This window comes from Mizuhopecten yessoensis, unplaced genomic scaffold, assembly GCF_002113885.1.
Source record: "Mizuhopecten yessoensis strain PY_sf001 unplaced genomic scaffold, ASM211388v2 scaffold10447, whole genome shotgun sequence".
NCBI lineage: Eukaryota > Metazoa > Mollusca > Bivalvia > Pectinida > Pectinidae > Mizuhopecten > Mizuhopecten yessoensis.
This window is the reverse complement of record NW_018408551.1, coordinates 710,350-782,438: the sequence shown is the minus strand read 5'-3', so window position 1 is coordinate 782,438 and position 72,089 is coordinate 710,350. Positions and strand designations below refer to the sequence as shown.

General features: G+C 34.8%; 3 protein-coding genes across 3 annotated transcripts in view; all 3 read left to right on the top strand.

The window, feature by feature from the left end:
• LOC110460644 (baculoviral IAP repeat-containing protein 3-like) overlaps positions 1-15,603 on the top strand; it is an 18,528-nt gene extending 2,925 nt beyond the window's left edge. Inside the window, exons 2-7 of the mRNA XM_021513675.1 lie at positions 1-569; positions 2,711-2,865; positions 3,090-3,207; positions 3,591-3,773; positions 6,840-7,046; positions 11,907-15,603. The exon at positions 1-569 is cut by the window's left edge and continues 6 nt beyond it. Of these exons, the coding sequence (XP_021369350.1) occupies positions 182-569; positions 2,711-2,865; positions 3,090-3,207; positions 3,591-3,773; positions 6,840-7,033 (1,038 nt within the window). The 5' untranslated portion in view covers positions 1-181 and the 3' untranslated portion in view covers positions 7,034-7,046; positions 11,907-15,603. The remainder of the gene's footprint in view (positions 570-2,710; positions 2,866-3,089; positions 3,208-3,590; positions 3,774-6,839; positions 7,047-11,906) is intronic.
• Positions 15,604-30,513: 14,910 nt separating this feature from the next.
• LOC110460658 lies at positions 30,514-42,353 on the top strand. The gene is made up of 9 exons (XM_021513698.1): positions 30,514-30,865; positions 35,833-35,961; positions 36,187-36,297; positions 36,837-36,965; positions 37,305-37,510; positions 38,264-38,516; positions 39,129-39,233; positions 39,518-39,946; positions 42,058-42,353. The coding sequence occupies exons 1-9, from the start codon at positions 30,514-30,516 to the stop codon at positions 42,351-42,353; spliced, it is 2,010 nt and encodes a 669-aa protein (XP_021369373.1).
• Positions 42,354-54,034: 11,681 nt separating this feature from the next.
• On the top strand, positions 54,035-69,985 carry LOC110460657. Its single transcript, XM_021513697.1, has 12 exons — positions 54,035-54,146; positions 55,296-55,616; positions 56,233-56,361; positions 57,619-57,723; positions 58,197-58,298; positions 58,908-59,113; positions 59,427-59,679; positions 60,533-60,634; positions 60,981-61,136; positions 62,511-62,660; positions 63,501-63,686; positions 69,936-69,985. The coding sequence occupies exons 1-12, from the start codon at positions 54,035-54,037 to the stop codon at positions 69,983-69,985; spliced, it is 1,872 nt and encodes a 623-aa protein (XP_021369372.1).
• The last annotated feature ends 2,104 nt before the right edge of the window (positions 69,986-72,089 follow it).

The window sequence follows — 72,089 nt, the reverse complement described above, 5'->3', positions numbered from 1 at the left end:
TAAACTCAATCATCCTTGTCTGCGTTTAAAACACCTGGATGTCAGATCAAAACGATTCACTTCAGAAACGATATCCTGTGAAATGCTGTAGTGTGATGATCATAGAAAGAATAGGAGTCGTATCACTCCCTAACCTCTCAAAGTATGTGTAGTTGGAGATGTTAGTAAATGCTAGTCCAGTATGGCGGAGCCAGAAGATGACCGAATACATCTTGCCCAGTTAAGAGATGATTCTAAACAGCGGCAATTAACGTTTGAGAACAACTGGCCTTCCGACAAGTCCTTCATCCCTGTGGAGGAGTTGATACGGGAGGGGTTCTACTACATGGGCAGGGGAGACGATAGTGTCCAGTGTACATACTGTAGGGGCATCATCAGGAACTGGGTACAGGGAGATGATGTCTATCTGGAGCATTGTAGACTGTTTCCACATTGTCCATTTGTGAAATCTGTGTTCAAATATCCCCAGTATTGTGATGTTGAGGCTAGGTTGGCATCATTTAAAGATTGGCCCTCTCAGCTGAAACAACAACCTCGGCAGATGTCAAAAGCCGGATTTTATTATATTGGTAAGTGAAAAAAGTTGTTATCAGGAAAAAATTGTTGAGAAAAAAATGGCGATTTAGATTATTATGACCCCACATTAATATTATAGATGTGGGTGGCTTGTAATCACATTTTTTGTCCCCCCTCTGTCAACGCTTTTTTTCAGGAGATTATATTATATCAAAATCCGGAAGTCTATATGTATGTATACCTACTTTGTTTCTGAAATTTCACATTATGTAGTACTTATATATGTTTACTTGCAATAGGGGTTTTACAATTTCCTAACAACACGTTGAAAGTTAACAGTTCTATAAATAGAACGTACAGAGGGGATATAATGTCAAAAATACTTTATACATATATACTAGCGGAAAAAAGTAACTGTGCATGCCTAAAATGTGTTATAAAATAAATGTGTATGACGTAGAACAACAAGGTTTTCAGGGACAATTTATTTGTTATTTATTAACAGTTGCATTCCATATTCCACGTTATGTAATCAATAAGTTCCGCTCAGGAGTGACGTAAACACTGCAGGGGTCAATACTGAGTTCACAAAGTTAATATACCTCGTATGTCCACCGTTTGCCTGAATGCAAGCCTGGCAACGTCGACGCATGTGCGTCGTGTGCAAGAATGCGTGTGGGATGGCATTCCAGATTTGTACCAACGTCACCGGTTGATTAGGTAATGCCCGTAATCTGCGCTTCATTTCATCCCAGACGTGTTCAATGGGCGACAGATCGGGGGATACAGCAGGCCAGGGCAACATGTCAACATTCTGCTGGACCAGAAAGTCCATAGCGACATGAGCTGTGTGTGGCTTGGCGTTGTCCTGCTGTAGCGTAATGGGACGTTGCTGCCCTAGCACGAATGGAACGACGTGCCTCCGCCGAAAGAACGTCATTGTACCACACACGTGTCACGGAAACGTTCTCCAACGTGACGATACACTCTGGAACGGCCGTCACTACTATCCAGGTGGACTCGCGACTCGTCTGTTAACAAAATGCCTGCCCAATCCCATCGAGTAAATTGCAGATGCCTTCTGCACCAGTCCAGACGTGCTACACGATGACGTAGCAGAAGAATTGGGCGGTTTGCAGGACGTCGCGGACGGATAGCTTGTTCACGCAATCGGTTCCGTACAGTTCTCGGGCTTATTGGTAGCAACCCAGGGAATGTCTGTGCAGTCAAACCTGCCGTTTGGAAGCGATTTCTCAAATGGACAAGCTGAATATGGTTGTCCTGCATGTTGACGTGACGTCACACGTGGACATCCCGCACGAGGTCGATCGCCGACGTGGCCAAACTGTTGATGTTGTCTCCACAAATCCCGGATTGTGTTTTGATGGACATGAAAACGTGTAGAGACAACAGCTTGGCACATACCAGCTTGAAGCATACCAATAATCCGGAGGCGGTCATTTTCATTGAGCCTCAACCTAGCATTAATCACAAATTAAAACGTTATAATGCTGTTTTTACTGTTCATTGGTCTCAACAGAGTGACCCAACAGTTGAAAAATAAACTTTCATTGTCGAATTGGATGGCTGGACGAGAAAAACGTGCAAACTGGTCAACGCCTATAGAGAGCAAACTGCACGGGAAAAACTGTCAATGACACACGGATAGTGTGTATGTGTCATACTCGGTCATGTGTGTGAATTTTCATATATAACAATTCTCCTCATGCACCATTTCTTTTTCCGCTAGTATATATATATATTGTCCAATTCTGACACAACAGCTAGTGTTAATTTTGGTAGTAAATGATAAAATTGTATTTGGTGAATAGCCTGCATGATTGACACTATATATATATATAGGGCATGGTCACTGAACATTGTAAAAAATAAAACGAGGTACATACTATACTTCTGTTCTTATATTTGTATGGCTGCTCCCACAAATACAATTAAACCTTGATAAAATATCACTCATTTCATATGCTTCATGTACATGCACCTTTCTGATGCTTAATTACCGCATTACCAATGAACATAATTTAAGGTACATGTACCCCTTTTTCATTTCTTTATATATAGATACATCATGCTCACCAAACTCCTTTATAATGCCAATATTTCTCTGAATAAATTGTGAGAGTATGATGATGTTAAACTGTTTCTAATTTTATATTGTATGGATCATCTCTAGGTGTAGGAGACAAGGTGCAATGCTTTTGGTGTGGGACAGTACTGAAGGACTGGGAGCCCAGTGATGACCCTGTATTGGAGCATGTTCGCTGGTCCTCCAGCTGTAGCTGGATGCTCATCATCAAGGGAGAAAATTTCATACAAGGAGTCCTTACGGTAAATTATCTATATTCTTTCAAGTCTAATTAGTGACAAACCTTAATTCATTTGAATTAATTGCCTTGCTTTTTAATTCAATAACACGGTATAGAGTGATCCCAGTTGCAGTACGTACATTTGAACTTTCAGTAAAAATTCTACTTACTATCAAAGAGTGCCCACCAGTTCATATGTACCTATTTTTTTTTTTTGTATTGATATAAACCTTGATGTAATTACAGTCCCAGTCAGCAGAAACACAGACAGTCATCCGACAACCAGAAGAGGATGACCCGCTGGAGCGTGCTCAACAGATGGGATATTCACCAGAAAAGATACAGAAGGCTGTTGAAAGATTAGGTTTGTTCCATTTTTAGCCATGCAGCACTGCTTCTAAACATCTAATGCTATGAATTGATGTGTATATATATATACAAATGTATTAAGTAGCCTAGTATCGTTACAGAAAATTGTCTCGTTCCTTTCACAAACTTTATTTTCACAACATATTAAGATATTGAACATTTCTCTTATTGGTCTTTAATTTTAATATATGACCAGAATTTAAGTTTATTTAGCATTAACTCAAGAAAATAATGATGTTTCAAATTAAAGGCCATAGTTGGTGCCAGTACGTACTGGTATTTCTGTGCTCTTGTATCATTTGAATTATTAGACTAATTCCAAGGCATATTGTTTAACCAAATGACTTTGCCCGCTTTGAATTAAATGTGGTATTTCAGGATCTGGCTTTGACCTGCAGTCATTGTTGGAAACAATAATGGACCTTGAGAGTGTTCCAGTCATTATTCCACAAGAACCATCTGGACCAGACTTAAGTCCACCGGAACGTGTGGAAATATCTCCCCCTTCGATATCCGGTGCTCAGGCTGTCATCCCCAATCACCCTTCAATGGATGAATTACGTAATATATTTCATATAATCTCATCTTTTATTTTCTGATCTCATATCAAAAGCATTAAGATTTTAATTGGGTTGAATTTAATTTCACTACTTGGTAAATCTAATCCTTTAAACTTGTGTGTTTGTCTGAGATGGATATATATATATATTGAAGCACCAATAGTGTAAACAAAGTTATTTTTCTGGGTGTTTATTTCGAGGTTTCAGTCAAAACACTTTTTTCTTTCGTTTATTTATATTTGATATATGAGACATCAGGCAAATTGGAAGTACTGAAATATCTTCAAGGAAAACTATTCTGGAAATAAACAGTTTGTAATATAATCCCTGCAGACCATTTCCTACATTTACATTATCACACAAAATTACAGGTGTCATCACAAGTACAGAAGCTTACTTAGTCTGTGGGGGTATATGATAAATATATTTTTCATAGTAGGAAAAGATATGATAACTGTTGCTTTAAAGTATACTCTGAACGTTTGGTTGTATCAATTAAGCTATGAAAATACTTCATGTGATATAATAAAAGGCTAAGAAAGTGTGAACGTCGTAGTTGACTCCGTTTCCGAGATATTGTAATTTATCTTAAAAACACACCTTTGGCTCAGCGGCGATCACTTCGATATTGGTAGCCCACATCTGTTCAACGCTGTCACAACAGCTCAATAGGAATATACCCGGAAGCTTTGATTGTTCGTTCGATATGTGAGCTTTTAAGCTACTTATATGATATATTCTGTCGTCACTTACTTGTAGGTAATGTTTAAAGTACATGTACTACATACATATGAATGATTTTATTTCCTACTGAAGAGGCAAACGATGCGCTCTATTCGAGTGTCCGAACACACATGCAGATGCTATCTAAATGAATCTTGTGTTTTTACATAATTCATTAATCTAGTGGTTGTAAATATCATACTTTTTGTTGTTAAATTGATCTCTAAAAAAATTGATGAACACTGCATACAACACAATGCAATTTATTTAAGATTAAGTCAAATTATGCTAGTGCACCCCACCCCTTTCTTTACCATTACGTCTTTGCGTATGGCAGAGTTATCTTCTCTTGTGAGCAGGTATTGATTGGTACGTCATTTGTTTGTGAGAGTAACGTCATCAATTTTTGTGAAATTTTTTCGCACAAACCAATGACGTAACAATCAATACCTGCTCACAAGATAACTCTGCAATACGCAAAGACGGAATATGCAAGTTATACGATTGAAATTGACAAAAAAATGCACCGGTACTATAATGTATACTCGAACGAAATGAGCAGCAACCCGTGTATTTTTACCCCTAGTCATAAAAAACTTACAAGGAATTTAGCACATAATATTAAAATATACACACCAATTTTAAGAATCTTGCAGATGGTCCGTTCAAGTCTCGCAAAGATTAGTATTTATCAATGAAACACCTGATCATATCACATAGTTAATGTGCATAACATGGTCAAGCATTATTTGCCTTGTTCCTGACTTTCATCTGTCAGGTACGTGATTCCGTTGTATTGATTGTGGTTTGCATATAATGTGACTCTTTGACAGTATGTACTTAGGTATTTTATTTATTTATATCTTTCTTGAAATTGATCCTAAAATACCTGCAGAAACGTAATATATATAATATATACGTCTCTGCTTATACGTTTCCCTGTTATCTAGCCTGAGGACATTGTTGTTAAATAGAAAATTGGAAGAGACATATTCATATAATCTACACCAATCTACATGTATATTAACTTGAGGTATTCCCTCGCCCACCTGCTGACATCCCTTTAATGTCATTCCTGGACACAGGTACACAGGTGTCCTGCTGTTAGCAGTGGACACAGGTACAATTTGTATGTTAAGTGTTATTTACCTGTACACAAATTTCACACCTAAGTAGGGTATATATATACAAGGGAGTGAAGGAGATGATTTTCATTATTGAACCAAGATGTTAAATTATAACTTGTATTTGGAGAAAAAAAAAGAAGCTTGAATCTCATAATTTAATCTTATTTTGGAGATGAATATAATCACAGAGTTAGATTATCTAAATCTGTGGTATAATTTAGTATCGCAAACATAAGTACTATATTGTATAAAATTATTTGTGTAACTGTCGGTATTTTGTTGTTTAATTCAAATTATTGACCTAATATAAGGACGACACGACATCGTCAATTTGTCATTAAACGGTAATACCAAAAATATGCCATACATTTTAATTTATTGACATTCAAAAAACAGCAGACCAGACACCAACGTTGAAGTTATTTTGTTAACATTTTTCACTGATACATTTCCGCCTTTTTGGACCGTAGCGGTACCACAGTATATCATGTACAATGTATATAACTTTGTGATATATATAATCCAGCACAGAAACTGGTCACGGAATAGTGCTGTTCAACAACGACATGATAGAATAAGTTCTCGCTGTAGAGCAGATAATATAAAGTATATTCGTCAGCCAGAGACATATAAATTAAGCCACTTATATACGTCGGCATAATCTGATTCTTCAAAACTTAAAAAATATTTATTCACAATCTGACGCTGTATGGCCATTGGCTGCATGTTCTTGATTTCGCCTTTTCCTTCCATGGTGACTGCTACAGGCGTTGAACTTGTGATGCACAGCCGATAGGGTCCCATTCACCGCGAGTAACGATTATGCTAATTAGTAGAAGAACAGGTGAAAATCGTACACTGTACACGTCAATATCTCGGTATTGGGATCACCGATTTTTATGCGGTTTTCGACAATTTTGTTTTTGGATCATATAGAATAATAGTAAATTCATTTCGTTTTTCGTTCCGGGTACACATTAAAACAACCAGAGAGTGAAATCAGCAGTGGTCAAATTGGCTTTTAAAATGCTCAGTTTAGAGGGTATAAAATTTAGAGGAGCAAAGTATCAAAGTTTTACTTTATACTATCTTAGCAGTGTTTTCTAATTGCAGTACAAAAAACTGAAATAAGTGTACCAAACTAGTATAGTATATCATGTGATACCCTGGACCATTACCAATGTTTTTTTAATGTGAAGTGTTTCTTTATATTCCAGAGCTTCATTCCTTGACAAGGGAGAACTTTTCTCTCAAGCTGCGTACCCAGTGTAAGATTTGTATGGAGGAAGATGTGTGTGTCGTGTTCCTGCCCTGTGGCCATTTGGTCTGTTGCTTCTCATGTGCATCCCTCCTGCAGGAATGCCCAATCTGTCGGGGTCGAATTGAAGACAAAGTACGCATATTTTGGTAGATACCAATTCAAGGCAAGTACGGTTGAATCTGCTTTACTCAAGATACAGGATACAAGAAACTTCATTTTTTGTCGTGTATATGTGTAACGTGAAACATTAGCTCTGAAGAGCTATTCTTACTACAAAGTCCACCTCTGTAGAAAAACGATATCAGATTTGTTCATGGTTCATTATATTCATGCATAAGAAATGACAGTCTTCAGAGGATGCATTTTTCATTTGCTTTATTGGATGGTTGATATATGCAGGCTTGACAGTATCATACTAATCAAATGTTAGGTTCATTGTAACATTACATGTCGAAATGTTATAATGACTATAACGGACTGAATTATGGTGAATAATTGTTTTAGATATTTTTTGACTGAAGAAAACTAATGAAAATAATTCACTTTTCTGTACAAGATATCAAAAAGAACTCTAATAGAGTAATAAATTGTCAATAAAAAATGAATTATGACCAGAAAAAATGTAATAAAGAATTGTTACAGACAGACAGACATTCTTTATTTCCTCTTTTACAAGAGATTTAAGTCAATCAATACATACATATATGTTTACATTTCAAATTACATAAAGATAGCGTTAATCAATAGAAAAAGGAAGAGAGTAACAATAATGTGTCAATCTCACTCACCATTCTTTCTAGCTTAATTGACATATTGATCATCATATTTTCCCACTCATAGTCTTCTAGTAGTACGATCTCCTAATAAGAAATTTAAACTGCATTGGTTTTCATCCTCTATATTTGTAAATAAAATATATAGGAGGGAACTTCTAAAGCATTCACCACCATCCATCATTAAGTCACGCGTTTCAAACAATTTTGGACACTCAAGCAGAAAATGAAAAACAATATCAGCAGTAGATTTACCACAAAGTTTACATAATACAATATCGCGTTCAAATATAAATGAATATTTCATTAGCTTTATTAACTGTCACATGCATTTATGCGATTTTTGCTTGGTACTCAGTTCTAATATGGGGTTGATTCCCTGATAACTGTGTATGGCAGAATAACGAAGCTATTCCGCTTTTGTAGATATATATAGTGCATCTCTCCACTGTATATGTTAGAAATCTGTAATAAATCTTTTAATAACAGGTTTCCAGCATAACATTGGAAGTACAAATATGTTGGTTAAAAAGTCAATTAAAAATGATTCTATATATTAAACTTTTTCATGATGCTGAACACATCTGGAATAAATCCTATTTGTACAGCGGACAGTTCGCCAAACATGAACTGACATAATCTAATAATAAACAAGGACTTCCATACAAACTTTACATTTCCTAAAAACAACTTGTTCGAAAATAGCAGTTTTTTAATTTCTACCTCACTCCAGATGTTAAAAACTCCTAAACCTTGTGAAGTTACAACAGTTGATGACATATAGCATACATGGATAAACAACAGATTTAGCGTGAATGCCTATACCAATAAGAGAGTTTAATCTTTTCCTTCCTTTCACACAGGACTCGGTAATACCACTGTCTGATTTTAGGTGACATGTAAAGAATATCCCAGCATAAGTTTTCTGTGTAGTACGAGGAATAGCCACTTCTCCAAGAGAACAAGATATTTTACTCCGTTGCTCTGATTTCGATCGACGTGAGCGATCGAATATCATAAAAGAACTTAATTAAAGGCAATATTCAATCGCAACAAGCTCAGGATAGGTTGGTTTCTTTATTGTATGTCTACCGGTTTCGCCCGAACATGTGGGCTTCTTCATAAAAGAACTTTTAACAGAGTTATACTTAAAGCGCCACATAGAGTAATAACATAGCAGAGTAATAATATACAATGGCCAATGTCAATAAATTTGAAAGATCAGAAATCACAAAGAATTGTAGTATGGAAATCTTTGTGAGGAATTTTTATATAGCTTTAAATTATCTCATAGGACTGTTTAACAATAACATGTGTGATTTGACTGTAAAATGGCTGTAAAATGTCACAAGTAATTGTATTCTGGCTGTTGTTTGTCATTTATTGATCACATTGTTAATTGATTGAATTATGTACTAAATTTTCATATGCTGATGATGAGTGGCAGTGACTCATAGCCCTTACTATATTGTGATTGAAGTATTTTTTGAGAATGATTTAAAATTAAATCATAGTTTACCAGTGAATGTAAAATTTTAAATCTTATAAGGAATTTATCAGCTTTACTCATTTTAAATCAGTAATACAATTTTAAGCATCTATTTGTTGTAGAAACTACGAAGAAAATGTGATAGCTCACATTTGTTTTGTACTGTATTATGGATGTATGTATGTAATGTATTTGTTTGTCTGTGTATTGATATTATACAAAAAGATATTATGTTAATTATTCCACTAGTGTTTGTGTGTTGTACATAAATGGAACCATTTTCCTCCCACATCCATGTATGGAAGAGTTACAAGTGAGACACCTGTGTGAGATAACTCTGTCCCATGTTATCTTGAAAATCTGCTATATTTATTGTTACATTTCTGTTGTAAGTGTGAATCTATATTAAATGTTAGATAGGAAGTGGGAGAAAAAGAGACCGTTGGTATATAGATATGGGGAATACGGAAGTCCTACTCTAGGATGTAGAATTTCCACATTCCATGAGAACTATTGATAAAAAGCTTCCATAGAACATGATCACGATGTAGTTGTGCAATATTTAATGACGTGTTACTTAGCCATAATAAGGTGCATTTATTGTTTGTAGCTAGTCAACCCTGAAGTGATTGATACATATTTCATGTATATCTTCATTATGAGAGCAATTTTTATGAGTTTACTGTATCAAATAAATTCTAGCCTGTATAACTTCCGAGTTTACTGAATCAAGTTACACTAGCCTGTACAACTTCCGAGTTTACTGTATCAAGTTAACGCTAGCCTATACAACTTCCGAGTTTACTGTATCAAGTTAACTCAAGTTAACGCTAGCCTGCATAACTTCTGAGTTTACTGTATCAAGTTAATGCTAGCCTGTACAACTTCCGAGTTTACTGTATCAAGTTAACGCTAGCCTGTACAACTTCTGAGTTTACTGTATCAAGTTATAGCTAGCCTGTACAACTTCCGAGTTTACTGTATCAAGTTAACGCTAGCCTGTACAACTTCCGAGTTTACTGTATCAAGTTTGTACAACAGAAGTATCCTCTGAAATATCTAAATATTAATTTCAGCTTGATAAAATATTCAGCATTATGTTTCTGTCAGTCATCTTATAACAAATTAAAATATTTCTGTTGCTATTACAAATATAACATATTTGTAAACGGAACATGATACATATATATATATTGGCATTTATTGTGCAAAAGACAACTTTTCCATCACAAATAATTATACATGTAATGATAACTTTGAAAGTATGCATGTGATACCATTGCCTTTTCATTACATTTATGATTTATTCCATTAAAATATAATTAATTATAAGAAATCTTAAAATCCAGTTACAATGAAAATATTATGTTTAACTTCATAACAATTGCCTTTTATATGTAACAATTGACAAGCTGTAGTTCTGAAAATCATTGTGCATAAAGACATTACAAGTTTATATGGATATTATGAATTTGTAATAACACTTAGAAGCGTAAATTAAATCATTGCCTTTTTAGGTCACCTGAGCTTTAGCTCAAGTGACCTATTGCTATCTGTTTTCGTCCGTCGTCGTCCGTCGTCCGTCGTCCATCGTCCGTTAACATTTTACATTTCAAACTTAAAGTCAAGTTCTGCTGGGCCGATTGAACTGAAAGTTGGTAGGAATGATCGCCTCATGGTCCTGACAAAGTGTTGTTATTTTTCGGGTCGATCAGAAATCCAATATGGCCGCCACGGCCGCCATTTTGAAAACCTATTTCAAACTTAAAGTCAAGTTCTGCTGGACCGATTGAACTTAAAGTTTGTAGGAATGATAGACTCATGGTCCTGACAAAGTGTTGTTATTTTTCGGGTCGTTCAGAAATCCAATATGGCCGCCACGGCCGCCATTTTGAAAAACTATTTCAAACTTAAAGTCAAGTTCTGCTAGGCCGATTGAACTGAAACTTTGTAGGAATGATCAGCTCATGGTCCTGACAAAGTGTTGTTATTTTTCGGGTCAATCAGAAATACAATTTGGCTGCCATGGCCGCTATTTTGCTACTAAATTCTAATAGGCCGATCTCACTTAAAATTGGTCTAGGAATGATCAGCTCATGGTCCCGACAAAGTTAAGTTAACATTATACTATTTTTTACTCAAATTGGTACATATTTCAACAAAAAAAATAATACTATAGACTCAGGTGACCGTTTAGGCCCATGGGCCTCTTGTTTTTCTTCAAAGCAAATGTGAAATACACATTATATGACATAATTTATATAATTATAATAAAGATATGTAGAATTTTTGATTACACACTTTAAGACCTTGAATAATTCAGACCTATCTTGATTAAACCATTCTCAAGCTTATAACTACACTACTGAAGAAAACAAGTTTGATATTGCGTCAAAATAACTGATGTGAAATGAAAAGGTGTAATAATCCTAATGCCTCCTGCACTAATTTTAGGTGTGAAAAATATGTTAATTTGATTCTGAACGATTGAGAAAGATGTTATGAATAAAAGACAAAAGTATTAAGAAAATGCCCCAAACCAACATGTATGACTTCATTGGTTAGTTTGACAGCTACAGTATTGGTTACAAATCATTTCAAGAAATTGTTAAAAATCTGATTTGTGATGAATTTGAGAAACAAAACTATGTTTCTATTGTTAGCTTTAATGATCCCTATCCCACGGCCAGCGAAACATTAGAGGATTCCACTGTGGTATTTCGTATATACAGTGAGTAACGACCCCTTCGATTCGTTTTAGATACAACTGTACCACAATCGGGGAGAGGTACTTCCATTGGCTAGGCAGCCTATGACCAGTTGGTTAGAGCAGTAGTATACAATATTAGGTCCAGAATTCCAATCCCGATCTACACCCGCTGGTGTTTTACACCAGTACTGTTGTTGATTATATTTTGTTTATTTCATCTGTATGATTTTTTCATAAAAGTACCACAAGGTATATTTTTCCTTTCAAAAATGATTTATAAAAGCTATATTCATGCAATTACAATTTTTGGTAGTAGTTAATGGGGATCCTTAAGTATCGTAAAACACGTGTCTGATATTATTTTGCTGCCATTTCACTACTTGAAGATCCTTACATGGTGATAAATGAATAATTGACAAGACATGTTAAAGTTCCCATTTGAAATTAACATGTAAGTGTGTACTTAGAACATTTGACAAGTGTACATTTGGAGTATCATCCCGCCACCACTAACCTGGTTTTCCTTCTTTCTAGCTTCGTTAATCCAGCGACCAAAAATATGGTTGTCCTTCTATTCAGACTCATAAATCCAGCCACCATTAATTCAATTAGTTCATTAGTCAGGGTATTAGGGACATATCGTCCCATTAACCTGCCTTTGAACACAAATGACTGGATTATTCTACTACATCATGAAAGCATCTGAACTATCTGCTGGGTTTCAACTGTAATGCAGCAAATAAAGCATTTAATTGCAATATAATTGCCTCCGAAGTTTACACCATATTCGCTATATTGTATTTTGTTAACTTGATGCAACACCAATGTATTCTGTCCAACATGATCAAACCATGATGTGCCATACTGTGATAAAATATACAGTTGTGTTAGGGTTTTAGTCGTAGTATTAATGTTTCGGTTTTTAGGGTTGTTCAGTTGAAACTTAAGAGGTATTTAACCGTTATGTTATTTGATACTTACATCTTAGTGGATACGAATGCAGAATCATTGATGTTATATTTTAACATTTTTCACCAGTTTGGGAATGGGGACCATCTTTTTGAGTATTCAGTTGAATTTATATTCTGGTACATTGTATATTGTATAATTTTTTTACCTTAGAAATCTGTGTAGGGCCATGTACATGTTTTTTCTTCTCTGATGAAGCTGTTAAAAAGTCCACATTAGGATTAAATATCTAAGGTTCATTCCTCGTATTTTGGTTTCTCATTTTTGTCACATAAGTTCAAGATTGTGATAGAAATAAACTGATTTTTACAAATCTTAGAGGAAAATTCATTCGCCCAGTCGTCTGTGAAATTCAAATACACAAATAAATCAAACAAGTGGCTTGTGATCTGAAAACAAAGCTTCAACCTGGTTTGATATCCGATCAATAAAACAATTGGCTTTAGCAGTAGACCACTTACCTTTCGGTCAAGTAACAACTTATATATAACTATATTGTAGGAGTCTGGATTGTGAACAGAACAAGTCTTTAACCACTGATGCACGAACATGGTGCATTTTATTTTTGTTAACTGAAATAATAACCGTATACATGTACCTACACAATAACTACTTTATTTGGCTATAACCCAAGGGACCAAACATGAAAAGCTGTAATTTATTACCCCTTAACTTATCTACATGTAATACAACAGATATGATCTATGCAAAATTAGTTAAAAGATGTGCAGCATTTATGTAGTAGTTCTACATTTGTATATGCTTTTTCTCACAGATATTTGTTAGTAAATGTCGATAACTGGAAAATATAGGACATATAGCCCACACCACATGCATGTAATTCAAGCTATTTCCAGAAGTACTAGACATGAAAATTTTGGACATGCCCCTCAGAACCCGCCCCACAGAATCCCGGGCGTCACCACCAGGATTCGAAAATAAATAAAACTTTTCCCAAGGATGCTCCTGACCTTAAGTTACAATAGATCTATAGAAGCTCCATCGCAACATCACATCACCGGGAGATTAGAGTAAAGAATTATAAGAATCAGTTGGTTATTTCTGTTTAAATACAAACGCCACACAAACCAAATGAAGAGTGAAAAACAATAGCTATTTTATAAGCAACTATATTTGATATTATAATTATATGACTTTTTTCCTTTTGGATGTGATTAATGAACTACTTTTTTTTATCTTTGAGATATGTTTTTTTTTGAAAGGACTATAGTTTTATAAAATGTTTTTATCCTAGATATATACGTTTATTGAAAGGGATTTATGGTGTTTTTGCTGTACTAAGTATTTTCATCTTAGAATAAAGTTTACTTGAAGGGACTCAAAATATAGAAGTATGCTATTATCTTTGATATGTTTATGTATGTGTTCTCTCTCCTTGCATTTCAACATTTCTGTTGTGATGTCGGTCACTTAAATGCTATATATACATATAATGTTCAGGTTGATATCTTTTTGATTTAAGTGTCACACAGTGGTGTACAAAGCATATAAAGCGCTCGTTTGAACAGTTAAATGAATCCACACTAGGTGATTTCAGTATCTAAATGGTGATATGTTTAACGGAATCAGATATATAATTCATCCAGACATTCATCAAGTTGTTTATTGTAATGTATGTGTATAAAAAATTATACATGGTATCTAATATTAATTTAAAAGTTTTTATTTCAAACTCAACAAAAAAACACACATTTGAGACGATAGATTCGAAATATAGGGGAACTGTTATCTAAAATATTTTGTTTAGATTGTAATACTAGTACTGCACAACAGGTTTATATGAATATAACACATTTTATGATAACACACCTTTATAACAGCATATTTTATTAGATTGAGTTCACCACACGAAGTTGAAATTAATCAGCGTGTTTCTTTCTCGACCTGGAGTTCCCTAGCCATGCTTCCAACATTTTTGACTTCACAAGATAAACGGATAAAAGATATCACCCCTGAGATCTGAGTAACTGAAACAGACATTACTAACTGTTGTCCTCTTCTATTTCGGTATACAGAAGTATGTATCACTCTGTTAGTAAGGGAACAAATCTCTGTTTCTTTACTTCACGAGAATGAACTAGAGATGCTATATACGTTTTTTTAGCTAAGGTTTTAGCCGCAAGCTCTTGTTTGTGTTTTATTTGCACTAATTTAACAGTAAGTGTTTGAATTATATATAAACACTATGTAAGTAATAAATATTTATTAAAATCTCATATTGTGTTCTTAGTATTTCTATTATAAGTTTTAAAATTTATGTATTACGATATGATGTGAATAAGGTCTACCAACGTTATCATTATTATTCTGAAGAAAACAAATCTTGCTTCTTTTTCAAAATTGATTCATCTCAAATTGCACGTGTATTTTTATAGTTTTGGTGATCATGCAATAGTGATCCCACCAGACAGACATTTGAAAACAGTCATTAGTTTGTATTTAAGTACATCAAATGCAGTAGCTCAAGGAAATGTCGTATTATGTATAATAGAAATGTAAAGACAGTATGAAACGTTAGAAAATAAGGCAATCAAAATTAGGCTTGTGACCAGAACTGCTACAATTTATCAATGGACAGTAGTGAGTTTAAATGTAGATATGTGACAAATATTTCGTTAATGAGTGACATTTATCCTCACAATCTATGTCATCTAATTTTTAACCCAAGGTGTGGTTTTCTTGCTAGTCTGATATTTGGATGTCCACCTTACACTGCAACACGTACGATCCTGCAATTGAAAAATAAAAGCTTTTCATATCAATTTTGCTTATTATTGAGTTATATGTACCAAATATGTGCTTGCTATACCAACATTTAATACAACAGAAAACAATATGTGAATGACTCCTTTTCAATATGATAACAAGAAAGGTAAAAATGATCGATTAGTAATAAAATACAGTTTGGTATCAAACTGTAATAATCTAGAAGTAAACATGTTCTTAATTGACAATGAACAGTACCAGGGAAACTTCAGACATGACAAAATACAAATCGTTCAATTGTTGATCAATCTTATTACATTGTAACTAATTGCTCATCAAAAATAATAATTTCCAGAACTCTCCACAACAATCAGGTTAAGAGCAAAGTTAAAAATACTTGTGACAGTTTTCTCCTCGGAAACGACAAAAATATGGTTGTAAGGAAAGAATGCTTTCTATACTGAAAAGACGAGGACCCCCCCCCCCCCCCCCCCCAAATTAATTTAACATATGCTTACCGCCATCAAAATAATACCCCCGTACAATTCCGGTGGACATAGAACAAAATTGATCCACTGAATTGTAATGACGACAAACCAGCAGGTTAATGTGGTTACAATTCCTTAAATATGTAAACCAACGAGTAGTATTCTTATTATGTCTGAGGTCGGAAGATGTGCAACTTCAAAACTCTGCGTTAAATTTCACGAGGAAAATTAGTATTTTCCATGTCTTTTTCTATAATTCCAAAACGATACAAACATTACGTGTAATTTGATTAAAAATATTCTATATTTTTTAGGTTCAAATTAGGTTCCCCAATCCCCAGCATCTGTTACGTGACCCGGGTTCATCCTTCACCATGGTGCAATGTCAGGGTTCTAAGAAAGAAAAGATACTCTGCTTAGAAACCAGAAAACGACAGCATGATAGCTTCCAAATGACCTTGATCATTGATCCAGATATCTTTCAGTGATCATAGTTTTTTTGTTGGCCTTGTCATGCTTCAAGTTCAGCAGCCTTTGAAGGGCTTTTACTCTATGTGAAGGAAATACCTTACCTTTCCGTTCTCACAAGGGATCGTTTCTGGAGTTCAGACTTTTAATCTATAATTAAACTTTCAACGTACGTAGACACGAATTTGAAACTGAGTTTCCCTAAGAATAAAGTATATTTTGTCACAGCAGGGTATATCGCTGTCTATTTCTTTTTATTTTGGGGGGTAATCATGAACGTGCTAGAGATAGAGATAGAGATAACTAGAAATGTTATTGTTTTGATTTTCCTGAGTTATCCTGGATAACCCATTCTGTACCCCCTTAATATGTGCTAATTTCGCATTTACCTAGGTATACATACAAAAAAATGCTTTTATTTCAAAAGTAGGCGTGACAGAATTCTGGACTAGAACCTGCTTACAATAGCCAGATTACAAGAAGAGGCGACTGACTCTGTCTTCGATTCGGACCACCTGGCTGTGCTGTGTTGTTTAACATTACCCGTTATATCCGAGGCGAAATCTACGGACCACATTGGATATAATTACTAGAAAGGTGGCTAACTATTCAATATCCATTCTGTAGACAACATGTTTTTATGTTTCGAGTATTTCAATATGTTCATGTTTCCAACGGCAGCAGGTGAAATGAAAGAGTATCTGTACAATGCTAATTATGCTATCGAAACATACCCACCTCTTTTCATTAAAGACAAAACTAATTAAGGTTGGTTTCCTCTGTACTACGGCATTGTTTGTCAGACACCGTTTCCTCCTCCGTACTCCTCCTTTAACGTTGTTCATATTTGCAACACATTTTCGACGTGTTCTTTTTTACGGGCGATTCAAATGACTTACCAACTGTTTGAAACAACAATTAGGTGTTTTCTGCTGGCGTCACTTTTATGATGACCTCAGACGAATAATGTGTCTCAATTTATAAATTTAAAAAGGTGAGCCGAAATATATTAGTGGATCGATATACCTTATCTTTGATGAGCCTTGTAATCTGTGAGGAGCACCAAGGTGTTATAATGTAACTATCAACATAACGACTTACTGGTAGACTGATTCACTGACTTCAATTCAAACCTGTTTGACAATAAGTATGATATTGTTTGCTATATACACAGTTATGTGAAGTTGTTAGCGTTGAATATTATCTTTTTGATTTGTGGATGAGAAAACATATATGGTAAGCTTTATTAAATTCGTGCAATTATTTGTTTACAAAATTCTTGCCTCCTTAAAGTCTGCAATATTAATTCCACAACTTGTCCATCGTTAGTTGGCCCTTATTTATAATGAATAAAAAGGGATTTAAAAGAACCAGTGACGACATTACAAATATATTGGCTTAGATTGAATGGAAAAGCCCCCCCCCCCCAAATAGCATATTTAAATATGATCTATTAACTCACAATAGCTGCCATTGCGACCTAGTGATTATTTCTTAAAATATGTAATAGCACCTACAAAAATGCCATTTGGGGTTCTCAATTCCACTGCAGATTGCACTAAGACGAAAACAATCTTACCACCAGTTCTTTACAATTCCAATTTAAGTAATTGCAAATGGCGGCTAACTAACATCGGATACATTATACACTAAAAAGGAGATGTTAGGTAAGTAACGATAGCTCGCTCTTGTTAAAGGTGTCTAATCCATTTTGTTCAGCTAGGGAGCTAGGAGGAAATACATCAATAATGTAGATTATACCGCCTATAGGGACATAAAACACAAGTGTCATCGCGTACACTCATAAACACGCTCATGATATCCAGGCAAAGTCTCTTTTGTCTTTTTTATTGTCTAAGACATATCAAAGGTTTGAATAGTCTAACATGTGTTTGATCAATATGCCGCTGTGATGATATCCATCCTCATTTGTGAGTACCCAGGACCGCTGTTTAGGAATATATTTTTGATCAATGCACCACAATAAAAGAAGCTTGTTATTAAACACTGGCTACAACAACTGGTCTGCAATTTATTGTAGATCAATGACCGTATATCTTATGATTTCTTTGTGAAATTAACTTATACAATACAATATTAATGGGCGCTACCAAATGCAACTGATGCTATCAAAAGTTTTAATTGGCGTTTTTTTTAAACAAAAGTATCTGTACTTTTTTCTTATAACAACAAAACGACATTTAGTTTTAATTTTACATACTTAAAAAGTTCAAATAATTTCCAAGTAGCCAGTGATTTAATTGGTCGATAAGGATCATAATTGCAACCTAGTATCTTTTTCCTGAAAATATGTAATAGTACCTACAAAAATGCCTTTTGGGGTTTGCAATTCCACTGCAGATTGCACTAAGACGAAAACATTCTAACCACTAGTTCTTTACATTTCCATTATAAGTAATTGCAAATGGCGGTTAACTAATGGCGGATAAATGTTAATACACATTATAATCTCCAACGGAAATGTTCGGAAATTAGTGATAGCTCGCTCTTTTTAAAGGTTTCTAATCCATTTTGTTTAGACTTTACTTTTAAAAACAATAAAAAAATGATTTTGCACTCATAAACAATAAGTAATTGCACGCAGATGCCGTTACTTTACAATCATAATTTTACATTTTGTACTTATTATATTGTTTTCTGAAGTCTTTTTATTTTTCGTTTATTTTTTGAACAATAGTGTTCAAAATACCGTTGCATACAGTCGATAATGACGTAATAAACAACGCGTAACGATAGCGTTTTATATATTATCGATGAATCTTAACATAGTCCGGCCTATAGGGACATATAAAAACAGTTGTTATCGCATACACTCATAAATACAGTCATGATATCCAGGCTAGGTCTCTTTTGTCTTTTGTTATTGTCTAAGACATAACAAAGGTTTGAATAGCCTAGCACGTGTTTGATCGATATACGGCTGTGATGATGTTATTTGTTTTTCCGGGTAGTACCCAGGACCGCTGTTTAGGATAAGATTTATGATCAATATACCGCAATAAAAAAACTTATTATTATAACAACTGGTATACAATTTATTGTAGATCCATGACCGTATAACCTATACAATAAAATGTTAAGGGGCATTACCAAATGCAACTCATGCTATCAACAGTTTTAATTGGCGGTTTATTTAAGAATAGTACCTGTACTTTTTTCTTATAACAAAAGAAACCCGACATTTAGTTTCAATTTTACACATAAAAGTTCTAATCAGTTCAGATTTTACTAGACGATATGGATTCAAGAATTTTGCAAAATATTTTGAGTAATTGAATAAAAAATTCAAGTGTTTAAAATTCTCTTTCAATATCTGCTACCGTTACATTTTTGAACATTAAACATTTTAAAGCAAAGATATTTGAAACCTTTTTAGATATTTCAAACATTGTTTTTTTTCTGTTTTGCTACAATTGTTTTCAAAATGTAAACTGTAAAAATGAAATTTCTATGGAAAATTATATTCGTCGAAATGAGGAAAATCTATACTGTCCTTTCGCAAATATTTTGTTTTTATTATTTGAGATATTGATTGTGGCTATATAAATGTAAACTTGATCATTTATGAATACAGTGTATAGTGGAATTATGTTTATCGATTATGTCTAAACGAACTTTGACTTAAGCCAGTATCAGTACTTTAACGCTAGCGTAGGAAGGCAGCTGTCTTCTCATACTGAGCAATGCTTTGATTGGTTGTGTATCCGTGGTGCAGAGTGTGACCAAACAGGTGCATAGTTCGGTCTGTCGGTGCGACATCACTTACACCAGGCACATCGATAACAAAGCCTCACCCCTATACGTAATTATTTCGTCCTCCTTTAGAACCGAGGGTATCATGCTAATGAAAGGGTAAACTAGAATCGCCCAGAACATTCCATTCGAATCGAAAAAAGGTATGACAGCTTATTCAATGTCATCGTGCATATTCAATAAAAAATATGAAGTTCATTTGCATAGTGATACCTAGATATTCAGATGGATTTATCCTATATTTGTTTTTGTTTATTAAATAAAGGAAATATTATATAATTAAACATGTACACTTTTTGATTGTTAATTTAAGGAGGTAAAGAATTGTCACAACAAAATGCTAGGAGGTAGAAGCATGGAAACCCATCATTAAAATCACGTGTATACACTCTTATCATTGTGATTATCATTGATTGCAGGTTACATTCTGGTATAAGGGAATGCTAAAGGACGGACTGTATCGAGATTGAAGCAAAGGGTTAATCCGCTTATCGGGAATTCTCTCATCAGGGAACTGTTGTACTAAACCTGATTAAAGTACCACGGATCTCCTCTAATCAGCAGCTTTCTAATCTGGGCCGTGCTAACGTTGTACACGTACTTTTACACGTAGCTTTCATATATTTTCAAAAATACTGAAATACTGAAATACATAACTAAAGTTGTTTATATAGGGATTCAAAATCATACTATTGAGACAAGAAACAAATCGGAATATCTATAATTTTTGAAACAGTTCTCAGTTATAATGGATTCAAAGTTTAAGATATTGATTTCCATTTCAAGAAAGTATATGCGATCGAATCGATATTTGAAGATAACACCTTAGATCTATCTGAAAGTAAAACCAGAGAAATTGGCAAGGTTTAAGTTACATGCTTTGATAAACTTTTCAATAAATTCAGCTCCCTAGAAGAGGGGAAGATTAATGCCTACAATCTCCTGGAAATTCTTATCATCGAACTCAACATAAAAATTGTCGACCAGGACTCTGGCCAGTTACTATATGTTAAGCTGGATCATATTTGTATGTAGATGCGGAACAAAAATATGCCGAAGAAGGAGTTTGTTCCAAGGTCATCTAAATACATCTGTATAACGTTTGCTTGTTATTATTTGAAAGATTGGAAGCCATCAGCTAAAATAATTGTAAAACAAATTTGCGGGATACGATTTTTATCTGAAGTGCTGTGATATATTAGCTTCGACAGACCTTTTGTGTTATATATATAGAACTGGTTTAGATGCCAGCTATCCCCTTGTTGGCGAAATTGAATTTTAATATTTAATAACCGAACTGACAGAGAGTCGTGAATATCCGTTTAAATGAGCTTTAAGAGTTGACTACATTTCCTGGATGTTGCTATGTCTCCTATAACTTGATAACAAGATGTTTTGACAGAATATAAAATTTGTTCGAAATAATGCCGTTCCATTGATACATGCATATGATTTAAAATAAAATAGTGTTATAGGTCGACAAAGGTCTGGTTAATTTAATCGCCAAGGTGTTTTTCTCGGGGACACTTAATATTTACCGGCATAATACGAATATATCATTGGTATGCACTATGTACTGTCCCTAATCTATCACATACTTCACGTTTAAGTTCCACTTTGAACGAGGCTGTTTCTGTATGTATGCATTCCATTCTCTGTTTGTAGTGGATAAGCCAACATCTAGCCTATTATCACATCAACAAGTAGCCAGCCAATATAACATTCCCATATCAACCACCACCTAACCACACTAATTTGATCATCTTAACGGTCGTTAAGTCAATCACCGCCTCTGTAACTACCCAGCCAATGTCCACATCAAAAACAACCAGCCAATCGCAGCATCAACCACTTCACAGCCAATCATTGTATCAACCACTCACAACCTCAACCACCGCTCAGCCAATCACCGTATCTCAAACTTCCCAGCCAATGTCAACATCAACAAACTCGCAGCCAATCGTAGCATCAATCACTTCACAGCCAATCATTGTATCAACCACTTACAACCTCAACCACCGCTCAGCCAATCACCGCATCTTAAACTGCCCAGCCAAAGTCAACATCAACAAACACCCAGCCAATCGCATCATCAACCACTCACAACATCCACAACCGCCCAGATAATTACAACCTCATCCTGCAAATGACAACATAAAACCACCACCCAGCCAGTCGCCACATCGACTCCTTCTCAACAAATACGAGGATGGTTCATCCATTCACCACACCAATTGAACATCAACCACCTAGTCCATATTGGGGATTTGTGGTTGAAACCCGCCAATGATAATAGAAATAACTGTATAGATTAGCACTGAAACGATATACTGATTTGTGTGAAAGTGGAAACCAAATAAATTAATAAAATTAAGATATATATTAATCGGTTCTCGATATATACTGCTCATCATCTTATTGAAGGAATCCATAACGACTGATAAAAGGTCCAACGATCGAATCCTATAGATATGCTACATTTGTACCTTGACATCGACAGTTCACTGTCTTCTCATTAAAATAACGAAGACAGGGACAAAATGTCCTCCACTAAGATTCTGATGCAAAAAAAGTATACGGTATATGCATTAATACTAGAAATAACAATCGAAGGGAACAGAACATAATGTTTTCTGTTTTAATTGAGAAATTTTATAAAGGGTTAATATTGGGTTTTGTTTATAAGGGGTAAGTGTAGAAGGAACATAAACAAATGCTTGTTGATGACTGTCACTAATTTATCTCAACCTATTGGTAATGTATTGCAACATGCCGCTCTTGGTAGGACTTTGTAAAATCGTATCATCTGTTGACGGAGAAAGATTTGTACCTATTACCAACAGGTATTTGCTTTCAATTATTTAATTGGAATGGTTGCTTTCTGGTCGTTTTCATACTATGTAGTTTTGTTTTGCGTTTTCCTTTCTCACAACACATGCCCCCCCCCTCCCCCCCCCAAAAAAAAAAAAAAAAAGTAAAAGAAATTGATTTGGTATCCATGAACTCGTATTAACCTTTTGCTATAAAGGTTAGTGGCAATCTCCAAATTGACCATTATCCAGTTTGAAACCAATCAAAAATATATCTAGAAATATCTTTGTTAGGTTGATGAACTTAACAAGTGCTTTGTGGCTTTACGAGATAAGCTCACAGGAATAAATGAAGTCCTGTTGCTGTTTCCATAGACATAATCCGATTAATTGAGTAGGCCAATACTGATCAATATACATAAAGGTGGCGTATTTTGTATTGTATTATTAATTAAAAAAGGGAATGCAAAATATTGAACCACTCACTAGTAACCAGTGACTTCAAAAACATCATCCGACAATACATTCTTCAATATCTTGTTTGATCATATAAAGTCATAGTGCTAGCGTCGATAATACCAATATCACGACATTGACGTGATCAGTTTCCTAGGCGATCTAGCTGACGACGCAAAGAAATTCAGTTCTCTCAATTAATTATTTTTGAAATCACGTCGACAAATGTTTTAAGAAACTAAGTACAAACTTGTTAACAACAATAAGGAAATAGATACAGTCGAACCTCGTTATCTCGAACTCGTATAACTCGAATACCCCGTTTAACTCGAAGTATGTCATCGGTATACAACATTAATGTATACATGTAGCTACATAGCGCCATTATCATAACAAATTCTCCTAACACTTTATAGTAAATTATAAAACTCATCAGTTGTCACTGTCACCGTACAATCCTATCAAGTTCGTATGGAACTTACATTAGTTATGAATGCCATGGCCCACATGATGATGTCATCGTTATCACCGTGTCACAGATGTGACGTTGGAAACCACTGAGCGTCTGTACTATTTACATACTTGTAAGAAGCATACACGATAACAGTACATATATAACCTCGATGCTGAATTTAGAAAAAAAAATTGATTTAATTTTCATTGCGATTAAATTTTTGTAATTGGTAATTGTATAGATAATGAACGGATTTCAGTCGATATGAATGCAACCAGAATATGAAATTAAACGTGAGTTGCCTGTGCGCTTCTTGGAATTTTTCACGGTTCAGTTGGCATTCGTATTAGGTATAAATGACAACTGCATTTAGTTCAATGTTAAGTACATGAACTCATTCGATTATACATGTAGCCATGATGTTCATTCAGTAGAAGTAACCACGGCATTCGCGTATGAACTTATGTAATATGATCTATTTGTGACGTAACTAAATGATATCGAAATACACGACATATTTCCAGATTATATTATGAGGACTCACTGAAGACAATAAATACATAACCAAGATAGCGGAATTTTAGATTTAAACTTATTTGAGACAATGATGACTTGGAAAAGCGTGTTTTGCTACTGTTAATCGGTATATCTGGCCTATGTTTTGCATTTGTTGTATAAGCATTTCGACAGAAATCAATGGAATCTTAACACTAGTTAAATAGTAAGCACTAACTAACAAACGCAACAAATTGACCCCGCAAAACCTCATCTTTGACCCCGCAAAACCTCATCTATGACCCCGCAAAACCTCATATTTGACCCCGCAATACCTCATCTTTGATCCCGCAAAACCTCATCTTTGACCCCGCAAAACCTCATCTTTGACCCCGCAAAACCTCATCTTTGACCCCACAAAACCTCATCTTTGACCCCGCAAAACCTCATCTGGTCATAGACTCGATCTTTAATTCCTTTCCTCATCGTATCAGATTTGTTCAATTCGTCATGAGTTCTTGAACTTTATTTTTGAATGACATGTATATTCATTATCTTATATCATGTTTATTGTCAAATATTGTTAACACACAAAATTGCAATTCAATAATCAATTTTATAGAAATACACGAATCTCTCCTCGATTAATGCTTTGAAAAATACATCTGGTTTCAAAACTATATAACAGGAATGTACAATTCAGGTAATCTCTGAGAAGACAATGTACTGAAAACTAAAAAAAAAAGAATTTAACTGAACAGGAGGATTCCAACACTCTTTATGAAAATAGTCTCTTCTATTATTTTCTAGTACCGTATAATAGGCTTTTTCCACACTGTAACTGCGATTTTCCTGAAACATCTGTAACTATCACACTGCGCGATTTTGGAACTCGCAGCAGAGTTTCAACTTCCATCTGCGATGATCGTAAAGGCTGATATAGGGTGACAGGCACCTATGGACACAGAGGTGTTGGTACAGGTACAGCCTTTAATGTGTACATCCCTGTACTACGACTTCTATTGTAAAGATGACCAATACAGAGATGAAAAACCGGTGTGATGGGCTCACGCTTTCTAGTAGGGACCACCTGCTGTACTCTCCAGATCTATAGACGACTGGCGGCGGGGGATATATAAGGGTGCGCTGCCATAGTCCTAACGAGAAGTTGCAAGACGATATTAACAATGCCTTACATACATTGGTGGTGATGGATTGACTAATGCATCCACTATCTCGAATTTTACAGGAACCAGATTTTGTAATGACACTTTCCTGCTTATCTATGGCCATTGTACTACCACAGCAATCATGATTTGTGGAAATAGAAAGCCATCATATTTACATTGCGTTGTTATGCTGTTCTTATTTAAAGGTAAGTTATTTTTACGATAAATGTGTCAGTAATGCCGACTTATGACAATTTTAGTAGCCCGTGGTTGATATAGTGTTTGTGTGATACGATACAGTTATTCAATTACAGCGATTGTTGAAACACAGCTTATTTCGGATTGATGTAATGATTTGCAATCGTGTCAATTAAGACCTGTAACAGTAATTTTGCGAACAGTGATGGTTAGTATCGGTCAACTGATCAAATATGAAATCTTCGTATATGACATTTTTTTTTTGTGATAGTTGACATCGTGTTATCCTACTGTAGATAGATATTCCTTCATGAGTTCTTCTTACTTGTATATTTGTAATTTGTTTTTCATATAAAATTCGGAATCACTGTGAAGAATAGAAGTACTGAATTTGGCAGGTTTTGTCTGGCTTGTTTAGGTATCTACATATTGTAAACAACCCATGTTTCGCAAATAACGATATTCTATTGCAATAATAAAATGTGTATGATATGTTCAACGGAAACTTCAAAGCACTTGAATAAACGAAAAAGAAACCCAACAAGGTTTATATTTCTTAATGACGTTAAAAAGCATAGTGAATCTGAAAAGAATGAAGATGAAGTTGAATTCTACTGGGCTTATAGTGGCGTTATAAAGAATAGACAAAGCGAATGTCTGCATTGCTGATCTTTAACAGCATTTATGGTTCTCGTATTGTAATGCTATGACAATAATTGTGCTATTACTGCCAAATGTATTCGGCAGGTTTACAAAACGGCAAAACCTCGCATGTACCTATGAAGTAACCACATTCTTATAACCTGACAAAGAATCGAGGATTTTGTCTTGAAAAAGTAGTATGATGTGTAAACACATAATGATAAGACATTATTATATTATATCTCGCAAATTAAGTATTATGCTTTAACTCATTCACCCCTGAAGACAAATTTGACCTCTTCCAAATCAAAGGTGGGAGTAGTTCCTTATGAAATTTCAGGGGTAAATGAGTAAATCGACGTTCTGGAAAATATCCCGTGTAATTTCATTTCAATATACTAAACTCTGACATAACTTAGTCCTATTCACCCACGTAGTTATTAGTGGGCTTTGGCATACATTTATTGCACAGTCTATTTTACATGAGTATGGCTTGAGGTAAACGGATGTTCCATTTTTGTATGTTTATCACTTAATTACACTTTCATTACTGCTGAAACCCGTGTAAATATTGACATGTCGGCAAATAAATAAAATATTTCAGCTCTAAATCTAATAGATTTATGATCGATTGTGCACCATGCTTTACAGCTAAGTTTGAACGTACCTCGTAAATAAACAAATTCCATATTGAAAATCCGATAGAAGAAGAAAGGTACAATAATAAATAGAATACACATAAAACTGAATTACTAAAATGAAATCACGTAGGGAACTTGATTATAAAATGGTTCATTGGCCATGATCAACAGCTAGGTTGAATGATTTCGAGGATAATAGATTGTATATGTATATAGTTATACAACGTGTTTCAGTTCATTAAATAAATTTTAACTTAAATCATAGATTCTGGATATTAGAATAAATCATATTGCATATGTAACAAAAGAAATGCTATAAAAAGAACGTATGATATCTCTTTACAATTTGACAGGGCTTTTGTTCAGAACTCACCTTCAAATTGTAATTGGGAGGTTTCGGAGATATTTGTTTTAACTTAAGTAAAGAATTAGGAATTCCAACAACATACACTAAGTGTCACCTTGTATGCAAAATATTCGGTGCATAATGTCAGATTTCCCATAGGCCCTGGCCCCACCGTAACTCAAATGTAACTATGATGATTATAATTAAGCTTGATACTCCTGGGAGCTGCAATATGAGTGTCTGAGCCTTGAACATATTAACTACGCTCAAAATAGTCAGAATCGTTATACTAATTATTGGGTAGTTTTCTCGGTGGTTTTTACATGTAGTACTGCAGTAATGTCAAGTGTCACTCAGCACGCGTATTTTTGAAATAACCGCGTAATTTTACTGTAGAACGAAACGTTGGGTTTTACAAATATGTAACATAACGGTCAATTTAAAATAGCTAGATAAAACATAAATCGTTACATTATTTCCAATTCGATGAATTGAAATCCATTGAGTAGAAACATGACGTCATCATTCCGTTCACTACGTCGTTATGTCTATCATTGGTGTTATGATATACTACGCTTTTTTCGAATTAACTTTATGTCGTAAAGATAAAGTTTTATACTATATTTAACAGGCAACTTTGAAAGTATGAATTTCATTTGTGGATACTTTGTTATCTTCACAATAAGATCGTGTTGTTTGCAATATCTTATGTACACAAATACGACCCGTCTGTTGAGCACCCGATTGTCTGGATAACATTCTATTTAGCATACGTTTAATGTATTACAACTTGCGATCCGCTTCAAACGCTTCATTTGCGGAAACAATACATCACGAAAGCCCCATGTTATCCAGTAATATAAACTGTTTGTTTGGGATATTTTATTTATATCGAAATGTATTATTCAGATTTCATTCAACGAGTTTCAGCAATGTCGTTTTAAAACATTTATTTTAACACGTGTTATAGGTTTATATTATTCGAAGAAACATGTAGCAAACTCGTACAACCTCAAAACACATCAGATTCAAATGTTATTGAAACGTTTACAACTGGAACTAGAGAGACATGGAATTGTAAAGATATAAAGAGTAATACAGACAAGAGGTTATTATCGATGCATGGTTATTTTCATTACAGCAGATAATTCATCCATCCACAGGAAGGACAGATATTAAATGCATCCAAACCTCAGGAAAATAATTTAAGCAGGAACACAAATTCAATAAAAGCGATCAGCAATTTGAACCGAAGAGACAACCCAAAAATGAAAGCCAGCATGATAAGGTTTTGTGTATCTAATGAGGCACATGATAGGCTGCATTCTGTTATTTCTGAAATAGTTTCTAATGAAAAACATAATAACGGCAATAGTCGAAAATAATCATTGATCATTTTCAATTACGAGTAAATTACCTTTTAATTCACAAAGTTTCTAGCATATGTGTATGGTTGTCTTGGACATTTATGCTTTAAACGTTATTATCGGAAGTAATATTCTTTGAAAAGTATATTGCAGGCCAAGGACAATTGTATCCTTGCTACCAGTCGGTGGGTGGTTATCGACTCGTTCTAATGCTTTCGTTAACAAAGTTTATCACTCACAATAAAGGTTCCAGGTATGTTAAACATTTTCGAATAAGAAAAGAGTTTCAAAAAGGCAAATAAGTGAAGATCATAGACAAGTTTCATGTTTGCCATCAATATCCCATATGGAAATATGCCTTTTTTTGTGATATGAAAGTCGTTGATGATTGTTTTTAATTATGCTCATTATTGTGTCTTGTGATTTGGTTTTCGATGCGAGGACGTTACATTACCTTGGTTTTGTCCTAGATTTAAATGACGGGTGTCGTTGATAAAGCAAAATACGCTTACCCTTCCGGAACACCTGGTCTGATTCACCCTGGATCAGATCTTACCCAGGTGTTATCGAATTTTAATCAAATGATTGTTTTGTTGATGCTTAAGGATTCTCTTTTTTTCCAAACTTTCCGTTGTTACCACATTTTAGAAAATATCAACAGAGTTATGAGAATGAAATATTTTTTTTCTAATAAATGCTACCATTGATTCAAATACGCCGGATTTTCGACCGTTGAGGTACACAGAGCTTTATTACACATTATGTTTAATGATAAAATAGTATTGGACCCACTATAGACTAATTTTATTTAGGTATTCAAAATATTTATCTTTTATTATAACTTGCCACTTTGTTCAAAGGCTTTGTTAATTAACTGAGACTTTTAAAGTGGTATTGGAGTTCTGTTCAGTGCACTGCCAGTTTTTATTATATTTTTGCTTATGTCATAATCAGGAAGTGATTCCGTTTGATATCAAGGCCTCTAGCTATATCTGTATTGCATGGTCAGTGTTTTGTCCTGACGTTTAATACGAGGATTTGCTGTATGGATAGGCTTAAAAAGCTATGATGTTGATAATGGTGGTTATCATTTTACAAAAGATTATACTATGATAGTAGTTGAATTGTATATATATTTGTTTTGCGAATGGACATTTTATATTGCCATTTTTTTTTTTTTTTATCTTTAACGTATTTTGATTCGTTAAACGCTTTAAAGACGATCTGTCAATAGACAAATATTTGTCACTATGACCATTTCGATAGTACTGGACTTTTGTCAATTGTAAGATCAATGACAATTTCGTCGGTTGTTTAGAATGTAATATGTATGTATGTTACACTCGTATGGTTAGATATACAATGTACCTATTTTTACTCGTGATTATAACTCATAAAACATCAATTAGTTGTCATATTTCTGAGATAATTACTGTATTCCGAAATGAGAAAACTATTAATATCCTCAATATGTTTGCAATTTTTTTTACAATAAAATTGCTATATAAGTGCATTTTTATTTAAAAAAAGACATTCTCTTATTTTCATTCAACGATACATAGGTCGATTAAACAGCAAATGAGCTGATCTACTCAAAGTTGTAAGGACTTGGTAAATAAATTATTTTAGACATGTTTTACATCTGTATAAAAATATGAAGAATAATGTTACTATTGTAGATAGTTCCCTGATCAATTCGCCAACATACACCAGTGAATGGAGAACTTTGACAGCACAAAGCGGCGCGAACGGGTCGGAAACCACTTTTACCTACGATCTCAAAGAACTTCCGGTTAAAGTAGATGTGCAGGTTAAGGTCACTGAAAATGGTAATGACTATATATTCACGGGCTTTGGTTCTGCACAACGTGATGACGACACCGACACTTATTACGGCGGAGTGATATATTCTTACAACGAGGCGTTTACACGGGTTCTCCTACCCAGCTTTAACGAGGGATACTCTGGGGCTGTTTTTACCACCAAAGGATCAGCCGCCTACACAGGTAAGAATGCGATATGAGCATACCCATTCCGTAGAAAGGACGTGCAATATAATAAAAGCGTTTATTTGTATATTTATTTTGTATCCTTTTATAGACAAACAATAACATAATTCATAACAAAATGACACGATGGACACTTTTGAATCGATACAGAGGACAACATTGTTGGCGAATGTTGATTAGCCTTCCATGACATGCAATGTAGAAGACGTCTAAGCTTACAGAGAATCGCCGAGCGAATATACACGTTTGTGATATTTATGGTATAGCTAATATCACACTCTGATACACGTTTGTGATATTTATGATATAGCTAATAGCACGATCTGATACACGTATGTGTTATTTATGGTATAGCTAATATCACACTCAGATGCACGTATGTGTTATTTATGGGATAGCTAATATCACACTCTGAGACACGTTTGTGTTATTTATGGTATAGATAATATCACACTCTGATACGCGTTTGTGATATTTATGGTATAGCTAATATAACACTCTGATACACGTATGTGATAATTATGATATAGCTAATATCTCACTCTGGTACACGTATGTGTTATTTATCGTATAGCTAATATCACACTATGATACACGTTTGTGATAATTATGATATAGCTAATATCTCACTCTGGTACACGTATGTGTTATTTATCGTATAGCTAATATCACACTATGATACACGTTTGTGATAATTATGATATAGCTAATATCTCACTCTGGTACACGTATGTGTTATTTAGGGTATAGCTAATATCACACTATGATACACGTTTGTGATAATTATGATATAGCTAATATCCCACTCTGATACACTTTTGTGATAATTATGATATAGCTAATATCCCACTCTGATACACGTTTGTGATAATTATGATATAGCTAATATCTCACTCTGGTACACGTATGTGTTATTTATCGTATAGCTAATATCACACTATGATACACGTTTGTGATAATTATGATATAGCTAATATCACACTCAGATGCACGTATGTGTTATTTATGGGATAGCTAATATCACACTCTGATCCACGTTTGTGATAATTATGATATAGCTAATATCCCACTCTGATACACTTTTGTGATAATTATGATATAGCTAATATCTCACTCTGGTACACGTATGTGTTATTTAGGGTATAGCTAATATCACACTATGATACACGTTTGTGATAATTATGATATAGCTAATATCCCACTCTGATACACGTTTGTGTTATTTATGGTATAGCTCATATCACACTCTGATACACGTATGTGTTCTAATTAAATATAAATTAATATGACCCTCAAACAAATAAGTTTTGAAACTGGTATCACGCTCAGAAATTAACGTGCGCGCATTACATATTCACTTTGTATAGTTAGCAAGATGAAAAAAAAAGAATATATTTGAGGAAGGATCTTTCATCTAATCAGTGAAGTGCAGTCCTTTCAGATATCTATCCCCATTAGCGAAAACACAATTGATCGATACGGTTGACCTCCATTAGCTTAATTCAATCAATAGCTAGTTTAAAAATCCATCGACCAGGAGGTTGTTTAGTGCTTTTTTACAATAAACAGAAGACAAAGAAAATAATGCATTGAACATACAAATCCCAACAAGATCAATCACTATGTAGAAGCAGAGAACGCCACATCGGTCAATCTTCCAAAATATATATTGCATGGTTCACAAGAAACTTTTTTAAATAATTTGTTTTATGGAATAGCTTACGATATCCTTAAACATGTTCTTTGGAATTATCGGTGGATAAGTAGCATCGAATCATTGCAACAGATATATGCCTTAATTTGTACTCCAACAGAAAACTAGGACAGGATATGAATAAAGGGAATATTACATGGAGACAATGTAAAACGTACAAAGAGAATGTGAGTGGGTTAAAGTCCGCTGCCATTGACGAAAGTTGCCGTCTGAATAAAAGTCAATCAAAGTGATGATACAATGTACGTTCTCAAAGTGAGAACCGGGGTACTACTGTTTATGAAACATCCAGGCACACCAATGACAAAACAAAACGACCTTCGTGTCAAAAATGGAAATGACATTATGAGTTGGCGACCATGAAACTTGGTCATTGTCTTCACCAACCTGCAACTAAGGAATCCCCGTGTTGAACGTTTGTCCGTCAGCAGTTGACATTGATCAAGGACATCACGATATGCTTAGCAATGTCTTGAAGCAACATGAAAACACCATTCGCACGGGATGCTCGGATAATAATTTGAATATTTGAAATGCATTGATCGGAGATCGAAATGCGCTTGCGTACGATACAATGACTCGTCTACTTTAAGAGTGTACCACCGACGTGCGTAATATATTTCTTGTAATTTTAAGACAGCATATTGTCGATATATCTTAAAGTAAAATTAAATGCCTTGGCGAGGGTTTTTGTTTCAAGTCCTGATAAACCTTCAAAAATCTCAGATGTGGTCGGGTGGTGCAGTGAATAACGCTCTTGCCTTTCACCAAGGCGGCCAGGGTTCGATTCCCTGATGGGACGTGAAAACGTATGGGGTCACCTGCCCGATCACATTAAAGGGACATCACAGTGAAGCATTTTTTTTTATTTTTTTTTTCAAATACTACATGTACATAAACATATGAAGTGAGACTCCTTATGGAAAATAATGGTCAGATTTGACTGATATATATTCATAAGAATGTAAGAGAGTCTAAGTAAATTGTATGATTTAATTATGTTGCTGAAGTAAACGATATTTTTATTCACATGCAGGATTTAAATATACCAAAATGACGGTTCAGTATGAATAAATGGGATCGCATAACAAAAATACTTCTTAAATGGTAATATTTCAAAAGTTTGTTTTAACACGATGTTAACTTAGAATTTATGCTATGCAACAATTTTTGTCTATAAATCCTCAATTTTCAGATAGAATCGGAATACGCATTGAAAACACGGAAAACAGTCCCTTGTTTACGTTGTAAAAATGGCGCGTGCGGCAGATAACGACGGCTTTTGTTTTCGACAAAAGGAGTTGATTAAAGAAAAGTTATCTCAGAATAAAAGAGGGTCCATTTCAAGAATGCTTTAATCTCTGTAAAGTATTGAAAACAAACATGCAATTATCAACTATCTCAACACGTTCCATATCTGACACATAATCTACATGTACACGAAGTGGTTTTGCCAGAAATGTTTATTGTGTCTGACGACTAATATGACTTACTAATTGTTAATGTATGAATACATGAATATATATAATGCATGGTTTAGAGAAAAGTGGCCAAAGACATTGAGTTGTAATAAAACAATCACAAACCTTTTTTTTCTGCTTGTCAATGCATATATAAACTTTATGAGATAATTTGAAAAAAAATTTTTTTCTCGTGAATAATCCTTTTTACAGAAAGGTTTGTACCGTGGTTTTTACTGTCTCGTTTCAAAACCGTCACATGACATTATTGGCGCTTTTTTAACGGGGTCTTCCCGCACAATTCAAGTAGTCAAACTGGACATTTGGAACGGACTATGAATACGGGGATAGCAAAGTAACATAAGTGGATGTGCATACAACACATACATTCATTAAAAGAATATGGCTCTTCACGTGATGTCCCTTTAAAAAAAAAAAACGCTAACATCTGGGCCAACAAGAGTGATTAATATAAGTTGTTTAAACTTGTTTCATAATTGTTTTAAAATAAATAAAGTTTTATAATAAATCGCAGAGGGCAACAAAACAAGAAAAGTGGCAAACATGATTGTAACCCTAAATTATTGATAAGTTTCTCGATACTTTGGACCATTCATGAAAAGCTCTTTGCACTAAGGTTACTACTTAGATTGCCATTTGCTTCATATCAAGCTGGACCATATTTATATGGGAATGTCAAGCTGGACCATATTTATATGGGAATGTCAAGCTGGACCATATGTATATGGGAATGTCAAGCTGGACCATATTTATATGGGAATGTAAAGCTGGACCATATTTATATGGGAATGTCAAGCTGGACCATATTTATATGGGAATGTAAAGCTGGACCATATTTATATGGGAATATCAAGCTGGACCATATCTATATGGGAATGTCAAGCTGGACCATATTTATATGGGAATGTCAAGCTGGAACATATTTATATGGGAATGTAAAGCTGGAACATATTTATATGGGAATGTAAAGCAAGAGCATATCGAAGGAAGAGTTATTTTAAGGTCATTTACATGTGTATTCAGTTGTGGTAGTTTTTGCTAGTATTTGCAAATCTTTAAATCAATGGGTATAGAATAACTAGACAATGATTGCGGTACTCCAATGTCTGAAGTAAAGGGAAAGGTTAGCTTTGACGGCCATTTGGAGTAGGATAGTACTGCTATTAACGGCACCAATCGAATGTCGTACAATTCTGTACCGGAGAGTCGTGAGTGTTCGTATGGACAGGCTTAAAGAGTCGACTTTGTGATACATCACCGAAATATATTCGGTAGTCTCCGATCTTATTTTCAAATATCATATTTAAGTCTGTTTGCCTCCTTCAGGGAAATTGCTAGCATTAATTAATTAATGTATATTCACTTCGCCTATAATGGCTGCTCTTCGAGATAATTTGATGTGATGTACACTACTCATTGACATTTTGTTGTATAACTACGTCAATGTTTGTAAATGTAGCTTGTTGTTGAATTAAAAGTTACACGAATGTTATCACATAGACGGCTTTCCATCTGACCTGTCTGTCATGTTTTGTGTTAGTAAATTACCTTTTTATACAGTTATTATCCGGAAAAAATCAGACCACGATATGCAAACACAACATGAACCAGCTGCTGCGAGAGTAAGTGTCCCGTCATAAGTATGACGTTAACGGATTATTTCATCTCCTTATTGTATGAACAGCTGCAGTTAATTCCATTACAATCTCACTAACCGTTCTTTTTTTTTCTCTCTCCGTGATCATCTGGTGCCTTTGTTAACGTTATAGGAGGGACAGGGTACACTGGATCCAAGCGAATCGGTGGACGGTACAATACCGTTGACGTCAGAGTTAGAGTGTGGCTGATGTGTGACTTCGGCGATCCAGCTTTCCAGTATGAATGGGTCGATCTAGATCGTGAGTGTACTAATTAGTGTTTTTATACGTATCAGTATTTAACACCAGACGACTTAAAACAGGAATAACAAAGAAGGAAAACATATGTAGAACCTTAATCAAATTTGTCTTTAGAAGTATAGGTTTACATCTTATTTTTATGTTTTAAGAAGGAAAGTAACATATCATCCGTTTTTTGATATTTTGAAAGTAGATGACAGTATATCAACTATCGTTTTAATTAAGAAAACACCCACTACAAAGAAATACAGCACAAACTTGGGACGTACCCCGACCTAGTGACAGTGCAGACACTCTGCGTCGGCTCTTCGCCTTCTATGTACTCGGATGCTCAAGGTAATGTAGCAAATCCTTATCCTGTCCACCTGTTTGCATTATAAAATCTCAATAAAGTTTATTCTATGTAACTTAAGTCCCATACTTTACCTAAGATAACCAAATCTTTAAAATATCCAACATGTATTTTGTTCCATAGTTTAGAACAGTGTCAAACTGAAATGTTGCGGTACTTTCCTATCCGGTTCATCAGGTTCTGGTTATGACGACATTGCACTCGATGACATTGTCTGTTATTTACGTAGTTCTTACGAAATCTTACTCGTATGTCCGATTTTACGGCATTTTCTGTCGTGCATTGCATTCGTGGAAATATTCGATATTTTGCTGTATTCGTAAAATATATATCCTCTTTGTACATGTACAAATGTAGATGACATTGAATTTCTCGGTTATGTTATTTAGGCACGGTATACTATATTCTGTCGTGCATTGCATTCGTGGAAATATTCGATATTTTGCTGCATTCGTAAAATATATATCCTCTTTGTACATGTATAAATGTAGATGACATTGACTTTCACGGTTATGTTATTTAGGCACTGTATACTATGGGACCGGGATAGATCCCTTCGTTAGTATTGGAGGTGTCATATTTGGGTACAATGCCAACGCCATACGCCTCTGGTCACCGAGCAGAAGTACGATGGAGGATACTGGAAAAAACTGTTTGTTCACATGTGTTGCTCCTTTATCGTGAAAATGTCCTTTTTACACGCATATTAAATGTAACGGCAAATGATTTAGTGTATTCAAGATAATATACCTCTCCCTTCTTTCAAAAAAACCCGACCGAAATATAGTGAATACGATTTATGGTAAATATCAATAATATCAAAATGATTTGAAAGCGACAATCGAAGCATTTATCAGATTAGACAAGACCTAACTCATATTTTTTTTATCTGACTTAACTTGATATGTCTGGTTTTAACACTATCCTATAACACAATTGATTTCAGTTGTATTTATCTTGATATAAGGTATGTTTTATTTTTATGCGTAAGCGGCAATTTGTAATAGCTACGACGGTTGGGGAAGTAACGAACACTCTTATTCGGGAAGTGGACGTGTTCGCATACTGATGTGGATATTTCCATCCCCATTCCGGGTGTTCATGACGGCAATGACCATGGCTCAAGGGCAAAACAACACATATGAAGTTGACTTTCTACAGCAGTATAACTCAGGCAACTACCTAATTGTCGTAGATGTAAGCTGTTTATCTTGTCAAGTCACTGAAATTATTATTTGTACCTTTTCTTAGGATAGAAAAGATGAATGCCAAATTTATGGTACACAACATAAGATCTGCATAATCTTATTTTGAATTAGACATTGTTGTTATGTACTTGGTGCCGTTGTGCTCTTGTGACTACTCTTATATCATAGTCTGTAATTTGTTGTGGTAAGGTTACGTTGCTATGTTTTGTCGTTGTTTGGTCTTTTTGTGGCGTGTTTTGTCGATATTACGTAACACTGTGATATCTTTTATCACTATCTTTGGTATATTTTGTTGTTGTTTGTTAGTGTTGCTGTATACTCGGGCGTTGTTAAATATCGACTTTGTCGTTGTAAGTAAGCACTTTGGTAGACCTTGGTGGTGCAAGGTTACGCCGTGCTGTATGTTTTCGATGTAATTCCTCCATGTAGTACTTTTTGTCCTTGTGAACGCTTTGATTTATTTGATCAATGTTAGTAAACGCAGTTGTTAGTGTGGTCATCGCGAGTTTATGATGGGGTATGTTTTGTCGTTGTGTACAAAGTATGTTGGATTATCTTTTCTGCTTGTGTTTGTTAAATAAAATCATCGAAAAAACATTACCAAGACACAAGGTCAAATTCGGAACCAATCGATACGTAAATACAACACAACAACATAAAATGAGAATAATAATGTAAAACAATAATCAATTCATTGACTGTTATTCTTTATTGCAACAAATAATTTAACGAATTTTTACAGGTAACCGTTAACAACGGAAATAACGATGGTTTCCGGTTTGTGGCGGCTGGAAACAGCCAGACAGATGGAACTAAAGGTCAATATGGTGGTATCATCTACGTGTACACAAACGAGACACTTCTGTTGTGGCGACCGTCAGACCTGTACAACGGTAAAATCGTGTTCATTGGAGGTATCTGGGGAGGCGGTATTTACCAACAATCTTCTACCTCTGGCAAAGTCATAATACGTATCTATAATACGTCCGCCACAGGTGAGTTTGGGTCATAAAGGAAATCTGCCCCCGTCCCTTATACATTTTTTTAGAAACAAAAACATTGGTATACCTAATGCCAAAAAATAATGAAAACAAATCAATAACTCAAAAAGGAGTAAGTTCCGACTCGTTTGAAAAACCTGCTAGGAGTTAGTAAATATTTTTGTTTACCAACAAGTGGGTAACACCCTGTCTACTACTTCATTGGTCAACCGTTTAAATATTACGTCGAGTAACAATGCTTTGCGACGTCATCTTCCATTGACGGGATAAATGTTTCCCCAAATGAAATATGTGGTTTTCTAGAAATATAATCTAAACGTTGTGGGAGAAAAATAGTCCCAAAACTTTCTCGTGATGGTTGAATATAATGTTTATCTAACACTCGGTAGTTAATTTTCAAATTGTAAATGACACTCGGTAAATCTCATGTCTCTTAACAATTTGATAATAGACCAACTCGAGTTGGATCAATATGATAACTAACCATCATAATTAAGCAACTCAGATTATAATCATCATAATGCGTCATGATACATAGCTTTTTTGTTCCATTCGAACATCCAGGACAATGATTATAATATGTATTGTTTCTGTTCCATTGGGAAGACAACGGACCATGCGTTCCTGGGATCTGTACACGGCCTGTAGATAGTAACAACGTTAAGTGTTCCTGTCCCAACACACACAGCGGATTATACTGCCAAATATTAGGTAATACCCTTTCCTTATTATTAATTGATATTTTGGAACATCGTAGACAATTTCTGTTTGGAAAATGTTATTTGCATGTTGTCCATTGATCACTTAATCAGTTTATTCACACACATGTAACTTAATAACACAAAACGTAGTATTACATTGTCAAGGTAAATCAAATGAAACAAACATTCTGCAGGTAAAAATTACCGTTGCAATGATTTAAACTAAATTGACATTCAATTTGGGTTGATAAGGAGGATGTACCCAGTAAGACTTATGTATATTCGATTTTGCAGATAATACAACAACAACCCCTCTACAAAATGAGTCAGCACTTACAAATTATACTACATCTTCGACTCAGTTCACTTCGCATACGGAAACCACAGCTCTAACCACTACTAACGCTATACCAAAGGATTTCACTTCTTCAACGATATCAGACATCAAAGCGTTTTCGAGTGCCCTAGTTACAACTTATCTGGGATTGCCTTCTATTTCCTCCTCTGTATCAGGAAGTGAAACTTCAACTGCAACTCCCACCCCAGCAACGCGGCAATGCGATAACCCTACAGCTGTTGCAAATGCCAAAGTGCTGCATAATGGTACATCGAGCGGGTGTGTGGCACTGTATTCCTGTATCGGCGGGTATTTCGTGGCATCGGGGGATATCGAACATTATTGTCTGTTTGGCATATGGCAAGGACAATTACCCGTTTGTTCAGGTACGAAAGTCAACAGGATAATATCGTTGTTGTGAATTAAATACAAATCATCACTGCTATCATAAAAGCGCAAGTAAAAATCGTAAACAATACCCTATTATTTTATGTCATAAATAAAATCGATATAGAGCGTTTAAAGGGTGTTTGAAACCATATACATATATAAATATGTGGGGCAAAGAAGTAATTCCAACAAGGTGGACAAGTTTAGACATATACATCATATTACAAGAAGATAGAATTGATATACTATAATTGAAACTATAGCTATTATATAAAACCAATAGTCCCCTCGGCTAAAGACAGCCGAAGGCAGCAATTAAGCTGAGAGCATCGCGGACAAGGAACGCTGATGTAGAGGACCTATTCTTGCGCAAGATGCACTATCATGTAAAGTGAGTCAACGAGAGATATCAAAAACGTGGAACATGTGCATGTGGAAATCTGGCCCGGTAAATGTGAAAAATCTCCAATTTGCTACGTAATGTCTCATTAGTCGCCTCTCAATACTGCGATAGATCTAACTGTTACAGCAGGGGGTCCACACTTAGTCGCCTCTTTTGGTTTGCAGGAATAAAGCATGTGCCTCTTTTGGTTTGCAGGAATTATGCAAGTAATTATCAAATAGTGCAGGAGGAATAAGTAGATGAAATGGCTAAGATACTGTATACATCTGCAAAATTAATCTGACAACGGCTGTTGGTCACACACACTGACATGAAGCAGCAGGCAGGCGAGATAGCAGACCAACTGTGCAGTAATGCATCATTAGGTCAAATGCCCCCTGGAAGGAAAACGAGCGGATGGCAACCGCCTATCGTTCGTTCATACCTCGAGGGTAGCGGGTTTGTAGATTGGTGATCCAAAACCGTTCTGTCGTACGTCGTCTCGTTTCACCCCATGTAGGGCAATGATCTATGGCAACAACCTGCATGTCTTTCCAACTATGGCTAGGCATATTAAAGTGCCTTGCCACAGGGAAGTCTGGTTTGTTCTGCTTGATAGAGCAGCGGTGGTTGTTGATCCTGACATTGAGCTGTATGCAGGTCTCGCCCACGTACTGTTAATAGCATTTATTGCAAGTAATAAGGTACACCACATTGACTGATGTGCATGTCAGCGTTTGTAGTATGTGATACGCTTTGCCGTTGATTGTACATTGAAATGTATCTGTGGAGCGCATATGTTATATACCGTATACATACATACATATATATATATATATATGTATGTATACGGTATATAACCTTGTGTGTAGTAAATTAAATTACTCTGTTCGCAGTATGTCGTTCTTGACAAAATCCGGAAATCCACTCTTCAATTTTTGGAAGCTTAAAAAATAAGGGGGGTGGGTTTAGGTTTAGGATATAACCATTTTTATATCATACCCTTATTCTCCCTCGCATTTGATATGAACCATCGGGGTCTTCGTAACCTGATATTGTGGTTCTCGAGCTGGTAACGGTAACTTATACAATTTGTCATATAATACAAATGTACCGTACATATGGTATATAACCTTGTTTATAGGAACACTGCTTAGAGTAAATACAATGTAACTCTTTATAATCATAATAAACTAGAACTTTTAGTAGGTCATAACAAAGCGGTTTACAGATTATTATCCGTGGTTATAGGGCCTTAATTGCAACCAGCCAATAGCAACCTCAACTCCCTGGGGAGCATACAGTCGGTGCTGCCATTTCGGCGCTCACAGCTAGCACACGTACTCATTTAAAGCTGAATATACTGGAACAAGTAGAGTAAAGTATCTTGCTCAAAGCCATGACTCGAACCAACAACCCTTTGGTCACGAGCCCGACGCCATACCATTAGACTACCGTGCCTAAAATATTTATACATGATGACCTTGTGCACTGTAAATAATCCTGTATAAAACTCTGTACATTAACATGTATTAATACTTTGTAAACAGTGACTCATCTTTTTTTAATAACAATGTTTACATTATATGTATACAGTAAATTGCCTCGTATTTAATGTTGAGAGTAATGTGCTATGATCTGGCTTAGAACGACATTTGCTTTAATATCGATCTTTTCAATTCGCATTCTAACTAATAGTTTTACCTTTCAAATTATTTTTTTCAGTCTGCACATTATCACATCCGTCGACTTTGACCCCTACGTCGTCCGAGGAACCCCCAAGCTATTCATATAAGATCAGCAGGATACACTACAAGACCACTGCTATGTATAAGCAGACCATAACATGTGCCTACGACCCAAGATCATCCGCTATGTATATAGGGTCCGGAGGCATTCTAATAATATGTCTGTTCGTCCTCCTCCCTGTCATTATTGATATAGTTAATGTTATGCAAACTCGTCATAAAAGACGTCAAACTTGGAGAAAAGGTTCCAAGGAACGAAAACATAGTCAGTGAATATGGTTGTGAATGACAAGTCTAAGGATTTATCTTAAACCAATTTATGATTTTCTGAAGCATATTTTACTCATATCAACAACAGTTACAAAAAGTGGCCGGCTCAGCATGTAGTGCTACATTGTATTTATCATACAAAGATGTTTCATTCACTATTTTTGAGATGCTGCTTTGTAAATATCGTGTGTTGTGCTTAAAATTGTTAATGCTTTGTCAAAATCAATTTTTGAATTTTGATATACCCGATTGTAAATCTTTAAAATGTTTAGAAAAAATGAGAAAAGATGACCCAAGGAAATTCGAAACGTCAATATGGCGTTTCGGAAATATTTCGAAACGGTTGTAAGGACGATTATAAGATATAGATATTAAAAAAAATTGGTAATCTAAATTAATAAGATAGTTCACAGCTTTCAAGATGAAATTCGCTGATGTTTTGCAGATTTTAACTCTATATGATATTTGTCATGTATCAATTCCTTTTTATATATTCTATTTTCTTTTTTTAACTTTTATATCTAAAATGAACACTTTATTTGTTCATATAGAAAATATAGAAAACGGAAATTCAATAGTAATTATTTGTATTGATTTTGATTTTGTATGGTAATATCGTATTGTACACCATTTTGTATGCTTATGTTGTAATGGACACCATTGTGTATGGTGTTATAGTATTGTACATATAATGATTTACAATATATATATATATATCAAAATGATTGCTCAAGTAATTATATTATATAAAAAAAGTGTTCATGTCCCTCGTACATTTGTATGTGAATAACTTCATGAATACAGTTATAGTATCATGTATATATAACTGGGCTTGATCAGTGAATGTCCTATTCTAGTTAGCAATGTCTGTCCTAACAGTTATTATGCTAATTACCCTATACATCGGTGGTGAATGGTCAGCCTGTTTTTCCTGAGACCAACTCAACCCTATATAGCTAGTTCGTCTATAGACGCCCATTATTGGTATTAATTTTATAACGATTTGTATTTTGTATACACTTGTTTGTTCGTAATTCCCTAAACAAACTCTATACTCTGACCATGGTACATGCTAAGTCACTACTGCATTGTCATATGTACCAGTACGTACTGATCCTTATATACATATTAGTTATTGATATTTCAAGATTAATTCAATTGGTTCCTTCATTTAGTTATCTGGCATTATTTTTTAAATATAAGACGTATTACCTTGATACGCTCTTCGATGAACATACACTAGACCCATGGGGAGTATCGCTCTGTTGTTTTGAAATGCCTACCAGATTTGTGTTGAAGTTCAGCGTCATCGTATCATTTTTGTGTAAGTATACTTTTTCTCAACAGGCTACCTTCTGTATATTTTTACAGAAGAATTATTTTGTTTATTGCTTCCGTCTCAGCCTAAATTTATAAAATATTATCCATTTCCTAGTTTGTATTATAAATTGATGCAAATATTCTCTTCGGATTTATCATTACACATGTATAAGTTATGTATTCAAATAAATTATAAATAAACGAAACATAAAACAAAACATCAATTCCTTTTGTTGATACAAACTAGTGTGCACAAGACATTGAAATCTAACTAACAATTATGTTCAAACTTGAAATATTACTGATAAAGTATATATGTTAACCATTTGAAACCATCTCTTAGACTTCATGTATCTAAATAACAATAGACAACATATGTAAGTCATTGCTCAATCTTTGTGGGATTAAGTTATAAGAGGGTAGCTCTCGGGTGCCGAAGGCTATGACGTCACAAGCACGTCACACTCCATCGGCCATCATCGGTTATTTCCAGAAGGATGAAAAATAACCAGAAACTCTTGGAACTGATGTCCGTTGCATTTATCTCATTGTCGGGGCTTCATGACTATTTTATTTCAGTTTTTGCCGCAGGCACTAAAAGTAAAATTGCGAATGTTTTCTAAAGATCCTGTCATCAACCAGGTTTTGTTAATATTTTTACCTGGAAATATCTTAAAAAAGAGCCGCATTAAACCAATAGGTCAACGTTTACATTTTTCTTCAGCTTTTGATTTCAACTTTTTGAGAATATGAAGGAAATAATTAACGTTTTTGAAAGTCTGGTTATAGTCTTTACATTATTTATGTTTGCATCAACACTCATAAAAGAAACAATGGATAGTTCATATATGTCGAAATCTACAATAATTGTTCAGACAACCAAACCGAGTTCAACTCATTTTTTCAGCAACGAAATACTTTTTTTAAAACGCGTTCCGATTTATAACTAGTGATAGACAGACACTGTTTAATTTTATTCAGCATCTGTACCTGTCAAACCTCGGTGACAGTTACAAAATTGGAAAAATATAACGACAATCTCAGTAACATACAGTATCACAATGTTGTTTTTTTTTAGTTTTTTTTTTTAACTAACATCTCTATTCATTTATTTAGACTCATCGTCAAATGTGTATAATAGTTTTTTCCATAGCAATTACCTAATGTTTTCCCCAACTTATCTCAATCATTCTTTTTGTGCCCTGACGGAAACACGCAGAGGATTTAATTCTTAATGTGGGAGGAAGATGGAGTATTCGGAGAAAATCCGCGTTGTCGGAATTGCCTCTTTTTTTCACGGTCAAACGTGTAACACACTAACAGCTTCAAATTATATACATAACAGCCAAGCCGAGCACTCACTACCTACATAATGTACCATATTGCTGTACGATAAGAGTTTATTAAAATATCAATTTGGGCCCGGACGGGTTCGGCCAATGATACCGTGGCAAGTTCGACCCATGTAACACATACAAATTCGTAAAATTGGTGTTAAAATCTTACCTTGTATGCGTCATGACATCATACTTTAGCCGATACCAATGGTGTCCAAACTTACCCTAATGCCTGTCCCAACTTATCCAATGGCGGGGCTCGTTAGGCTATCCGATCTTCCAACAGGGAAAAATGAATAATGTTCAAAAACGGATGTGCGGCCATACTTCCCAGAACGGACTTTGATAAAAATGGACCGAACTTGCCCCGACCTCCCCTATTGTTATGTAGGTCTTGATATCACTAGAGCTTATGTTTTTTTGTTATTCCTCGACTAGCCGACTTTAAATAAAGTTTATCTTATCTCATTCTGAAAGCAGGATTATGAATCAGTAGATATCAGAGATCAACAAAAGCTACGCTCTTTAAGGCTTTGACTTTTCATATCATAGATAATCAAAAGTGGTATTTACGTCTACTTGTTGTCATATCACCGTTTACACATGTATATTCTAAAATCTAAAATACGTTCCATTTCATTTGGGATTTATAGATTCACATTTGATTCGCAATTCTAGAGCCCTTTTAAACACCAGGATTTTCTGGTTTCATAACCAATAAACTACGTTGTATCAATAATGTTCCTCCGTTAAACACTCGATCAAGTTGGATATGTTTAACAGTCACCATCACGAGTGGATTTCTAACTATATGTAGTTCTTATTACGATAATAAACTTTTTCACTGTGTTCTTTTCTATGAGTATAAACGTGTACACTGTATTATGAAAAGTTCTTTTTTACACAACCAATAACATTTTCTATGTGCCGTTTCGATGACTAGTACGATATGTACACTGTCACCAGACAAATGACCAGTGAAGCGTATGCATACAAAGGTGCAAAATGTGTACGAGTTGTCAACTAAATCGACGTCGATTTCGGCTACATACAGGAGACCGGGGTACCTTTGGCCACCCCTGATATTTTTGTTCTCGAGCTAATAGTTACAACTTCAAGGATCTTAGCAGTTTGCAGGAAATTCACACGAAAAAAAGTCGAGGAAACTTCTAATGTAAAATTCTAAACAGGAGAAAGTTGTTTTTGAGAAGGTACATGTAGAAAGCAAATCATGATTTCGCTTCTTTCTAGTTATGGGAAACGGAATTGCAACATTTTTACGGTCAAACGTGTTACTCATTGACAGCTTATAATGATATACATAAAACCACGCCAAGCACTTACTATCATATTGCTGTACAATAAGATTGAATTGAAATATAAATTTGGGCCCGGACAGGTTCGGCCTGTGATACCGGGGCAAATTCGGCCCATGCAACACATACAAAGTCGCAAAATAGCGGAAAAGTATGACGTTGCCTGGTTAATGACGTCATAATTAAACTGATTCCAGCGTGGGCCGAACTTAACCGAATGTCTGACCGAACTTACCGTATGGCGGGGCTCGTTCGGCGATCCGATCTTCCGGTAGGAAAAGTTAACTAATTCTTCAAAACTGAACTTTAATAATAATTGGCCGAACTTGCCCCGATCTCCCCTAATTGTTTTTAAGGTCTTAAAATCTCACTAGAGCTTGTTGTTTTATTGTTATCCCGACTAGCCGACTTTAAATAAAGCTTATCTCATTCTGAAATCAGTAAATATCAGATATCAACAAAAGCACCGCTCTTTTTAGGTTTTGCCTTTTCATATAATTTAAACGAAAATTATTCTCTTAAAACAAAATAATACTTCGATTACATAAGATAATAGTTTGGAAGAGGGACTAGTAAGTTGAAAGAACTTTTGCCCCATCCCTTTGACTATTCAGTGTCAATAAAATATGTTTGAATGAAAATGAATACAACGTTAAACGAAAATATAATTTCAGAGTTTCGGAAAAAATGATCAAATAATTCGAAAAAAAAAAATACCACGAAATGATTAAGTCAGCCAACGGGACTCTTCCCTTACAGCTGACCAAAATTTAAATGTCCGAATTATATATATATATTTTTATTTTTTTTGAAATACTGCATGAATATATCAAGTGAGTCTCCTAATGGTCGGAATTTGCTGATACATATTCATAACAATGTGTAATTACTTGTAATAGAAGAGGAGATTCCTTATCCTGTCTGGTCAGACAGTTTGTTCTGCAGTTGTTCGCGTCACATCAAATAACGCATGCGCACAACACGCCATTTCATTGTAAACAACATGACTTGCTTGGGAAGTGTCAGCAAGTGAAAATCGTTACCGCGTCAGCTAGGAAGCGTAAAGTTACCAAATGGTCAAAGGATAACTCAAGGATAACGTTACGGAAGTATAATTGCAGGTGGAAAGTATTCAAAGGAGAAAATATCTGCCCTAGCAGTAAGTACGGTGCATGAATTCTTCCGGATTGCCGGTATAAAGCTGAAATAGAATCGACAGACATGCTGTTTATGTAATGAATAAACATCTAAAAATATTAACCTCGCTATATATATAGTATCTTTGTCTAAGTTGGAACACAGATGAACTTATTTTGTTATGTAAATTGGCATGTTTCGGAGAGAGTTTACTTACAGTAGTTTATGCGAAAGGAAGGGATAAGTGACTGGTTAGTTTGATTTTGCTATGGGGCCCTCTAAGGGATAACTGTTATGATGTTGTAGCGTACCTCTATCGGTACTCGGGGTCACATGAGATACGTGCGCTATTAGATTTACATAAATTATAATATTCCCGGGTTAATGGGTAATGGTATGATTTAGTTATATTGTTGAAGTAGACGATTTTTTTATTCACATGCAAGATTAAATATGTCAAATTCAATATGAATAACTGAAGAGGAAGAACCTACTTATATATAGAAAATAGGATCGCATTACAAAAATACTTTTTAATCGGAATGTTTCAGCAGTTCATGTTTTCACATGATGTTGATTTAGAAGTTTTTTAGTTAAAACATATTTAATTGCCAAAATAGTGACAGCAGGATTTGGCTCAACTAATTACAACATTATTTACGTCTTTTCCTCAAACATATACATCAGATTTACACAAATGGCACAACTGGGTATCAAATAATATGTATAATAGTAGCATTACAACAACAGAATCAAAAAGAGAAAGAACAACAATGAACAGTCTCACAAATTGAGTATAGAAGTATAAAATGCCTTACGAATTAAAACCTACCGCTGGTCTTTATGAATTTTTGCACGTTACGAAAAATATCATTATTTTGTTGAGAAGACAGATCCAGATACCAGATAACAATATATCTAAGGAGATTTCATTAACAAAATTTAGATTTTGAAACAATTCAAATCTCTGGTGTGTATAAACATTCAAAAAAGAAATGATAGGCGTTTTCACATGCAGATCCACAGACACAGGCGGGACTATCTACGATATTGACTCTAAATATATCATAATGTAGGGAACTGCAGTTGTACCTTAATTTAGTATAAATGATATTTAGTTTCCGTTCACCATAACCAAAAGAGCTGGGCGATTTGGTGTCCAATTCTCGAGAGATGGCTTTTTTTAATCTTCCTTAAGTGACTAGTGATCTTTTAGCAGTATCTAAATTGTTCCAAGAGCGAAGCGTAGAAGGTAGGAAGGATGAATTTGTACTAGAAAGTCTGAAATTTGGTATTACAAAGTCATAACTGTTTCTTTAATGATATCTGACATTTTGGTTTACTGTATTTGGTAGAATTTTGTTTAAGAATTCAGTGGTGATACCATTTTTCATTTTGTACAATAACTGCAGTTTCCTTCTTTTTCTCCTGTCTGAGAGTCTTTCTAACCCCGATTCAAAATACAGATCATAATTACTAGCATAGGATGGAAGACCAGTAATGATACGTGCGGCTTCACGTTGACATTTTTCCAACCTCTCACTTTCATTAATTATACATCCGTCCCATAATTCACAACAGTAATAAAAGATTGGCAAAATAAAAGAGTTATATATTTTCAATAAAGTTTCTATTTTAAGAATATGTTTCAGACTTCTACATGTAAGAACATTTATTTTCTTCACAACGGATGTTTAAATAGCTGAAATAGTCTGTGTGGTATTGATTTTCAATAAACATGTTGTTTCATCTTTCTGTNACTAAAATTCAATAATTGGTCGTTAAATCGTTATTCTAAATCTCCATCTAGTTCTATCGCATTAGGGATAAATAAAACAAAATAATGAATACACGTAACATAAGGCGTTCCAAAAAAGGCATTGTTTTTTAATTTGCATACATGATTCAGTTTCTACCAGGAATCGCAATTTGTCCCGCCATTAAATCGGCACTGGGAGTCATTGGTTTAACACGACAGAAAATGTCTAAAAAAACAAAGAAATATATCACAAATACACCCATTTATTGCAATACTGTGTGGTATTGATTTTCAATAAACATGTTGTTTCATCTTTCTGTTCAAAGTGACTAAAACGTATATAAACATCTTTACCTATATCAACGGCTCAGCCATTGTTTAAAACCTGTCCTATAGTTTATATAAACATAACTTACTCTATGTATTCAATTTACACATATGCACGCTACTCGTTTATCGAATTAAGATATATGGATTAAAATCTTTCCTGTATAAAGACAATTATTATTTCAATGTTCAAATATTTTCGTTCGATAGTGTGTCACTTACACACGCAGAGATCAATGGAGAATGATGCTAAACCTTTTATAGAGTTATCATTTTACATTTAACTCTTTACAATTTATCAAAGCCAACAAATACCTTCACAGATGTATACTACACTATTGACATGGCTTCTATAAATGAGGTGTTTCATTTTTATGTCAATATGAAACGAAACAATGTAAAAGATCTGAATATAAGTAAAACAGTGTTTATTCATCATTATTCTGTGTGAATGGACAACATTTTTCTTTGGAATTGTTTCGATCAATTGTGAACAAAATATAAACACAGTGATCCATGATTAACGCGTATCTACCACATGTGACAGGTCCCACGTCTATTCCCCTAACCTTTCAGGTTAAAGTTTTACAAAATTCCAACATATTTCACTTCTCGACTAATTCCTATCAGATGCATTTGCCGCAGCTTTATAACTGCCCATCAATTTTCAACAGACGGTATTCTGGTTCAGCGATTGGAATGACATCAAAAAATATATTAAAGTAAATGTTATAAAACATATTCACAATAAGTACAAAACAGGGAGTACTTTGTGAAGTTATAACAAAAAACTCTATATTATCCTTATTTTAACTTCATCATATGTTTGGATTGACTGAATTTTGTCATGTAACAAAACTGAATATATCCTTGCGTCTAACTCGCAATGAGGATGGGCAATCAATATCTCAAAGTCAAATTCATTAATGACTTAGACACATTGGTTTCAAAATCAAAATCAAAACTCACTATTGCATGTATGACGGTATAATAGGTTATCAAACCGTAGTTTGTTTACATCCGTTAACAGCACTTTAACTGTTTTAATCATAACACCGGGGTTGCATTTACTGTGTAATATATAAAACCGAAATAGCATTTACTATACTTACCGTCATAATCAGTTCGTATTAAGTGTGTTCACTAATAACACTAGATCACTTTTATATCAAACCGAGATAACATTTACTATGCTTACCGTCATAATCAGTTCGTATTAAGTGTGTTCACTAATAACACTAGATCACTTTTATATCAAACCGAGATAACATTTACTATACTTACCGTCATAATCAGTTCCTATTAAGCATATTTAGTAACAAAACTAGATTACATTTATTGTGGAATTTTCCAGCAAACTGACAGAATTCACTGTGTTAACTGTCAAACTTAGATCCTTAAAAGGTCCAAGATAATGTGTTTACGTATCACACACACACATACATTCATATATATATCTTAAAGAATATTTGAGTGAAAAAGGTCACCGTATGGTGACTTTTAATCTATTTTCAAACAAATAATACCCAAATATGACGATGTCAAACATCTGACAAGTACAGCATGGCATTATCATATATAAGGATGATTATTATGAAATTATAAAAATAATCTCCGAATATTTGTAGTCATTCTATTATTGTGTTTTTTAATTTTTTAATTTTCCTACTTGTTCCTGTGTTTGTCGTCTACAAATACATAAGTTTTAGGCCATAAGCCTAATTGAAGTTTGGCAAACTCCGCCACTTAGATCTTGTGTAAAATTGCATTTCTCCCACAGAAAAGGGGGAGGAAGAGGGTGGGTTAAATACTTCAGAAGGTATACTAGACTAGGTCCGTACTTTGAATGGTTAACAAAATATCTTTGTACTGTGAGACCTTTTTGTTTACAAATTTTCTCAATGGCGCAATCAATGCATTTTACCCACAATCCTCTACTTCTTATTCAAGGCGAGTAACTCTTCCTATTTCTAGCTTTTATGCATGGGAGACGACTATCCGATACTTATTTGCAATTTACCCATTTAAAGTGGTTATGTGCACACACATATGCATAAATTAATCTAAGTGCTACGCTGTCTTTTATGCACTTTCAGTCAAGTCACATAAACAACCAAAAGAATATATGAGTGAAAAAAGGTCACAGTGTGACCTTTTCAAGACAGTAGCTTGTACAGTTATATATCACCGCAAATAACAAAGAAAAAAAAACAGTCACTAAGAAACAGTATCTTGTTATAGTAATACAAGCAATTTTCAGACCATGCTATACAACGTTCTGTATTGCACATGTGCAATACGGAATGTTGTATTTACCTACTAGCCGGAATTACTTTTTATGGGAATCCCCTTGTCATGGCGAACTGAAAAGTTCCCGGTATTTGCAAAAAATATCAAAGTTTATAAAATCTTTTTATCGATCTCTACCAAATATGGAAGGTATGTGATAAAGTAAAATCACACACTTGTGTTTTTCTAACGAATCAGAAAGCACTCATTTATTGCGTGGACGGCTTAGCACCGAAATTTGACAAAATCATGCAAATGGTGATACAAGCATAGGATTTGGCAAATCCGTTCTTAAGGGTGTACTTTAGCATATTAGAGGGGTAGCCAACATAATTTTGATTTCTTTCACGGCGGCCATCTTTAATTTAAAATTGGCATCATTTTGCTCAATAGTGGAGATTGAAAACAGATCCACACCTTTTTTAACGTGATATAGGTGATGACAACTATTTGAAATACAACAAAATGACCTGAAAATATGTTAAACAGACAGGAATTGTAAAAATAAATTTCCACTTCCGGTTAGGGTGGTAAAAGATCATACATTCGAGTGAAGAATGGGGGTATTTTCCGATGTATTTCGTCCTAACAGCTACAGGAACATAATGTTGTACAGGTCAAACCAGCTTTATAACACTTGCATCTACCAGAACAAGTTTTCTTGCATCCACATTTGTGTAACTCCTGGCACGATACTGCAATGGCTGCTAATTGTGTCAAATTGGGAATCCACAACCCATCTGCTGTCTCCTTAACCCATCCCTAATCGCCCGGACTAGGTAGATGTTGTTCATGTGTGACTGCCTGTCCCTATACATGACTACCTTGCTATGCAGCTCGTTTGGTGTGCTCAAGCAGTGCAGCTCTGGTGGGCGGAATCGTGTCATACAGTCTTTGTTTGCGTGCAAACAATTCAAGCCTGGATTCATTGATGTCAAATGTTGTTGTAGTTCTTTCGTACATAACTACAACATATGCCTCTATCAACTCCATATCAGCTTTACTGACAAATGAAGGTTTCTTACTCAATCGCCAAAACACCTCGGTAACGTCTACAAGTATTTCCCACGTCTGCCATGCCGACTTCTTTCCCTTTCCATGAAAAGCGGAGACAGTGTCACATCCGGTGAAAGCATTAAAAATGGCAAAGCCATTGATTTAGGACCAAGTGAGTGATCAATTTCGTGAATCGGAAGCCATCGCAGGTTTGTTCCTTTTCCAAATGCAACCCAAAGTTTTTCTACTTCTAGTGTCCTGAATAGAGACACTGCCAAAACCACTACATCAGTGTCTGAGCTGATCATCAATTATTATCAACTTACATCCCCTTTCAGCTGCACTTTTGATATGAACAAATATCCTTGTGTCTGTCATCGTGATTACACGGACTGAGATCATCATGGTCATGACAAGAATTTGTCATAACATCTTCGCCTTTTGTCACAAAATCATTTTGTAAGATTGAATCGAGCTGATTTTATCGGTAAGGAAATGAAACAATTCCGTCTTGTTTTTGTCCACTCTAAGGAAGCTCGCCCAAGGTTTTGGAGTCTTACTGTAGCCCACAACTTTCCGCCTGGTTCCAGCACCCCTCTCTTTACGTGTTTGTGCTTTTAGGCTGTCTCCTATGTAAATATCAAATATAATGACTACTCTTGAATGTTTTGAAGTAAGGTAGTTAATGTACGGCACAATCACGTCAACTACTACCATGTCTGACTGAGGTTCTTCTCTTGGCAAATTTCCCTTAGCTTCCAGAACTTCCATAAGCTGTGATTTAACGCCAATATTGCTTTTACCACTTTGAGACAATGAAGGAGGAAATTTCTGATTTTCGTGACTGACAGCTTTGACAGGATATGAAAAGCCTTGAAAACAGACTGCAATCTTCTCGGGCGAGGTCAAGCTTACTTTTGGTTTCATCGGAACTTTTCTTTGGTTGGCGACTGAACAAAAGAAACTTCTTTTTCGTAATAGGTTCATAAATGTTTGCCTTGTTTTGCATTCGGGTTCTGAAGTCAGCGTACTGATTGTCCAGTTTGTTTAATTTGCGACAGTTTCCCTGGGTCTGCTTGTACAATATTTTTGCTGTCTATCTTGTAGATATCTCCAGAATCCTCAAGAAATGGATTTCATGACAGTCTTCAGTCTTTTCACTTTGTCAATCAAATCTCGTTGCATTGACACAGAATTGTCATGATGACTGTCATCTGCGTTCCTTCTTCCAGACGAACATTCTTCGAACTGGCCTATCAGCCTACTGATTTCTGGTCCGGCTACCATCCAACGTCTCAAGGCAGATGGATCCTCGGTTAGCCCTACGGCACCCCATCACCTTTAACAATAGCGTCATTCTGTCCATGAGCCTGGTCTATCGCTATGTTTGAGAAAACGCGATTTGATTTTTTCACAGTGAAGTGCCCTTTTATGAATTCTCTGTAAATATCTGTATTTTTTTGTTTCCAATGAAGCCATATCGCGACGGTGAATAGGAAGCCATCTAGCATAGTTGATATGATCAAGTCCAAAAATGTATGGGATCAAGGAAGACCACGTTTGTTTGTACAGCTCAAAATCTGCCCCTCGTAATAATCGAATAACACTTAACATTAACAATTAATTATAAATAAGGTCCGAAGACCTACCCCAAAAGATGCTTCAAATTAATAACTATCAAAGTACTATGATTTAAACATTGGCGTGTGGCAGTATGGATCAAATGTAAGATATCTATAAAACCGGAAGTGAGTTATCGACCGATATTTGACCGGATGTGATGTTTTATTACTACAACGAGACAAATAAACCTTCATTCACTCAACCTAGTAACATTTTGTATAAAATACAAGCAATATGTATTCAAAAGGGAACATACATTTGATGTATTTACCTGGATAGACGCCATTTTGAAAATCAAAGATGGCCGCCATGATAGGATGGATTTTTTTCGTGGCTACCCCTTTAATATGATTAAATACACCTAAAGGCATGTTCTTACAAAGTTTTATGCTTGTATCACCATTTGCATGTTTTTTTTGGTAAGCTGCTCAACTAATATTCGTCCACGCAATAAACTCGTGCTTTCTGATTCGTTAGAAAAATACAAGTGTGTGGTCTTGCATATTTATTGCATATCTCTTCGGCTAGCCTGGGTGGTGTTTTTAAAGAAAAATGTTCCGTTGTATTTTCATAATTATATTTTAATTACCTCATATTTGTTGATTTAAAATTTGTCTTTTTAAGTTGATTTTTACGATTTTTTGCATTGTTCTTGTGATGCCTGCATCTTATCTCTTTAGTCCGTCTCCGAATATTTGTAGGTATTATATTGTTGTGTTTTTTAATTGTTTTATTTTCCTTCTAGTTCCTGTGTTTGTCGTCTTTAACTGACGCTGTGATGTGTTTACGTTTATTTACTTGAGAAGCTTAACAACCTCATAAGACTTCATTGTCTATTCAGATTTTAGTGTGGATGGTTTGAATGCACCGACCTTTGAGAGTTCGTGGGTAACATTGACCGCCCAGGCAGCAGCAGGAAGTCAACTTGTCATTCCACATGACCTCGGGGAATATCCGGTGAAAGTAGATGTTCAGATAAGGGTTGTGGATAATGGAAACTATTACATATTTACTGGATCCGGTTCAGCACATCGAGATGACGATTCTCCCAGTTCGTATGGTGGAGTTGTGTATATTTACAATGCTGTAGACATACGAGTATATGCACCAGACGGGGAGGGCTCTATTTTGGCCGAAACAAGTGGACTAGTGGCATTCACAGGTAACTTCCGTTGACTTTAATATTGTATTTTATAAATACTTTTGTCATAACATGAAAATTCGCGCAGTAAAATTAAAGAGTAATTAATTATTCATTAAATTATGTCTCTGAACAATATGTTGGTGAGTTCGAAAAACTGGAAGAAATGTTCATGGATTTTATTAATGTGACACAAAGGCAATCATAACACGATAGCGTTTCATATAAACTATAAATGTGACACGAAGGTAATCAAGACACGATAGCGTTTCATATAAACTATAAATGTGACACGAAGGCATTTTCTATACACTATACATATTTGATATAACACGATGGGGTTTAATAGATATTATTAAATGACACGATGTCTTCTCATAGATACTATTAAAATGACGCGATTCCGTTTCATAGATACTATTTATATTTAGTTTTACACGATGGGATTTTATAGATATGATTAAAATGAACGCGATGAGGTTTCATAGATACTATTAAAAAGAGGCGATGTGGTTTCATTGATACTATTTATAAAACAGGATGTCATTTCATAGATACTATTAACACGACATGATGGCATTTTATAGGTGCTGTACATATGACACGTTGGCGGACACAAAATCTGTGTATGTTGCAGGTGGCGCTGGAAGAACAGGCTCGACTCTTATTGGAGGATCGTATATTTCCGGCGAGGTCAAGGTTCGAGCCTGGGCACTGTGTGATATTGGTCCTCCGGCATTTTCCCATCAGTGGACAGTTATTAATAGTATGTTACGTAATTATATTGAAATATGATTTAAAAAGACATGTCACCATGAGCTACCAGTGTCTGTGAATGACATACTTAGTTTCCATTATCTTTCACCGATTCAACTACTGGTTGAGCTGAAATTTAGAGTAACTTTAGTTGGACCATTATTCAAATTTTCAAAATTTGATGAAAGGGTAAGTTGTGAAAATACGTCATATATCCAACTGGTCATTCGTGGTAACTTGTCGGGTTCCAGTTTATGTACAGATACTTCGTTCAGTGTATAAGGCATATATTTAATTAATAAGACTGATCTTTGAAAAGAACATGTCTTACAAATTCTATGGAATTAGATATATATTGAGATATGTAAAAAAAAAAATCTTTTTGTAAAAAGAAATCTATAATTTTGATAAGAAAAGTGAAATAACATTCACAGATATTTTATTAATTTTATGAAAATCTAAAGAATGCTATACGTGATAAAACAGATATATCTATGTTCAAGTTTTAAGAACAAAGTTATATTTCATGTTGATATAATGTAATTTTCAAATTACAATCGTACTCTCTTGTTGTATTTCACGAGTCACGTTTTACGAGAACCAAACGTGTTTTGTAGTAAGTGCTGCAATGATTAAGTATTGACCTTCATTTTAGCGGCGTTTACGGTAGAATGAATTCAGTTGGCAACGAAAATATAAGGAATAAGTTCCGGTCAACTGCGTTCATAATATTATGTTCATTGCCAACTGCGTTTCTTTCTACCGTATACGCCTCCAAAATGAAGGTAAATCCTGATACTAACATCAAAAAATGTTCAATTCCTAAACAAAGAAAAAAAGTCGAAGCAGGTTGCTACGATGGTAACTACGGTAGCCGTGGCTGATAGGTGAATACAGTTTCAGTGAATCTAGAATTGACACACTGCACGGGTTGTGACGCAGTCGAACGTCACAAATGGAAGTCGCCATTGTTTACTTTACCGTCACATAATTATTTTGAATGTGCACCCATGGAATAAGAAGTTTGCCATCATTCCTTTGTAGTATAATCAGACATAATGGATCCCGAATATGTTCCATGCTTCTAGATGTTGAAAGGCACAAACAATGACTGTCATCAAACAGTTATCTCGCTGAAGCGTGAATGGCGCCATATTTGAAACAGAGTATCAATTACGCTAATTTAAACTCAGTAAGAGTTTACTAAACTGAAGAAGGGAGATATGTCAATATTTAAGCTTTAAAAACTTTTCCATGTTTGACCCAGGCGCATCGGCTTACCACCAAATATCACATAACTTGGGAGTATATCCGGACTTGGTCACAGTACAGGTAGCCCTTGGTTCCACTGATTACTGGTCAGACGCCCAAGGTAAAGCCACTTAAATTTATACCCTTTTCCTGAGCGTAGAAATACATTAAATATTTTTCCATTTATATTTGTTAATGTTATTGTATTCGTGTTAATGTTGGTGCCGCAATAGCGATGTATTTTATTGTATTATATGATGGCTGGCTGTACGACTTTATACATTTAAGTTTTGGATAGATTTATTACTATTATTTCACGTACATGTATACTTTACGTAGCTAATTTATATATATATGCTGTGTCCAAATTCGTTTGTTTGTTTTTAAATTAGTCATAAAATGCAAACATTGTTCACGTTATCTTTCATGACAATACGTGATTACTATTCTTGATTAAAATAAAACTTGTACACATTAATATGTTCAATGCTGAAAAGTGTTTTACATCAGTGAACACCAATAACAATATCTAATCCCGGGCTTGAAAATAACAATCACAATACTAATTGGATTATTCCCACTATTTCGTTGAAGGAAGCGCCGGGATATCTGACAATGCTCCGTTGTATATGAACATTGGCGGTGTTCTGTTTGGGTATGACACCACCATGATACGGATATGGGCTTCAAGCGAAGGTGAGGTTTGATGGAATAATTACAAGTATAAATGTATTTTTCAATTCATAGATACAATCATATTCGTCATATTCTATCATGCGCAGTAGCGCATCCTGGACACTATGTATGCACGAAGCTATGTTGCAAACCATTAATAATGTGGAAAAAGAGATACATTTTGATCATTTTTTTTTACATTCGAGACACCAACAAAAGTATTTCATCTTTCGGGATGGCTTGTTTTGGTATATGCTACATGTACTTTGTAGATTAACTATATGCGTGAACAAGGTTGTGTTTTCTATGATTAACTACAGGTGACGAACGTAAGAAGCCATTGGACATTTCTGTCATAATGAAAGATGACGCCACGTTTTGTTCCCGATTACTTTAATAGTATATGTAAAAGACTCGAACAGTTTCTGATGGAAATCATTCATATATATTTGTTCTTGATAATGTCATAGCAATATTTTTTAATGGGAAGTTTTGATAAGGGCCGTACAGATGAAATGCTATTATGCATCTATGCACATACGATTTACTTGTTTTATAATCAAATTTTCAAATATGATAGAATCAACAATATTGTACCGACAATGCTACTGAGTAATGTTTCTTTTTCAGGATATGTTTTTAGTGCATATGACGGATGGGGCTTGAACGATGACTGGAGATTTAATTCGGGCCAAATAAGAATCATTTGCTGGACATTTCCGGCAACCGAAATTCTTTTTGAGCACACTTTAACCATGGGAATAGGATTGACGAGCAGTTATGAGATTGACTTCTCCTCTACATTTGAAACAGATGACATACTTATGTCAACCGAGGTAATGATACAAATATACATGTAGCTTCGAACAATATAAATAATACTTACTGCAGAGGGAATTCGAAATAGGGCCTTTGGAAAGAGGAAATATTAGGTCAATATAACAATCGCAATGTCATCCCTGTTTTAAAATTTTAGACAAGCATACTGTTAATGTCACCGAATAACCCAGGTGTTAATTAGCAGCAAATTCCCTAGTCCTGCATATTTAAACAGGATGGATACAATCTCTTATGAAACTTGCTTAAATACACAGTTACCTTTCTATGATTAAACAAGGTTTACACTTATCATTATACCACTCCCTACAGATCACAGTTGCAGATGGAAATAATCCCGGGTTCCGTTTTTATGGAACCGGTAACAGTTTAACTGATGGAAGTGTAGCTCCATTTGGCGGGGTTGCTTACGCTTACACTGAAACACAGATTTTGTTATGGCGGCCATCCGACTCCTCCGGGGGTAAAATGGTGTACCACGACGGTATATGGGCTGGCGGTCAGATGTACCAAATGTCAGATACCGCGGAAGTCACAATACGAATTATGACTGCTACAGGCACCGGTAAGCTATTTTTTTTTATATATAAATTAATCACTAGGAGGGCGAAGAAACGATGCACACGTTTCAGTTTGTTGTATATCGATGTAGAAAGTAAGTGTGGGAAAGACTTATACAACTCTTCAGAACCTTACAAAATGTTTGGCTGCATCATAATAGTCTATTCGTAAACTATTACCGTTCTTTCATGTAATTTAAGAATATATAACTTTTTTATTCACATCATCTTTTATTTTCATGAGATCATGGCCTTTACAATTCTGCACAATTTCAACACCTTGTGATTAATGTTTCAATGATTATGACTCCTAGTTTAAAAGTTACATTGTTCTTGCAGATATTCAAACTCGTGATATTATATTTAAACACTCGTAATTGACATTGTACTACTTTACATTGTTAAATTTGGAAATTGTTTCAAAAGTATGCTATCTTAATTAAAAATTGTTTGACATAGATCTATATTCGAAAACAGTTATAAGAAATTTGTATTCAAAAGTTTTCTGTGTATATTCTAGATCATGTGATGTTTTATGTATCTTGACAATTGTTTTGAATATAAACTTGATATCACTGTTGTTTTGATATAATCACAAAAATATACACTTGTCATACACGTAGCTTGATTAAGACACATAAGAAAAGTTTAAAATATTGCAACGCATGACGTACATGTATCATAGGCAATGTCATTACACTAAGACATGATGGCGAATGTTTACTTGATATTATCCCGTTAACTTTTGTGTAATTCAGTGGCTTAAACTAACAAGGTCCAAAATGAATATAAAAGTAAAAAGATAAAGATATCAACATGTTAGACAAATACTGGAGTTTTGACTTTATCCATTGTCAGTGACGGGAGGATGTGGGCACGGTAGCTGTGGCACCAGTCTAGACCAAGTCAGTGTAACATGCACGTGTGATCCTAACTGGACCGACAGTGACTGTAAAACAGGTGTGCATTTGTTGTATTGAGATGTCTTTAACATTTGATTTTTTTCCAACTGGGTGTCAACATATTTAAATACCTGACAAGCACACACTTAAATTCAATTACTGATGGTAGACTGGTATTTTTAACAGCTTTATTGATCCGTAAATGGCGCAAAAGATACCTAATACTTACATGTCTTTTAATATAATATTGAATTATAAATAGTTACCTGTATTATCATTCCGTGATTCAACACGCACTTCTATTCAAAAATAATATAGAGATTCAAATGAACATGCTGAATATATGTCGCATCCTACTGATGCTGGTACTGATGTGTACACTATTTATATGACTATTTCAACAGCTGTGATAACTACTACCACTCAGACTACAACTACTACTGTCGTTACTACCACTCCCACCCCTACGACTTCAACCATTCCCGCCCCTACGACTACAACCACAACCGCTGCTACGACTACAACTACTTCCGGCACTACTCCGGTCGCCACAACTGCAGGTGACAAACATGTTACTCTCCTTCAAAACGGTTGAATGTAGAAGTTATTGAGTGTCTTTCTGCATACAGAAAGCTCATTATCAAACGTAATTATATATGTTTATTTAGGTCAAACACATCTATGCAAAACATGATTTCTGACACCGATTTATCACCTAAGAAAATAGCATTCCTTGTTAACTACAAAATCGTAACATTTGATGTTATTACAATTGATTATAGGTGTACAATTACATTTAGTATTAGCCTAACAGAGGTACAACGTCGTGCACACATATGCATGCATTACACACACGCATCACCTACATATGACGGTAGGTCCGATCTATTTTGTATGTAAAGCTATGTAGGTACATGTAGCCAGGATCCAGGGTCATGATGTACATATTAAGAAATGCGCTTGCTCTCTACTGAAGTGTTCCCTAAAATTTCATTTTGCTTTCGTGAATTATGGTAGAAAATTAAAAAATCTAGAAACGCTAAATATCTGTCTTGTCAAAATGACGATGTGAAGAATTTGCAAGACTGGTCAAGAATCGCAGTGTCATTTCTTCAACCCCTTGACAGAATAAAAAGACGTTTAATGCATACATCACATTTATTATGTTTTGCATCATTTTTATGGGATGAGCACGTGCTGTGATGTGATGTTACGTCACTTATGAGCAAACTTATATACATTTTAAAAAGTAGAAGACTGTTTGTGAGATGAAGGTTTTGGAACACAACCATTTACGGTATTGGATGGACAAAATCGGAAGCACCGGGATTGATGTTTGCTTTTAATATTTTTTTCAAGAACTCGGCTAACCTCTTCATTGATGGAATTTTCTTAACTCCCAAGGTTACACATCGTAACTGTTGATATGATCCTTGATCTCCTATGTTTCTTATAAATTCACTAACCTGAGATCCATCATCGTCTTCTTACTTAACCAGCATGTCCTATAAATGCCGGACGTTTAACTATGTGACTCATATTTAAATAAAACCACAATAGATATAGTCCATATTTACATTATTTTATCAAACTGGACAGAAGCTCAATTTTAACTGTCTCCCTTCAACTCCCAAAGTATTACTTATGTTACTAACTAATACATCGAACTAGACATGTTAGGTACAATGCACAGATAGAGTGTGGGTAGCCGCTATTTAAATGAAATCAAATATAAGTAGTTATACGGTGTGTTCGACTTGAAATTCTTTGCATCATCTTTGCCATTTCTCTGATTTTCTGTTAATCTGTGTTGCATGGTTATGAACTTCGGTTGATGATGCAATAAATTTGATACGATTTTCCGTTATCGCTAACTGCAGCAGTGACCACGACTTTACCGGCTGTAACTAGTGCTATGTGTGGTGTACCGACAGCTGTAGCCAACACCGACAGGCTGTACGATGGCACTTCAGGCGGGAGTAATGTTCTGTACTCGTGCAGTACTGGGTACGCCTTGTCGTCAGGCGATCAGAGACACACCTGTGTGGCTGGGGCGTGGGTTGGCAATTTACCTGTATGTCTAGGTGAGTAACAGCTACATGGTTTACGTAGTTTAATAAAACATCTGGTAATGCCATTTATAATTACCACGTGGAATGGGGAGGCGGACAAATGCTGATTATTCAGTTCACTCTTTTTCGACTTTGTAGACTTTGTATTACATGTAAAAACCTTTCTATTCGTTGGGAATATGTTTCGTTTTTATAGTAAAATAAAAAATAGAATGTCAGAATTTCTTGTAGGGATAAGGCTGTACTGTGTGTACATGATCAATATTAGAAATCCTATATGTCTGCTCATTGCTCAGACTTTGGCCACATAGCTTGCTTACACATGCTATTTTTAACATGATCAATATTTTTGTCAATACAATTTAATTGCAAATACACGACATTGAACAATGGGAAAACAAACAAACAGACATATCGATGGACTGTGTGAAAATATATACTCACATGCCTACAATACATAACATCTAAATAAAATGAGTATATGCACTGTTTCCTTGTAATCCTTTTGTTTTTCCTCCTTGTTTTTTTTATGTTATGATATTCACTATGTCAATGCCGTGTTCCGTGATATAGCAATGCTTTGTCTATGAAACATAATGTATGTCTATGTTTTTGTCCCGGGAATGAATAATTTTCCCCCTGATGTCTAATTTGCAGTCCCTTGTATATCCATGGTGTTACACCTGGTATGTACATATTTGTGTTGTTCCTGTAACATGTAACTTTGTTGCAGTCCATTGTTCAAATTGTTGTTTCTAGTATTTTAATACATTATTTACCAATTGGTATGTCCAACCTGTGATCCATAGTGAGCCAATGTTGTGGTCATTTCAATTTAATTGTTTTCCACAGCTTGTTCTAATACGTTTACGCCCGTCATTACAACACCAGAGGCCCTTAACGAGAGATTGGAGACACTGAAGAAAAATACCGAACTGTCCGCAAAGAACACCTCTTCCTACAAGCGAAGTCTTGTGTGTGCGTACGATCCACGGCCTTCTTCCCTATACGTTGGCACCATCGGTATTATCATGCTGAGTGTAACATTCATTCTCCCCTTACTTTTGGACGGACTCAATCTATATAAGCATTGTCAAGAAGGTGATGATGATTATTACGACGACTATGATTAAAGTGAGAACAACTCAGACATTTACCAGCAGGCACCATAGAAAAAACAAAACTTCGATAATTTAATGCGACGTAATATTAGCATACCAACCAATATATCAATGTATCGCACGTAATCTGTAGTACAATGTTACTAAATATGAGTAAAGCAAATGTCTGACAAATGTTCCGAGATTTATTATATATTAACTGTCATCATACTAACGTTAAAACTCAATAGACCTAATTTTCTTAATGTACATATGTAGAAGTCATCTGAAATTACCGAGTACGAAGTTTATTCAATTTGTGGATAACCGGATCCTTAAATCACCATAAAAATAATAGTCAACGAACTTAATTGCTTCAAACTTACTTGCATTATTAACATAAACAAAGCGCATACAGAATAGCTGTGATCTAGACACAATTTTAATGCTATTGAATATATTTCTATTACTATTCTCCTTTTCATGTTTAATGGATACATGCAGAGATGAGTTGCAAATTAATTTTGTATTGGCATTCTCCGTTTATTTAATGTGGATACTTGTGAATTTACGTTTTAAATCAGATTAGAGTTCTTTTTCTTTTGGTTATTAATATATAATAACAAATACCGGTACAGGTCTAGTTTTCTATTAAAATTTTCAAATAGGAAAGATATCTCTTTTAGCAGTAAGTATGGAATAAAGTTTGGTGTTTTCGTAGCCCTGTTAGACCCCCTAATGCATCAACGGGTCTTCATGCAATTTCTTCAACTTTAAACAAAGGCGCCAAGTTTAGTATGATCTTACTAAAGGCATACGATTCAAATATGAACATGTTTAAAACCTCTCTCACATTTGAAAAACGAAAAAAGCCATATAATAATAACACTTTTGCCTATGGTGATGAAATACGGTCAGTGGGCCTGTTACTAAATGGCACCTTTACCCTTGACTATACTGAAAAAAAGAGTTTGATGTTTATTAGGGTATGTAGCACAACATTTCATGAATTAGAAGTGTCCGCATGTGCGCATATCCGAACTGTATATCTTTAATCTTTTGAAAAAAGATATTGATAAATATATTGCTTTTGAAGCAGAGCAGGATATGCTGTACAGGAAGAATGTTGTACTTTGGCATTCGGTCACGTTGGTGCGTTATCATGTCTAACATGGCCCTCTTATATTTCTTTATTTAGCCGCTATGTGCTTAAGATAATGTCAATATAACGTATCTTAGATGTCACAAAGTATATTCTTTAACCTATATCCCTTTTGTTGTCTTTTTATTTACGTTGTTTATATTGATATTTTATCGACATGCGTCTTTTGTGTAAACACTGAAATTCGATACTGCGGTTATTGTATTGTCTAATCATGTTATAAATACGATAAACGTATCGATACTATGCTGCTATTGTCATTTACTTGTTGACCTGTTTCATACATGTGTCCAATAGTGTGTTTGTTCAGTGTTGTGTTGATCGTCAAAATTTTGGGGAACTATTTGGTTTGAGTTCGCCATCATGACTACATAACGCGAGACTTCTATTCGATGAAATCGTATATTAAAAAAAACTTGATGGCAAACAATCTAATCCATCTCTCTGCGCAGCATCCGTTTTGTAGTGTAGAAGACGTTTAACAATGTCATTTTTGAAAAGAAAATACTATTTTAATTTTAGAATTAGTGTTGTATTAGTTTTCTCCATTCCCCAAACTCTTCAATTTTAATAAGTAGAAATATGTCATCACCCCTTTAAAACGTTAGCTTCTGAAATTGCCATGTAAATTCTCAGTCCCATATTCGTACATGTGCTACAGTAGATAATAAGGCCCGACTGTTTCTTGTTCAAATGCATTTCTTCGGCGTCACCCAACTTAGCTGATATCTCTGATTTAAATCCAGAGCAAAAATATCCTTTCTTTTTCATATGAAAAATTGGAAAAATAATAAATAAAGTTATAATTGAAATTGAATTTGATTGTGATAAAAATAACAGAAGATTCTTTAAAAGAAAATGTAGTATTGAATAGATCTTTTTTCCTTCCGCACGTTACATTTTCGTTCCATTCTTTCTTCTAGAATTCCAATATCTTGTCTATAGTAAAATTCACACTATCGCTTGATGCACTTCATCTATAATTCTATACAAAAGCATATCAACCTATTCAGTTTCATCATATCAAGAAGATGGAACGTAATGAAAGTTAGATACTCAATGAGACACTCTGTATTCGGATGTTACCAAAGTGTTTGTAGAATTGGATCACTCTGAAGATCGATAGGTTTTAATAAAGGACAAGACGTACACAAATCTTTTTCTAAACGAAAGCTTTTATTCTGTGACGTCACACATACTGGACTTTGTAAACGTCGATAATTGACGGAATAACAATACACGAATTATGTCAATAATACCAGATATTTTATTTATACATCTATCGACTTTTTCCGAGGATAGAATGATACTGCCGAGTTGATATTTGACAATAAAAAGAATTTTATTACATGCAATTTATTTATTTACAAGTAATCCAGTCAATGACTATGAGGAAAGATTGGGGTATGCATTATAAAAAGGCATTATAGAAAAATTGTCTTATAATCTCAGCGAGGGTTTCTCTGTGATTTGTGTGTTACTTCAGTGCGCTGTATACCCAACGTCTGAAAAGAATCTCTGTTGCTTATTAGGAAATATTTTATTGTGTCATTCACTGTAGTTAAAAGAAAGAGTTTATGTCATTTGTGAGTCGTAAGATAATGAATAAATGGACTGTGTGTGTTTACAATTGTATGATATGATTGATGACTAATTTTGATTTTATCTACATGAATATATATACACGGTACGTCCATGGAAGTTTGTACGAAAGTAAAATACACATTACAAATGTAATTTATTGATACAGCAAGGTGGCGCTAGACGGCAAGGTCCGGGTAAACCCTCGTACACATTTTAAATAATAAGCTCAAAAAACAGAAACATACAGTATGACACAACAAGGGTATTTGTAAACGTGTTGATCGCTAGTTACCTGTGAGGAACTAGGCGACAGGAAAACAAAATTTCATGTCCATCATCAGACCTCGTATCACACCACATTACATATATCACACCTCAAGAGAATAGTTGTGGGAGAGTGTAATGGAGGCTACTGAAATTACTAATTGTACATTTTCTTAGGATAGAAAAGATGAATGCCAAATTTATGGTACACAACATAAGATCTGCATAATCTTATTTTGAAGTAAACATTGTTGTTATGTACTTGGCGCCTTTGTGCTCTTGTGACTACTCTTATATCATAGTCTGTACTTTGTTGTGGTCAGGTTACTTTGCTATGTTTTGTTGTTGTTTTGGCGTATTTGGTCGATATTACATAACGGTGGGATATATTTAATCACAATCTTTGGTATATTTTGTTGTGGTTTGTTAGCGCTGTGGTATACCCTGGCGTTGTTAATTTACGACTTTGTCGTTGTAAGTAAGCACTTTGATAGATTTTGGCGGAGTAAGGTTATGTTTTCGATCTTATACTTCCATGTAGTATGTGTTGTCGTCGTAAGCGCTTTGATATATTTTATCAATGTTACTATACGATGTTGTTAGTGTGGTCATCGTGAGTTAACAATGTGATATGTTTTTTTCTAGTTGTGTATAAAGTATGTTAAACTATCTTTTCTGATTGTGTTTTTTAAATAAAATCATCGAAAAAACATTACCAAGACACAAGGTCAATTCATTAACTGCTATTGGTTTTTGCATTACATCGTTTAAAGAATTATTAGATAGTAATTGCTCGTCATTATTTTAGGTAACCGTTAACAACGGAAATTACGATGATTTCCGGTTTGTGGCGGCTGGAAACAGTCAGACAGATGGAACTAAAGGTCAATATGGTGGTATCATCTACGTGTACACAAACGAGACAGTTCTGTTGTGGCGACCGTCAGACCTGTACAACGGTCAAATCGTGGTATTTCGGGAGGTGGTATTTACCAACAAACTCCTACCTCTGGCAAAGTCAACCCTGCTAGGAGTTAGTAAACATTTTTAGTTACCCACAAGTAATACACCCTGTATACTATTTCATTGGTCAACCGTCTAGATATTACGTCGAGTAACGATGCCTTGCGAAGTCCTCATCCATTGATGGGGTAAATGTTCCCCAAATGAAACATGTGGTTTTCTAAAAATATAATCTAAACGTTGTGGGAGAAACAGAAAAAAAACCAAAAAAACTTTCTCGTGCTGGTTGATTATCATGTTTGTCTTACACTCGGTAGATTATTTTCAAATTGAAAAGGCACTCGGTAAACCTCATGTCTCTGAACAATTTGATAATCGACTAACTCGACCAACTATCATAATTAACTAACTCAGATTATAACCATCATAATTAACCAACTCAGATTATAACCATCATAATTAGCCAACTCAGATTATAACCATCATAATTAACCAACTCAGATTATGATCTCACAATGCGTCATGATACATAGCATTTTTGCTCCATTCGAACATCCAGGACAATGCTTATAATATGTAGTGTTTCTGTTCAATTTGGGAAGACAACGGACCATGCGTTCCGAATTATTGATTGTTATTTTGGAACATCGTGGACAATTTCTGCTAAGAAAAAATGTTATTTGTATGTTGTGTGTTGATCACTTAATCAATCTATTAATACACATGCAACTTAATAACACAAAACGTAGTAAAAAATTGTCAAGGCAATTCTAATGAGATAAATATTCTGCACGTAAAAAAGCCAAATATCGTTCCTAACAGTGTTTTGTTTGATCATCTGTTGTGATTTCTTCCTGTTTGGCCATAGACAATACATTCATACTGGACCACATGGTAGGGTAAGGGTCAAATAAGATCATACTGGAACCAAGGGTAGTCGTAGGGTCAACTACGATTATTCTGGACCCAAAGGTAGTCTTAATTTTTAAAAACACTATAAGGTCATTAAGGACAAGTTGGCCTTATTAACCCATCAACCCCTCGATATCGGATATAACCTCAAAGTGTTCTTCACGAACCTGAACACAAGTTAAAGAAGGCTACCCAGCAGTCATAGTCAAGCAAATTAAGAAAATACAATTACCGTTGCACTATTTAAAATAAATTGACATGATCTTATTTTTGGGTTGTTACTTATACGGAGGATGTACCCAGTGAGTCTTATGTATATTCGATTATGCAGGTTATGCAACAATAACCACTCTACAAAATGAGTCAGCACTTATAAATTATACTACATCGTCGACTCTGTTCACTTCGCATACGGAAACCACAGCTCTAACCACTACTAACGCTATACCAAAGGATTTCACTTCTTCAACGGTATCAGGCATCAAAGCGTTTTCGAGTGCCCTAGTTACAACTAATTTTGGATTGCCTTCTATTTCTTCCTCTGTATCAGGAAGTGAAACTTCAACTGCAAGTCCAGACGAGACTACAATCCGAACGACCACCCCCTCAACGCTGCAATGCGATAACCCTACGGCTGTTGCAAATGTAAAAGTGCTGTATGATGGTACATTGAGCGGGTGTGTGGCACTGTATTCCTGTATCGAAGGGTACTCTCTGACATTGGGGGATATCGAACATTATTGTCTGTTTGGCATATGGCAAGGACAATTACCTGTCTGTTTAGTTACGGCAGTCAACAGGATAATATCGATTATGTTTTTTTTTTGTATTCCGAATCATCATTACTATCTTAAAAGCGCTAGTTGAAATCGTAAACAATACCCTATTCTTTTATCTCATAAATAAAACCGTCATAGAGCTTTTAAAGAGTGTGTGAAACCATATAGATAAATATATTGGTATATAACCTTATGTGTAGTAAATTACTCTGTTTACAGTATCTATAACCACGTTAGATGTTGTTCTTGAAAAACTCAGGAAATCCACTCACCATGCAATTTTCATAAAACTTGTTAACATATAATTCGGAAATAATAAGGGGGTTTAAATGGTTTCTGATATAACCATTTTGATAGCATACCCTTATCCCCCCCTCGAGTTTGATATGAACCCTCGGAGTCTTTGTGTCTCCTGGCTGATATTGTGAATCTCGAGCTGGTAAGGATGGTTTATAAAATGTGTCATATTATACCGTACATATGGTTGTTACCTTGCATTTGTATATAGTAACATTGCATACAGTAAATACAATGTTACTCTTTATACAGGATGACCTTGTGCACTGTAAATAATTCTGTATAAAACACTGTACATAAGCAAACACTATGTATACAATGACTTTTCATTTTTAATAACAATGTTTACATTATATATGTATACAGTAAATCGCGATGCAAAGAGTAAATTAAATGTTGAGCGTAATATGCTATGATCTGGCTTAGGACGACCTTTGCTTCGATATCGATCTCTTCAACTCGCATTCTGACTTACAGTTTTACCTTTCAATTTTTTTTCAGTCTGCACATTATCACATTGGCCGTTTTTTACCCCTACTACGTCCGATGAACCCCCAAGCTATTCATATAAGATCAGCAGGATACACTACAAGACTACTGCTATGTATAAGCAGACCATAACATGTGCCTTCGACACAAGATCATCCGCTATGTAGACAGGGTCCGGAGGCATTCTAATACTATGTCTGTTCGTCCTCCTCCCTGTCATATTTTTTTCATATAAACATCAGTGACAAAAAGCAGCCAAGCTCAGAATGAAGTTCTATTTTTTATACAAAGATCTTTAATTCAATATTTTTGAGATTCTGCTTTGCACATTTGTTGTGCTAAAAATCGTTAATGCTTTGTCAAAATCAGATTTTAAATTTCGATATATACGATTGTAAATCATTCAAATGTTTAGGAAAAAGGCGAAAAGATGACCCATTGACAGTCGAAATTTGAAATCTACAAACAACTTCAAGTCAACATGGCGTATCAGAAATATTTCAAAATGGTTGTACGAGAGGGACGATAATAGGCCTCAATAGCATAAAAAACTTATTTGTGGAACAGGAATAAAAAATAGCCAAAACAAATAATTTTGCTATCGAGATAAAATTCCATGTTCTTTTATTTTTGTTTTTCATGATATTTGACAAACTATTGCTTTTGTTATCAATTCTGTAATTTTATTCTATTTTCTAAAATGTACATTTTCTTTGTTCATTTATAAAACAAATATTTAAAAGTAGTTGTATTGCTTTAATTTTATTTTGTATGGTATTACAATTATGAAAACCATTTTATATGCTAATGTTGTAATAGACACCATCCTGTATGGTGTTTTTGTATTGTACATACAATAATTTCCAAAATTATGTATTAAATTTAATGCTCAAGTAATTATATTATATAAAAAAAGTGTTCATGTCCCTCCTACATTTGTATGTGAATAACTTCATGAACACAGTTATAGTATCATGTACATTTAATTGGGCTTGATAAGTTACAGTCCTATTCTAGTTAGCAGTGGCTGTCCTAACAGATATTATGCTAATTACCCTATACATCGGTAAATAGTTTTTCCTGAAACTCATCTCAACCCTAGTTCGTTTATAGACGCCCATTACTGATACATGTACACAATTCATTTTCGACAAGTTGTTAAGTATTTATATTATAATGACGTACATGTTGTATTCAATTGTTTGTTCGTAATCCCTAAACAAACTCTATACTTCGACCATGGTACATGCTAAGCCACTACTCCATTGTTACATGTAACTGTACGAACAGGTCCTAAGTAATCAATACATATTAAGTTATTGATATTTCTTCAAGATTAATTGGTTTCTTCATTTGGTTATCTGGCATTAGTTTTAAAATATAAGACGTATTAACTTGAAATGATCTTCGATAAACATACACTAGACCCATGGGGAGTATCACTCTGTTGTTTTGAAATGCCCACCAGATTTGTGCTGAAGTTCAGCGTCATCGTATCATTTTTGTGTAAGTATACTTTTCCTCAACAGGCTACCTTTTGAATATTTTAACAGAAGAATTATTTCTTTTATTGCTTCCGTCTCAGTCTAAATTTATAAAATAGTATCCCTTTCCTAGTTTGTATTATAAATTGATGAAGATACTCTCCTCGGATTTATCATTACACATGTATATATTTAGTTTTCAAATACATCGTAAATAGATGAAAAAAATCAAAAAGAAATCAATGATGTTGTGTCATAACCAGTTGTCATCTTCTCCCCCGATAAGATGTTGTGTCATAACCAGTTGTCATCTTCTCCCCCGATATGATGTTGTGTCATAACCAGTTGTCATCTTCTCCCCAATTTGATGTTGTGTCATAACCAGTTGTCATCTTCTCCCCCGATAT

What these genes read in the sequence shown, in the direction of transcription:
- LOC110460658 (XM_021513698.1), top strand. Translation starts at nt 30,514, where the DNA reads ATGAAGAATAATGTTACTATTGTAGATAGTTCCCTGATCAATTCGCCA. An exon ending in AGGATCAGCCGCCTACACAG is followed by an intron (nt 30,866 to 35,832) that starts GTAAGAATGCGA and finishes TTAACGTTATAG; the next exon opens with GAGGGACAGGGTACACTGGA. An exon ending in GGAGGATACTGGAAAAAACT is followed by an intron (nt 36,966 to 37,304) that starts GTTTGTTCACAT and finishes TTTATGCGTAAG; the next exon opens with CGGCAATTTGTAATAGCTAC.
- LOC110460657 (XM_021513697.1), top strand. Translation starts at nt 54,035, where the DNA reads ATGACTGTCATCTGCGTTCCTTCTTCCAGACGAACATTCTTCGAACTG. An exon ending in CGACAGTGACTGTAAAACAG is followed by an intron (nt 60,635 to 60,980) that starts GTGTGCATTTGT and finishes CTATTTCAACAG; the next exon opens with CTGTGATAACTACTACCACT. An exon ending in CATCGGTATTATCATGCTGA is followed by an intron (nt 63,687 to 69,935) that starts GTGTAACATTCA and finishes CATTGCATACAG; the next exon opens with TAAATACAATGTTACTCTTT.